This window comes from Lissotriton helveticus, chromosome 5_1 (assembly GCF_964261635.1).
Source record: "Lissotriton helveticus chromosome 5_1, aLisHel1.1, whole genome shotgun sequence".
Lineage (NCBI taxonomy): Eukaryota > Metazoa > Chordata > Amphibia > Caudata > Salamandridae > Lissotriton > Lissotriton helveticus.
Window position 1 is genome coordinate 431,511,439 of NC_136065.1, and position 72,089 is coordinate 431,583,527.

A 72,089-nucleotide genomic window follows, 5' to 3' on the forward strand; every position below is an offset into this window, starting at 1 on the left:
AAAATTATCTATGTGGTGACCGTCTACAGAATTTTTGCATAGTGATGATGCAAAAGGCAAGAAGCTTGAGGATCTTCGGGTGCATATTGATAGTGATGTGAAAAAAAGTACACTCTAGTGCATTCTTAGATTTTTACAGGAAAACATGACTGCTGTAGTGGACATAATCAAACAACTAGAGTCTGAAAACACCCTTGTCTACTAAGTGTTCAGCATAATTGGTGTAGATGTGAAACATCTCCTCGAGAGTAGGCTAATCCAACACTTTTAGTGACTTTGGCACTGCATCATACTCCCTGTTAGAATGCTTGCCACTTCGTAAGCAAAGAAGTGTTGAGGACCAATTAAGGAAATATTTTTTTACAATTACATGAGAAATGGCTAGCAATGGTCCATAGCAATGTCCCTTCACTAACTATGGCGTTTGAAGTCAATAAAGCCTCACTGTGGTACTCTGCACAGGTGTTAGATCCCTTCCATAAAGGGGAATTTTCTCCAGACATTGAAAAGTACAGCTCTGAGGGCATATGCACCCAGTTCAACGCATATGTTACAGAACCTGTCCCAGAGAATGTCAACCTTCAGGTGCACCAGTATTGGCAGGGAAAGCTACGTCAGTGGCCAGAGTTAGCAAATTATGTAATGGCTGTTTTGGTGTTGCCAGTCTCAAGTGCCAATGTCGAGAGGGCTTTTTCACAAATACAAGTTTACATGGGAAGGAAAGAGAGAGCGCGAATGACCAATGGTCACTGAAGAAATATTGTATGGTGTACTACAATAAGTTTGACTTGTAAAAATTGATTTGGACCTCATATACACTGTACATACACTGTCTATACACCATGCATCAATGAAGAAAGTAAGCAATAATTAAAGCAAAGCGTTCCATAAACACCTGTAAAAGTGTTGTTTTTTATAGAGCGAAAATTAATAACAAGTGAAAAACACTGTGGGCCCGATTCACAGAACTAACTTAAGACAAAATCCTAAACTTACTACTATTTTGGTATTCACAGAAGGCACTTACAGCCAGATTCATCAAGCACAAAACGGCTCGCAAAGGGCCAGATTCTGAGAATCTGGCCCTTTGCGAGCGCAATTTTTGCATTTCGGATTCATCATCCCAAATGCAAAAATCGCAAATTGCCAAAACGCCAAATTGCGAGGAATTGCATTTAAGGAATCTCTATTTGAGATTCCTTAAATGCAATTCATGAACCAATTTAGAATTGCGAAATCGCTATTTTTGGCCGCTATTTACGGCGAAGTCTGACTTCGTGGTAAATAGCGAAAACTTAGAAAAATGCACTTTAGTGCATTTTTCTAAGTTGTATGTTACACACACACATGTCCTTTGGACATGTGTGTGCGCAACATCAGTCTACATTTTCATTTCAGGGGTGCTACAGGGTGTCCTTTGGACACCCCTGGCACCCTTGAAATCGCATCCTTATTTGCGATTAGCAAATTGCTAATCGCAAATAAGGAATGACTCCCCATTCATTCCTATGGGCCTTGGCCCATAGGAATGAATGGGGAGTCATTCCTTATTTGCGATTAGCAATTTGCTAATCGCAAATAAGGAAGCTGTAGAAATCGCAAATAATATTGCGATTTCTACATGAATCCCGTTTTGCGAGTCTTTAATATCGATTCCTTAATAATCGCTATTAAGGACTCGCAAAATAGGACAATGATGAATCTGGGGGCTACTCATTTTGGTATTCATAGAAGGCACTTACTCATTTCGGTATTCACAGAAGTTAGAAGTCCTAACTTTAGGACTCCTAAATGCCTTCAGTGGATACCGAAAGCCTTAAAATTAGGATTGTTCTCAGTTTAGGAGTAGTAAAGTTAGGACTCCTAATTTTAGGACTCCTAAATGCCTTCTGTGAATACCGTAAGTCCTAAAGTTAGGATTTTTTTCAGTTTAGCAGTAGTAAAGGTAGGACTCCTAACTTTAGGACTCCTAAATGCCTTCTGTGAATACCGAAAGTCTTAAAGTTAGGATATTTCTCAATTTAGGAGTAGTAAAGTTTGGACTCCTAACTTTAGGACTCCTAAATGCCTTCTGTGAATACCGAAAGTCTTAAAGTTAGGATTTTTCTCAGTTTATCACTAGTAAAGTTAGGACTCTTAACTTTAGGACTCCTAAATGCCTTCTGTGAATACCACAAGTCTTAAAGTTAGGATTTTTATCAGTTTAGGATTAGTAAAGTTAGGACTCCCAACTCTAGGACTCCTACACTGAGAAGGGTGAAGGGTAATACCCAGAAACCGGACCCAGGATGTTCGTTTCCGGTCCAGGGAGGACCTGAGTTGGCAGTTCAGTCTGGACTGTTCCCATGATGCCCAGGGTCAAGAGTGATTTTCCTATGGCTGGGTATAAACTGGGGTGGCATGGTGAGCAAAAGAACAATGGATTTAACCCAGATATCTTGAGTGGGAGTGAATGTATGATTTATTCAGCATTCCATCCATCATTTATTTGCAAAGCACTTTGATAATTTAGCTGCCATTGTTTGTGACAGTGACATTGCTGTGACCTCTGGGTTGACGTTATTTGAAGACTTTGCTATTGAATTCTTCTAGAATTCCTCTAGGATGTTGGCAGAAGTTTGTGCTTTTGTCATGGAATACATTACAACAGTTGCATACCTATGATTGCCTTGAAAGGCATCTACATTGGTAGTGTTGGCGGCAAAGCCTTTGTTGAATCCATTTGAAGCAGGCCCAGTGTTTCGCATATAGTTGATACCTTGACAACTGGGCAACATATCTATACTGAGATGGATGGATAACACAGTGCTCTCTTCAATCCATCAGCAACCAGCACCAGCACTTGAACCTGCAGCTGTTGCGCTGCTGAAAAATAGGTCCAGCGTGGAAGCTTCCATGTTGGACCAAGAGCTTCCACAACTTCCAGAAACCCCCCTTTTTCCACAAAAGTAAAAGTGACAAAATCAAGCTTTAACATTTTAGCTGATTGCCTATCATATAAATAAACCAGCTGCTAGTTTCAGCAGAGGGTGCATCCTTGCTGAACATAGCCTTAATATTGTGCTTTATTTTTTTTTGATGATGCCCCTTCAGCTGACCTTTTAGGAGGAATTTAGCTTGGATGCTTCTTAGTGACCATGGATTCTCCTTTTACTTGTGCCAAGCTGCTGTTGCTGGTACTGAGTACACACAATGAGGTACAAGACGTCTTCATCTTCAGAAAATTCTCTCTATTATTCTTCCCTCTCAGCAACAGCCATCATTTTAGGTTCTGTTCTCACAGGATTGAATGGTATTTTTTCATATGGTCTAATCGTCCCCGGTATCAAAAAACCTACCTGACTTTCCATGACTCACTGGTCTTTGACAAACTGTGCAGTGTGCAATGTGGTCCTCATTCAGACTTCTATTACCTCTTAATGTTCCATATATTTGGGTTTCTCCTTATCGGAAAGTGAGAATGTGCACCAGCATCCGCATTTCTTGGCCAAACCTGGAAAGCTGAAACCGGAGTGGAAACACTTGGTGGGAGTATTCTGAAATTATTTGGTTGCTATTGATGTCAATAATTTTTGTGTTGCCGGCAAGTCTGCTATTCTTTATAACTGTCTTGGCATGGAGGGGCAGAACATTTTCGATAACCTACTTGAAATTTCATCTTCTGAAGAGGAATCAGGGGATTCTGCTGGGTGGGATGTGCTTGATGAAGCTGAAAAAAGATTGACTTTACATTTTCTGATGAACCTAGCATTGTTTGAAAAAGAGTTGTTTTTTACACATGGAGCCATGAGACTGGTTAAAGTATTGATCAGATTATGGCTGCTCTTGGCATTTTGACTAGCAGCTATAAATTTGAGAATGCTAAAGATCAATATCCTAAAGACCACAATGTGCTGAACTGTTATTCTAAGGTTCAGGAACACCTTGTGTGTTGTACTGGTCCAACATTTGATGAAACTGTAAGGATTGCTAAAGGCACAGACAGGATGATCTTTTGAATCTGTTAAAGTGGTGTCTGGTGCTTCTGGGGTATCGGAAAGCATGAGTTTAAATGCAGTTAAAAAGTTACAGGATAGTGACAAATCCAAACTTTTAAAGTCTGCTGTGTGTTATAGGTGTGGTTCCCATAGTCATATGGCAAAAAATGCTATGCTATTTGCCCAGCTCTTGGAAAAAATGTAGTAAAAGCAAAAATGGCATTTCATGAAGGTATGCAAGAATGGTGCAGCTGTTAAAGTAAATTGTGTTCCAGAGGTAGAACAACATTATATGCAGTTAGAAGATTAAATGAATACCATGGCAATTTTAACTGTAGGTACCGATCAGCAAAATGGGAACAAACAGCTGAGCGGTTGTGTACCCGGAAATGGTGATGTTGCTTTAGTTGCTCGGAAGAATGGTCCATATTGCAGCATTACATTAGCTAATGTTGATATAAGAGTTCTGGTGGACTCCCGTTCACCTGTTACCATGCTATTCGTATAATCTTTTAGGCTACATTGGTGAAATACCTTACTAAAAAAAGCTGACATAGGGGCTATTGCTTATGGGGAGTCTGAGATTGAAACAATTGGGTTTTTTGAGGTTGTCTTGCAATTTTATGGTAGGGAGATATTTACAAAATTGTACGTGGATATAAATGGCAGGGACATCAAGGGCTGAATTGATCAAGAACTAGGCATTGTTTTAAGACCAGGCCCAAGTGTTCCAGTCACGTCACTTGAGACCAAGGAGGAATGCATTGATCAAATCATTTCTAAATATCCCACAGTTTGTTTGGATGATATTGGGACAGTTCCGGGGTTTGAACAGGAAATTATTTTGAAACCTAATGCTGTACATGTAAAGCATAAAGTAAGAGATTTCCCTTATCAGTAATGGCTGATTTAAGGAAACATCTTGACCAGTTGTGCAAGGATAAGATCAATCATTGAACCTGTCAACACTGTTCTGTGGATCAGTGTGTCTGTTATAGCTAAAAAAAGATTGGGCAGATACATCTGTGTGCTGATCTACGTTGGAATATCCTGGTGGATTGCCATCCATTGCCAAAAATTAATGAACTACTATCCACTTTAGTGTGGACACACTTTTTCAGTAACACTGACCTCAAGGCAGCCTACCACTAGTTACCCCTAAAGCAGAGTCGCAGGCCCTTACATAATGTATTACATCATTTGGGGCCTTCAAATATTCATGCTTGCAGTTTGTTTTAGCTGCAGCAGAAAGTGTGTTGCAAAAGCAAATGTTTACTCTCTTTAATGACATACCTGGTGTATTGGCTTTCCACAATGACATTCTTATCTTTGCCAAAACGGTCAGTGAACATAATTATATGTGAAACGAAGTACTTCACATTTTAATCAAACATGATATGATTGTGTCTAATGACAAATACAAATTTGTCACCAAAAGGATTGCGTAACTTGGACACTGCATGACTGCAGATGGAGTTAAACCCATGGAAGACCTTATGAAAGAGTTCAGGGTTGTATCTCCCTCCAGTAGTAAAGAGGAGCTAAAATCCTTTTTAGAATTAAACAGTTACTATTCCAGGTTCTTCAGTTGGTGAGTCGCTCTTACAGAGCCTCTTTAAAGGATGCTTATAGAAAAATAAAAGTTCATGTGGAGATCTGAAGAACAAAAAATATTTGTAAAGATCAAAGAAATATTGACCAAGGTTTCTGCATTGAAATCTTATATAAGCGGTCAGCAGTGCATAATAACAGTTGATGCAAGTGCAGTGGGCCTAGTCGTTGTTTTATGCCAATGTGTTGACAATATGGAAGCCACTATTGCCTTTATCTCCAGAGTTTTGTATGATGTAGACAGACGATATAATACCATTGAAAGAAAATAACTTGTTTGTGTATGATCTATAGAGAAATTTAGAACCAATATTTGTGGTACACAATTTAAACTATGCACAGATCATAAAACCTTAATTAATCTGTTAAAAGATCAAGGCACTGTATCAGCATTGTCAAGATACATTAGGATTCTGTCTAAGATGCAGGATTTCCTGCTTAGATACATTCTTGGCTTGGGAGTATTAACGCCAGCGTAGACTGGTATTCTTGTCTTCCGGTTCAAGTGAAAAATAGATCAATTGAGGGAGAGCTGTCAGGTAATGAATGCATGGTGGCTAGCTTAGATGTAGTAGATAGCTGTCAGGGCAAACTTTCAGAACCAGAGTGGAATAAGGCATGCCATCTATATATATAAAAACAAATGAATGTCTGTCTGTCAGTCTGTCTGTCTGTTTGTCCTTTATGCATTACTACACCATTCATCCGATCGCCATGAAACTTTGGGAAGTTGTTGAGTACACTCCCGCGAAGGTTTCTGACATATGCACTACTACACCATTCATCCGATCGCCATGAAACTTTAGGAAGTTGTTGAGTACACTCCCGCGAAGGTTTCTGGCATAATTTTTTTTTAAATATCGTCCTTCCAGGGCCCTCATAATCTTTCAAATACTGATGTACGCACCAGACGGAAAAACAACAATTTGTGTATCTACAAGAACTCGAATAAATAAATAGAATTAAAACACCATTCATTCGATCATCATGAAACTTTAGGAAGTTGTTGAGTACACTCCCGCAAATGTTTTTGCCATAAAAATGTTTTAAATATCGGCCCCCAGGGCCCTCATAATCTTTCGAATACTGATGTACGTACCAGACGGAAAAACAACAAATCGTGTATCCACAGGGACTCCAATAAATAAATAGAATTAAAACACCATTCATCCGATCACGATGAAACTTTGGGAAGTTGTTGAGTACACTCCCGCTAAGGTTTCTGCCATAAAATTTCTTTATATATCGCCCTCCCAGGGCCCTCATAATTTTTCGAATACTGATGTACGCACAAGACGGAAAAACAAAAAATTGTGTATCCACAAGCACTCGAGTAAATAAATAGAATTAAAACGACACTTTGAAATGATGTTTTCCATATTAAAATGAATACGTTTCAATAAAAATTACACAATGTAAATTGAATGTTATCATTACGAGTTTCCTTGAATTTCCTTTCTTCGGAGATCGCAGCAAGGCGCGACGGGTAAGCTAGTAATAAATAAAGCTAAGCAATCTATGCAACAAGTATGGCCACATGTTAATCATTCAAAAGGATATTTGTACTGCTTTAGTCCTCTATCTGACCAATTTATGGTGGAGAAAGACATACTACTATATGCTGGTAAATTTGTGGTACCTAAATGTTTGAGATTAAAAGTTATGGATTTAGCGCATAGACTATGCTTAGGGTCTACAGCTATGAAGAAAACTCTGAGGTCTTCTTTTTGGTGGCCATACATGGACAAACATGTTGACAGTTTTATGGATGCATGTCAAGAGTATATTATGTCAAATAAAGTTTGGAAATGACCCCACTCATTCCAACTTCTTTGCCTCAAACTCCATGGTTTAAATTAGCACTTGATTTCACCTCACCTACACTAGCTTTACCGGATGGGTCTGAATATATAATAGTGCTCATAGACTACTTTTCCACATGGACTTACTATGATTTTGTTGTTGAAACTACCACTAATGATATACAATTCTTAGAAAAGATTTTCACTTGACAGGGTTATCCTGAAGAACTTGTTACAGGGTCCAATTGATTTCAGAAAAGTTGGAATTAATTTTGTTTTAAAAAAGAGTCATTAATCATTACAATATTGCATTGTTCTCTACACAAGCTAATGGTGCTACTGAGACCAGACTGCACTATCTTGTGGTGAGAATGCAGTTCAGTTTGTTCAAAGAAAAGTATGGGCATATCGCAATGCCCCTCATAGTGCAATTGGGGTTTCTACATTTTGCATGGTAGTCAATCTAGCATGGACGGAGTCAGATCGAGTGTGAAAGCTTCTCAGGAGAGAATGAAAGTGTATCATGATTTTAAGAAGCGTGGCTTTTGAAAAAAAAACAAAGTGGGTGCTTGTGTGATGTTAAAGGACATGAGTCAAAAAATTCTAAAGTTGATTTTCAATTCCTTGGACTATTTAAAGCTTCTAAAGTTGCACGTTGTTCTGTAGGATTAGAAGATGGACATTGGTGGGCTAAGAGGAATATTGTGACATCGAATGACTGTCAAAGCTCTGCTTTAAGGAGTAAGTCGCAACTTCCAGGGACTTTGCTGTTACCCCCGTACAGACTGTTTTGAGTGGAAATTGTCAACAGTCTCTTCTCAATTACATACATTGAGTTCCAACAATAATGACTTGCTGGGACGAAGTCTCACCAGAAGTAAAACCTTGCAGGCTTCTAACTTCATGAGTGAATGTGAGGGTTTGGTCATCCAAGTTCCGATACAGGGCACAGACGTCACCAGGCCTGATGGTTGTGTTAGTGTCATTAGTGATGGTACCTCTGTGAGAGATAGCATACCCAGGAGGGGGAGACATAAAAAAACTGATTACTTGCAGGAATTTGTACTATCTTTGTTCCTGTTGAGTTGCATATTTGTTTTTTGTTTTTGTTTATCAAGGGTGGAGATGTGGTATCCTTAGTGTGGTGTCATATTTTCTTATTTTCTATATTCTGTACTCAGTATTCTTTCTGTTATGTGTAACATGATTGCATCTTCCAAGTGTGTTCCCAGGTTCCACATTCATGCCTTGGAGGACAGCAGAAATGGGTGGGCTTTACACAATGGGCTCCTTACCTGTGATACTTTCTCTTCAATAAATGGTTGTTCCTTCCAGCCTTTGCCATTCTTATTGCAAGGAACGTACTTCAACAATGGAGTAATTGTCCTCCACTATCAAAAACTCTACCTGGCTTTCCATGACTCACTGGTCTCTGGCAAACTGTGGAGTCTGCAATGTGGTCCTCATTCAGACTATGGCCAAGATTCTGAACGTTTTATAATCTGGTTAACGTTACTTTTTTAATTCTAGCCAGACGCTAAACCCGTTTTGGGGCAAACCAGCACAAATAAATATTTAGGCAGAGGAAGCTGCTAACATGCATGTTAGAAGCTTCCTCTGCCCAAAAGCAATGCTGACTCTGGCAGGAGGTGGGCAGCCGGCAGGGACCATAGGGGCCTTGAGGCTCACCCACCCCTGCAAATCCTGCCAATAAAAGGTGACTAAACATACAGTGTGTGGCGCCTCAACTGTGGTGTGTTTTAAGTGGATATATAGCAGCCGGCTCCAGATCGTGAGACGCCCCGCCGCGGACCACCGGCTCCTGCACGTCGATGATGACGAGCGACAGAGGAACAATTATGCAACAAGAGTGTGCCTCTGACACCATGAATTCAACAAACACTTGGATATCCAAATGGTTTTTTAATTAACGTGCGGATATTTGCATTTATCTTTCTTCCTTTTTCAAATTACACAAACACAACCCAATGAAGGCGAGTTGAAACATTTCTTAATGTGTACAATCAAAACAAGGCAGTGTGTTCTGTAAATATATACAGTGAAAAACAACTTAAACATGTGATAATATATACATTTGAGACAAGTGTATTCCAATAACAAAAAACATAAAGAAATGTTGAGAATATTTCAATGGTACATGTGGATGTGGGTTTTTCCATCCCATTCCAGATTCTAGTTTCTGCTAGGCAGGTGCCGCTACCTAATCGCACTCAGGTGCTCGCTTTGGCTGAATAATTAAGAAGTAATTGCAGACTGTTCTCCTGTCACTGTAGTGAATCACTGAGTAGTGTGCTCTCTGTGTGACTTTGTTTATAACTCATACAGCTCCAGGTTATTTAATTAAATTCACAGTGATGATGTGAAGTATGCATCTATGCATTGCAAAAAAGAGAGAATGAGTTGGCTCATCATGGGTGTTGAGAAATGGGAATAGGTAGAATCAAAGATCATTCACTGCAATACATTTGTTTCAACTTTAGTTTTTGTTATGGAGATTTGGAATATGGATTGAAAGACAGTCGATAGGCTCGAGTCATACCTAGTAGTACTATTGGTGATCTGTTTTAGCGACTGCATTTGCTTTTCATAAAACATTTTGTGAAGATTATTAACATAATCATTAATCTATTTTTATTTATCTTCTTCATTTCATGCATCAGCACCCAAGGGCAAGGAACAGGACAATTCTCATGGTCTGGAAGAAGCTGATCAGCTGGCACCGAGCACCAGCACAGCTACAGAGTGCTCTGCTGGTCCTAGTAGGTCCTTTAATGATTGCTGTGGACTTATGGCAGAATCTTGGGGTATTTGAATGTTGGTGCTTTCTATCGTTAAGATTCAGATAGCAGGCCCAAGTAAGCTAGTATTTTAAATTAAAATCACCATATATGTTTGTTAAGAAGGCTTTCCTTTTCCTGCTTATGCCTTGCTGTAACACAGTTTTTTTCACAAAGAAGTCTCCATGGTCATCATGGACCCCCCATGTAGTGTGCTGCAGATTTGTTCATACTTCATTTATAGTTAAAGTATACCAGCAGTTTCCCATGACAGTGCACTAAGGTTGGAAAAAAGTATGAGGTACCACTCCCATTGCATTAGCCAACCAACACCATATGTCTTTCCTTGACCATTATTTCACGCCTGGCTTGTCTAACTTTGTGAACCAACAAATCAAATGCCCAGAGTGATATTTGGAAGATACTGACGTGCTAACTGAGCTGAAGTGCTGCATTGTAGTTGTATTTGGGGTGTGTATTTGTGATCAAAATGATGTGCATATTTTATTCCAGCTACACAGAACCTTGGTGATGCTAGCTCCATTGCCGTTGGAGGAAGAGAAGCGGCAGCAGGGATGAGCACTGGTAAATCACATAGGGCCAGATGTAGGAGAGAAAATACCGGTCGGTAACGTCCGATTTCGGTCGTTACCGACCTGTATTAAGTATTTGGCATGTAGGGGCCATCATTTTACAGAATCGGTAAATTTACCGATTCTGTAAAATACTGAATCGATATTTTTACCGATTCGGTAAATCCACATGTAGGTGACACTCCTAAGAGTGTCACAGGCCCTTAAGAATCGGTATTTTACCACCCAATCCTATTGGGTGGTAAAATACCGAATTCAGGTGTGCATGCACATCTGTGCATGCACACCTGTGCCATGTGACACACAGACATGCCCTTAGGGCATGTACGTGTGCCACATGGCACACATGCCTGTATTTGGGGTGCTAGAGGGTGTCAAAGTGACACCCCCTGCACCCTTGCAGGATTCGGTATTTACCGACTCGGTAAATACCAAATCGGTATTGCCCATTGATTCCTATGGGCTTCAAGGCCCATAGGAATCAATGGGCAATACCGATTCGGTATTTACCGAATCGGTAAATACCGATTCTTACCGATTCGGTAAATTGAAAAATAAATTTACCTACATCTCACTACTTCTATTTTACCGATTCATAAATACCGAATCGGTAAAATTCTGTATTTATGAATCGGTAAAATAGAATTACCTACATCTGGCCCATAATTTCTTCCAAATTCTCTGCTCACTAGCTATTCCCATGTTTCGCTTGTCGTCATCAAAAATGAACATGAAGTGACACCCCCCAGCTTTACCAGCCACACTAGTGGTTGAGGTATTATGGCCTCTTCCATCTGTAATGCAGCAAAATCTCACATTAGGGGCTTTGATGGCTTGAGGGAGACATGAAAAGCGGAAGTTGACTTAAAAGAAAGGAAATGGTTTATGAGTGAAAGGGTGGGTTGGTGAAAGGGTGTGTGGTGGATGGGCAAAAGGATGGTTGGAAGAAAGGGTCGCTACTGAATGTGTAGATAATGTATTGGAAAATTTAGTGAAAGACTGGATGGGAGAAAATAAAGCTTAACCACATGGGTGCTCATGACGAGCACAGCTTGTCATGAGGCACAGTGACGCTGTGCTCATGATGAGCTGAGCTCGTCATGACCGTTGCGCCTTGCTCACGCGGGGATAATTCCACTGCTGTGCTGGGCGTTCCATTAAACGAGCGTGGTCGCTCATTATGAGCACAGCTCCACCATGCTGCGTGACGAGCTGAGCACGTCAGGAGCACCGCGGCACTGCGCGCGCCCCTCCCCTCCCCCCAGCACAGCGGGGGAATTAGCCCAGCGGGGAAGGGGTTAATAATGCTGGCTATGGGTGAATTAGAATGAAAGAATGAATGAATATTTGGATTATTTGGAGGAATAAGCAAGACAGCTCTTCTCGTGAGGAATGTGCTGCTTCTCACCTACTCTACTTACTTTATGTAGAGTTATCATTATCATTCAAAGCTGTGGTTCTAAGTGGGGGTTATTTTTTTTGGTTCTTTGTTCTACTCCCTTGATTCACTGAATTTTTTAAGTGAGCCAGATCTATCCTACCTATCATTCATCATCCCCCTCCTCACCCATGGTATTTTTGCCAACTATGACCTAAGTGCAGTATTGGTCAATCAATTAATGACTGCAGTGTTGGCTATTTAAGGTGTGTCTGCTTCAGTTGATGTGGTAATTACAATGTTTTCAGTGCTTTGCAAACCGAACAAACAAGGCATGTTGTCCCTTTGCCCACTCAGTCACCTCTTAGTACGTCACTCCTTTTTTTCCCTAAGATCTTCCGTCCCAACGAACTAAATTGAAAATCCATTCATGGCATGTGCCACATTTAATATGATACTCAAATGAAGTGATTCCAGAATGTATTTCATGGATTCCCATAACAGTCTTAATTAACACTTGTTCAGATTTTTCACTTTCAAATTGTACCATGACATAAACCAAAGATGATGAATTGATGACCAGTGCAGTGGCCCCTCTAATGTGTATAAAAACAGCTCTGCACTACCTTTCTAATCCCTCTACCCTACCCCCTGCAGTAGAGACATTCAAGTTTCCTTTCTTTGGTTACTGCCCAGCAAAGTAATCTATTGGAAATACGTGGTGGTGGGCGATGCCACAGAGTAAAGTGGGAGTAAGTCAATCTTTTGATGTGAAGTTTGCCATATGGGATACAGAGTGACGAATGTGCTAAATAAAATCTATATAGTCAGTTCCTTTACCAGACAGGATAGTATATTAATATCCCCATTTCATACATGGGGTATGTGACTGATGTATTATCTTAATTATCATTCACCTGCCTCTTTGGAGACAGGGTAGATAGAGAAATGCATTTGGCTAAGAGCAGGGCCATCGGAATTAAAAATAGATATTCGTCACAACTAGAGCTCTAGACAGTAGCAAACCAACAGAGGTTCTTGCTAGCAATGAGCATGGCTTCATTATTCTAGCACCACATGCAACATGTACTCTGTATAGTGCATAATGCTGTACTCATCAATGAGAAGTCATTTATTTTTCAACTCAAAGTGTCTGGCTGTTTATATTTACTTGAAAAGCCTCTAGAAGAAAAAAATAATCAAATCACTGTTTTTTTAGTCCTTTGATGTTATTTTCTACCTGTTAATACTTTTCTGCCACACAGTCAATGCTTTTTTATGTTTGACAACATGTGCGGGTAAAACAAATTTGCCTTGTGACTCTCCTACTCATAATTAAATAAAATAAATACATTCCAATGGCCCTAGGGGACCAACAATGTACTGCTACTGTGCCAATCCAGTGATTTAAAACAAATTTTGCACAGAGCATTATTTGCAATTTGTCTTTTTTGCTTTCCTCAAAACAACTGCTCCTTCTGGTCCAGATGGGCCACCCAACAGGCAGGAGAGAGCGGCCCATTTGTTGCGGCAGAGGCTGGAGCATATCCATCAGGAATACAGGAGTTTTGGGACTTGGGTCAGTTTTGTTTGGGAGAGAGGTGGGCATGTTGTTTGGGTGGGGAGGGTGGGTTTCTTTGTAAATAAATAAAGGGGAAACAAATGTTTAATCTAAATTTATGCCTGGAGTAGTTTCTTTTACTTTTACTTTGCACTGCTGCCTTCAAGTAGTTGTACACATCCTGTTTATGTGCTTGTAACTCAAGAGAGAGTGTAGCACTGTGTTGTAGAGTCTAGGCTTATACTGCTCTAAATATTTTGACCCTTATGGGGAATGCTGCCATGATGACCTGTATTGTGGAGACTGATCTAGATTAAAAACAGTGGCAGTTACTTTATTTCTTACTGAATTATATTACATCCAATCTAGTTGTCTTACCTGAATATACATGCAGTGATTACAGGGGAGGCATCACAACTTCTCAAGCAAGTTCCCACTTCCAGTTCCACCCAGGTGAGCTCCAACTGTGGGATTAATCTGAGTGATTGATTGATTATCCATCATAGGCAACTAAAAGACAGTAACAAGACTGAGTAAGTGAGTTATATATTTATCAAAGATTTACAAGGAATTGACACTACCTCAGTTCCACGTGATGACACAATGCGAATCCCTGATTGTGTTAAAATAGAAAAAATAGCAATGCTGGTAAGTTTTGCCTAATGTTGAGCTAGCAGTATTATGTGTGAAATCCTCAAGTTGTAAAAAATGGACTCAAAGTCTGGAGTGGTCAAGCTCAGGTTAGGCGTTTATGGTTAGGCAACACAAGGCCTGAATGATGATGCTGACGACAGATGTTCTTCATTCTATATCTAAAAAAATGGATCATTTTTAATGCACAGTTGGTAATGGGCTGGTGTGGGCTACTGCTTAGAAGATGCTACAGTAAGTTGGTGTTGCTTTCACCACATCCCCCCACCAAGTCTGTGGTCCAGTGGTGGTGTCATTTAAGTCACACCTCAATAAATCACAAAGGTCAGGGAAGAGTGTTAGGGGTTTAAATAATGGATGGGTAATGGGATTTGGGGAAATGTTTGACAAACATACACACTACAACACAAGGCCAACATTCATCTGGGCAATAAGCAGCAGTACATCATTTGCCATCAACCTATTGTTAGAAGGAAACAAAGTAATCAGTATGACAGAGTACAGATACATGCCTTGCAAAAAGCCATTCTTCCCCCAAGACCCACTTTATCATATATCTAACTGTTTTGTCTTCTAGGTTGGGAAGTCCCCCACCTACCCACGTCTCGTAGTTAGCAAGATTGTTACAAGAAAAATTATTCTGTATTGCAAAATAGGGTAGCATGTCTGCATTCTCCTCTGGAATGTCCACTCTTTGGGGCCTGTCCGTACCGGTCCGGTAGGTAAGCAGGAGGGTTGTTGAGCTCAGCCAGCTTTCACCTTTCGTTCATGAAGGAGACTAGAAGAAGGCCTGCAGATTGTAAAAGAGAAACTGTATTTTAGATTCAAGGAGAAAGACAGAAGGAAGGTAAGCTTCATGAGTGTATCAAGAAGACTCAGATGCAGACCAAAAAAAAACAAAAGGGGCACTCAGAGTATCACTTTTGCCACAGGTCCAACACACACCAACATTTTACAAACACACCTCTCTCTATTCCCTACAGATGAGTACTTGGTCTCAAACACTTGGTTTACCTTTGAACTGAAGTCGATCCTCAATAACTTCTTTCTTCTAGCTGTTGATGAAGTAGTCCTGCAGCTCCTGGCCTGAGTTCTACCATGATACTCCTACAGTTCTAACTCCAAGTAACGCCGTCCCAGACCAGTCATCATCATCTTGAATTATGACATCCCAAGTAAGATAGACGTTGAGTGTACTGCTGCCGAAGAACAAGTAGAGAAACAGAATTGCAGTATTTCGCATAGGTTTTTGTTTGTTAACTAAAGTGACTGTTCTGGTCTCTGAAGAACCTGAAGAAAGGCCTGATCACCTACATATAAAAAAAAGGAGCAACCATCACTCAAGCCACAATCATCAATCAACTTAAATCATCACTCACGCAAACAGTCACGCACTCATCCAATCCAATCAAGGATAGTTCAGGTTGGTATTCAGTCATCTTTAATGCAGGCAACACATTGGAATTTGGAATTGGCAGGCAGTCTTGTAGGTAATAAATAATATCATGGGTAGGCCTTCTAGTGCTAAGTGATGCAAAAAGGAATAGGCAATAGGCATGCAAGGGGGGACAGGCATTGGCCCCAATATCATGAAGGAATTGTGGAGGCTTCTTCAATGCACACTGGTCCAACTGCAATCTGGCAATACATATGTGACTAATAAAAAAGGTGGGGCAGCATATATCTGACACAAAAATAATAATGTTCCTTTAGCTCATTTCTTTTGTTTGTTTTTTTGCGAAGAAAGAACTATGTTCAACAAGAAAAAATGTATAAAGTTCTATGGGTCACTAGCATAATTAGTATGGGAAGTAGAGATCAGCCTCAAACTCAGGTAATTCACCCAGAACGGGGTCAGCTAACACATTTGATTCAATTTCAGAGCAATACCTTTCCTCCTCCGCCTGTGCTGCTGTTTCCTGAACAGTATAATTGTGGGGATAAAATGATAGTTCATTTTGATTATATTCAATCTCTCCATTTTTTGGGGCAAGAAACTGGGCCTTCTCACTGTGACAATAGCTCCAGCTGCACTGAACACACGTTCAGCAGACACCCTGGCATCAGGGAAAGGTAGATACATTTATTGCCAGCCTGCTGAGCTCTTGCCATTGGCGCATCTTCCAATACCAATACAATAATGGATTTTGACCCACACAGACCTCTTTTAGATCATCAAGATACTCCTGGAACAGTCATTGCCTCCGCACAGGATTTGAGCCCTGCCAATTGAAACCAATACAATGTAGAGGTTGGGTCTTGTCCTTCTGCTGCTGTTGTTGCCGGTGTTCTGATTGATGGTTTTGTTGACTGCCCTCTCTGGAAGTTGAAGGTGACACCTCAGATTTACGGGGTGGGACTCAAAGTTCCAAAAAACCTCGGAAAAAGGGAAGAAAGTGGGCAGACATTTTTTGTACCATGGATCAAATAGTGTGGCACATATTTACTCTTTGAACTTGATGATGTCAGCTGACTTATATTATAAGCCAAGCGCAGGACTAAGATCTCATCCAAGACATGCACCTCTGTGTCTTCATTCCTACCTGCAGGGCAAACCTTTCAGATGGTGCTTTACCTGGTCTTGTAGGAGATGCAAAAACTGGATAGCTTGGCCCATCACACTGTCCTCCTTTCTAACTTCCCATGTGTAAAACTCAAAAGGGAGTAGCATCTGTGTCAGGTATTCAACAACAACCAATTTGTCCACATACATGGTCAAAGCTTTCCCAACTGCATCCCTTCATCTTTGAATGACGTCATTGATCTATTTGTGCTGCTCAAACAGACGTTGCAGCATGCAAACGGTGGAGTTCCAGAATGTTGGCACCTTCTGTATCAGGGCTTCAAATGGTGCTCTAGTATTACGCTGAATAATCCGCAGCTGCTTCTGGGCTTTAAAAGAATGGCTGAAATGAGTGCAAATTCTTCTGCATGTGGTTAGTGTTTTGTTGACTGTGTCTTCCTTTTTGAGGAAGTCTTGCACCTCCAGTTGATGCAATGGGCTAAACACATGACCCCGAAATAGCCTTCGTCTGACATGGTCTTGACTATGTTATTTAGTATAGTAAATTGCGCACAACCATTTTTAAATATATTTTTTACAGACCTAGCAGTAATTAAACACTCTTCTATCACTTAATTTGTTAGTGTGAATTGTGGCGTGCTGGTCAGGAATGAGGCTGCCTCCCCCAGTATGGATTATGTGTGTAGCAAGTGTACAATGTCACTTGTTGCCTGGCCACACAGCATGCGGATACATCCAACTACCTTTAACAATTTCTATGTCATAACATTTACAATAACAATATGTTTGAAATCTATTACACCTTTGTTTATTGATTAGAGGTGTTTTTCATACTTAAAAATACTCAATTTGTAAACAAGATTGAATGAATCATATATTCATATTTATGAACTCTAACAAAAACGTTGTTTTTCACAAACAAGACTTATACACATTTTCTTGTGTGTCATAAGTCAGTTTTCTTTACTGTTGCATACCCAATGCACTTTATAAGGAAGATCTCTTCTTCAGAGGCTGCTATAAAGATGAATGATGATTATGCCTACTAACAGTTTGACAATATGCAGAGAGTAAATACTATTACAAGTGTTTTGATGTTTAGGTGTCATAAGCAGAACACTTACAATAAAGTATGACTACATCATTTTGAATAGACTAGCCAATATATATTGTACTGTACGAAATTATAGAGAAAACTTATCCAGGAAGACCTAGCATGACCGTTTCATTTTGTCTTTGCCAAATTCGCTCAAGCTGTGTTTTCGACCACCAAAACTGGGTGCTCATAGTTAGCTTGAAAAAAACAAAGTTGCAGATAGTTTAGATACCATCACCAAGTTAATTAGAAGATGCTGAAACGTTAGTAGCTACACAAAATATGAGGCGTTGAGGACTGGTTCACCACTCCTAATGTGTTGTGCCCACATGCTGGCCTCAAACCAGTAGTGAAAAACTTAGCGCTGAACGAATATACAACTATATATGCTACTCACGCAGATCGTAACTGAATATACTGGACTCGGAAAAACCTTTAAATGCGTTTGTGCCAAAAGTAATTTATGAAGTGATTAAAGTTAAACTGTCATTGTTGTTTCTGTATTCTTCATGAACTAATTAAATCAGATGAAAAATAAAAAGATAATCATACCTAATCGCTTTGGGCAAATGTAAGTTGACAAATCAAAAGTATACATTAGAACGGCAAAAATCCATGGAACAAAATATGAATAATGAATGCTCTAGTGTGTGCGTGCCCAGAAATAGAAATGCCATGGATTTTTAAGAATAAATGAGAGGATTTCTCACCTACTTAGAACGCTGTGCTGATCTAAAACTTAATCCATCTCGAAATAAAGTGGTCAACATAACTACTGTTCAAGCTACAGCGTTTAAAGGAAATGGAAATAGAAACAGGATAAAAAGGTTGCAACATATCCAAACTTGGTTTAAATGCAGTAACCATTGTTACAAATGTACGCTGCTCGAATGTACAACTAATATAAACGTTGTGCAGGAGAATGTTCTCTTGCCGTGTTTGGACAATATAGCGTTCTGACATTCTGCATTGGTAAAAAACCCTGTGTTATTGGTTTAACTGCGTAATCAATAACATGAAAAAGGGGACCCCTCTAAAAATACTTAAGGCCAGGGAAAAGAGGGGAAAAGAATGAGCACAACACTAGAAAGTTCCCTCCTAGCCCATATAATTTATACATTTGAACATTCTTCATATCGTTTTCTTAAACCTTCAAAACACAACAATGACTCATATAATTTCCTGATTGTACTTTTTTTTATATTTATTTATTTTATCATCACTTTTTATCTGAAATTACTGAATCCTTAGATTAGGCCCCTACATCAGAAAAGCCTAATACCGGTCGGTAACGGCCGAAATTCGGTAATTTCGGCTGTTAACGACCGGTATTAGGCTTCCTATATCTGGCCCTTACTGTCTACGCTGATGTTATGCGTGGATTGTATTATTGCGTTCTTCTGGTTTAGATCCTTGATCTTGATTCCAATTTTTGTTGAGTATTGTTCCATATCAAAAAATATTGTCTATAAAACGGCAGTAAAAGATAAAGTTAGAGTCACATTCTGGGTCTGTAAAAATATTGCCTTGCTCAAATTTTGACATGAAAATGTTAACATATGCTGGTACCCCCGCAAAACCCATTGCTGTACCACTTAATTGAAGGAAAAATTCTTCCACACAAAATAGCTGTGTTTCTAGGCAAAACTGCAGGATTTTCAATATGAAAACTTTGTTTGCTTGTATGACTTGTTGTTGCAGCAAGGCCCATTCACAAGCTTTTATCGCTTCTTGTAAGGGAATAGAGGTATGTAGTGCTGTGACGTCAATCGTACACAGTAACCATTGTTCATGTTTTCCACCATCCAAAGAGTTGTAAAAAATGTGTAGTATCTTTTATGTAAGATTTCCAAATTTGTACAAATGGTTGCAAAAAGTAATCAGCATATTTGCAGAGAGGATCAAAAAGGGAATTACACCCTGATACAATTGGTCTGAATGGAGGATCATTATGATTTTTATGTACTTTTGGAAGCATGTATAGACGAGGACATCTAGGATGTTGTACTGTGAGAAAATATTGTGTGTTTGTGAAGATCTATTCCAGTTCTGCTGCTTTATCCAGCACTATATTGAGGGTCTTCTTGATGTCCAGTGTTGGGTGCTTGTGTAATCGTAAGTATTTTGAAGAGTCCATGATGTGTTCTTGTACTTTCTTGAAATAGAAGATCCTGTCCATGACCACTAATGCTCTGCTTTTATAAGTGAGGGAAAAATTATCTGTTGATTTTGGTACAACTCTTTGATGATTCTGTATTCATTTTGGGTCAATTTGATCTGTTTGGAGATTGCAAATTAATTTTGCTCAAGTCCTTTTTCATTAGGATTTCAACCTTGTGTGAAACTGGTGCAGTAAACATACTGTGAGGTTTAAAATCCTTGTATTATGGCTGTTCTCTTTCTTCTGGGACTTTTAGTATATTGTGGAAAAAATGTCGTAGCCTCAGGTTTCTCATAAATTACGAAAACTGATACTTTCACTTCCAATGTATTGGTATTATACGTAGGTACAAATTATGTACCTTTGTTGAGTACCTCAATTTATTGTGTTGTTAATGCCGTTGAAGAAATGTTAATGATAAAGTTTTGGTCTTGCTCTGAAAGTTCTTGCTGATTGTTTTCAGTCCTCCACACCTCATATTTTGTGTAGCTACTAACATTTCAGCATCTTCTAATTAACTTGGTGATGGTATCTGAACTATTTGTAACTTCGTTGTTTTCAAGCTAACTATGAACATCCGGTTTTGATGTTCGAAAACACAGCTTGAGCAAACTTGGCAATGAAAAAATTAAACGGTCATATTATATCTTCCTGTAGAAGTTTTCACTACAATTTCTTACAGTACAATGTACGTGGGCTAGTCCATTAAAATCATGTAGTCATTCTTTATTGTAAGTGTTCTTCTTATGACACCTAAACATCAAAACACTTGTTGTGTAATAGTATTTACTCCCTGCATATTGTCAAACTGTTAATAAGAGTATTCATCATTCATCTTTACAGCAGCCCATGAAGAAGGGATCCTCTTCCCAAAATGCATTGGGCATGCCGCATAAATTCACTGTAAAGAAAATGGACTTATGACACACAAGAAAATGTGTATACGCCGTGTTATCCTAATAGGTACCTGTTCTACTTCTGATTAAACCGCATTACTGTTTTGTAGCATGAACATGACATTTTGATTTCTGTAGAGGTAAGACATATTGGATTGAATACATTAGGTTATGGGTTAGAGTTAGTATGGAGATTTAAAGCAGCATTTGGACTTGAATACGTTCTAATCTTTTTTGCAGGCAGTTTACATAGATACTGATTCAAGCACATTGGTAAGACAAGTGATGAGCACTGGGCAAGGTGTATTGATTAGGTTGCAGTGTCGCACACACATATGTTTCTTTACAGAGTTGTAAAGCTCAGGCGCTTCGCGCTACACGCCAGTAATGTGGTTCAATTAGAACTAGAACAGGTACCTATTAGGATGTTGGTACACAGGGTTGCACATGTTAGCTACTTCCCAAATCACATATGCCATGAGCATGCGGTATAGTTGTGAGACTGATGCACACTGTTTTCATGAACACGCTGGCGCGTCCCTTGGGATTATGGTTTATTCAGTAACAGACACGTGAACAAGCATCTAATCAATTTCACGTCGGAGAAAATTGGTGGCAGCGATCGTATGCGACACAGCCATTTGCCTTTGTTGAAGATTAAACAGATTTTTGTCCTGGCAGATGACTTATGATACTTTTTTCTTATTTTGTTTTTGTTCTGGTAGGAGGCTGCTTGAATAATTGAAATGTTTGTCAAGTATAAAGATGTACACAAACTTATTTCCCCTGAAGAAGAGTTATTCTGACCCGAAACGCATTGGGGCAGCCATGTATTAAATTATCATGCTAGTTTTTCACGTCAGGGGTAGAACCTTCCGATTGTACAATTTGTAACAATTTATTCTTTGATGTACAAAAGTGTTTATGTACCAATTGATCACTAATTGATGTTATAAATATATACTGAACAAGAATAATTTAGTTTTTTATACTTTGGATAAAAGTCTTATTATGTGTGTTTCATGTCAGTAATTGGGCTAAATTTATTAGCAGAAACCTTAGGGACCATAGCTGTGCGTTGTGAAGAGGAAAGATTTTGTCTGTCCCTTTACTATAGTGTGCACAAAATGGCCACCAGCCACATGGTCATAACAACCAGCAAGAAGGCATGGCCACAAACGAATGAAACATGCAGGCCTACGAGGACAGCAAACGGGCTGGCTACAGAAAATGGCCGCCCGTCACATGGTTGGAACAACAACAAAAAAGCAAGGAGGCATGGTCACAAACAGAGAAGGCGTGCAGGCCTGTGGCAAAAGCACACTGGCTGGCTACATAAAATGGCTGCCAGTCACATGGCCACATCAGGAAGCAGGAGGACTGGAAAACAAGGAACACATGCAGGCCTAGGGTGGATACTGACTATACAAAATGAACCCTGGCCACAGGGAATAATGAGCAACAAAGGCAAATGGTGGCCTATGGCAAACACACATACACACACACTGGTCAGACAAAAGAGGCATGGTAACACAGAGAACACAGCATTAATTCAGCAATGCCAAAAATGAAAATTAACAGGGCTAAAAATGTTCACAACAAGCATCCTCCAAAGCCATTACCTCACCTATACACTGTATGCAGGGGAAAAAAGGTGAAATACTTTAACAAAAAAAACACATTTTATATTTTCATCCCAATGTCATCAATGGCCTGAATGATATTTCAAAATCAACAGACACCACATAAACTGTTGTTTCGTGCACCCATGAATAGGAGAGGGCCTACTTGCTAGAAAGCCCATGGCAGACTAGGCCACAAAGTGAATTAAATCAATATTGCAAATTTATTTAAAAAACTGGGAGAAAAAACAGTAAACTGTGCAATATTTTTCCTTCCCAAAAGAAGAAATATTAAATGCAAAAGATTAACTAGACTCCTACTAAAACTGCAGGCCCCCCACCACAGTAAATTGTTTAAATCGAATAAAAGTACAAATAAATCCAGGTGCATGACTGTAATCAAACAAACAACACCCTTATACACCCGTTTTTCAACTTATTTGTGATATGTCAAAAACAAAGTCCTTAAATCCAACAGTATATATGCAGCAGACAAGGAGAGTGATCTTTCCAGCTCCAAATCCCAATGAAAATGACCAGGAGAGGGACAAAGCACTGAGAGGAGCCTGCTGGACAGGAAGTTGGAGTCTCTGGGGCACTTACTTCTGGTGTGGAAAAAAAAGTTTTATAAAATGGCTTCTTGCGCACAAAAAACAACTTCAACGGCCATTTTGAGAAGACAATCCACCCCAAATGCCTCTCAGCTGCATGCTCAAGCAGAAAAGTTGTTCTACCACTCCATTTGCGATCGGGATATCCACTAAGGATGCTAGATTGGTGCCACCACAGCCAGAAGCCGTGCTGGAGATCGCTAGTGGTGTGAAAAGTCTAGCGCGTGCTTGCAATCAGCCCAAGAGTCTTGGCTCTTGCAGTTGAGAGCCAAAAGAAAACTTGAGCGTGCGAATGGAATAAATCTCTGCTTCACACATGAATAGTGGAATTCAGGAGTTCTGCGTTCCTCCGCGGAGCGGAGCTAAGCTCACCGCTCAGGCTTATTCAAAATGTTAATGATGTCTCTGACATTTTAACCTAAATATAACGCTTTTCAGTGAATGTCTAAGGATTTATTTTTAACCAACAAACATCTTTTTATCAAACTATAACTCTACTTTAACCTTTGTTCTAGTTAAAAACAAGTTCATCTGGGGGTGTTTGCCAAAGGACCTTGTTGTTTAAAGGGGAGAGGGGCCACATGGCCCGCCTCTCCGAGGCTTATTAGGCCGTGGGGACCGCATCCTCTAAGAGTTTTTTATTTAAAGGTGAGGATGCCTAGTCGCCCTCCTCTCTAATACTCATTAATCCCTGCCGACCCCAACGTCCGGGCCTTTTTTTTTTTAAATAAAAAGGAAGGGGGCACTTGGGGACTCCATCCCCCATTGTCTTTTTATTCTAAAGGGTAGGGGGGGACAAAAGGCCCCCTCCTGGCCTTTACATTTTTGAAGGTGACAGGGTAAGGGGCCCCTTGCCAAGCAATGTTAGGCCCCTGAGACCCCCATCCCCAGGGCCTTTTCCTCCGGAGCCTTATTAATCCCTTGGAAACCTAACCCCCGGGGTCCTAAGTATTTTTAAGGGGAGGAAGCCAAGTGGCCCACCTCCCAGAGCCTTATTAGGCTTTGGGGACCCTATCCTCCAGTGCCTTTATGTTTAAAAGAGAGGGAGGATTGATGAGCCCCCTACCCAATCCATTAGAGGCCTCAGGGAGCCCACTCTAGGAGCTAAATCTTACAAAAAGGGGATGGATGCATGGTCCCCTCCCTGAGTCTCTGTAGGCCGTGGAGGCCCAATCCCCCAAGGCCATTTATCCTATTAAAGGGGAGGGGGCCATGTGACACCCCTCCTCTAGCCTTATTAGGCCCTGGGGACCCCCATCCTCCAGGGCCGTTATTATGAAACAGTAGAATGGCCACTTGGCCCACCTCCCCGTGCCTTATTAGGCCCTGGGGACCCCAACTCCCAGAACACTTTTTTTTAAATTAAAGGGGAGAAGGGCTGTGTGGCCTCCTACCCAAGCCTTATTAGGCCCTGGAGACCTCAGGGCCACTGCCTAAATTAAAGGGCAGCCCCTCTACCTGAACTGTTATCTCCCCAGACCTGTATTTATGGTGCCCAGCAAACACCCAGCAGCCAGGCCCTGTGGCCAACCCTCAGCAAGCAGTCAACCCCGTGAAGCACATGGCCTTTGGCCTTAGGTGGCTGGGGGTAGGCTGCAGGGCCTGGGCAGCGGCCAGGCCCTGTGTCCTACCCAAAAATGCAGCCAAACCAGGAGGGAGCTATGCAGACCCGCTCTTTGGGTCGATTTTGCACCTGGGGAACCCTAACACTGGGAACACCTCATTTTTTTTAAGAGAAGGGGTACTTGGGCTCCCTCTCTCCACAGGCTGTATTTGGCCCCAGAGAGCCTATCTCCTGGGACCTACCACAACATTTATTGGGGGTGTGCAGCCTCCCTGCCTGGGCAATACCATATTGTAAATGGGAAGGGAGGCATGCAGCCCTCTCTCCAGCTGCCACTGATTGTAGGCAAAGGACAAGTGAAGCTTTCTCTCAGACTCCGAATCCAAAATGACCAAGGGCTTAAAGAACAGGAGGGAGTGTTCAGGGCAGGAATAGGATGTTTATACTGTATGCATAGTTGCCTCATTCGCCATGGCACTAAACCGGTGAAAAATAAATAAATATGTGCATTTAACACGAGAGAAATTTACCTGAGTGGCCCGCTTAGTTAAAAATTCAAGTCAACATGAATCCTGAGTAACTTATCAATGCCAGGCATTAAAGACAACAGCTGTTCCTGTTATGTAAACCCTTCCAGCATTGTTCTCATGATGGCAATACAGACCTATGCCAGACAGTAAATATCCTGACGGCAGCACAAGCGAGGTCACCACACAGGGCCAGACTGGCCATAGCGGGCACCTGGTGTTTCCCCGGTGGGCCGATAGGGTGGGGGCCGGTTTTGGGCCCCTGGGGGGCCATTTTGTTACCGGGTCAGCAATATCAGCCCCCAGTAATGAAATTGGCCGAAACCGGCCCTCGCAAACTTCTCGACTGCAATCCCCGTCACCTCAGAGGGGGCATGCTGAGCAGTGTGCCAGGGCCGGTTTCTGTTGCCAGTCCGGCCTGGACACCACACTCATTCCACCACCTCCCTTGCTTCTGCTGGGAGTGGATAGAGGCCAGGTCATCCTCATAAACTATCCCAGTGCTCCCTTATGACTTTGGAGACCTGGGTGAGGCAGGGCAGACTGCTGCACATTAGGAAATAGTGATCTTGCAAAAGGTTTGGTTTGAGGAGCCTGTCCTTGCTTCCACTTTTAGGCCTGCCATTTTGCAAGATTTCCAGGGAACTTATTGCAATTTGCATTAAAAAAAATGCACTCATAGTATGCACATCCTTCAAAAGGCATTGCTTGATTATAGGGTGATTGGAAGGGTCTGCAAGGCAGCTGAATGCGATAGCTTAGTGCCTCTGCAATGTGACTCTGTGCTTTGGGTTTATATTGCAAACATCATGTGAGCATTGGGAAGCAGAGCCTGCACTGGATACCTGTGGTAAGCCGACATGTCCAGTCCATTAAAAAAAAGTCCTACATTTTCGGTCAACACGGTGTTCCATATGCAATTTTCCAGACCAGGTTTGATGTGAGCCAAATGGATCAGGAAATATATCAGGATGCTAGGACACTCCCAATTTATAATGGCTGATATTTCTCTTCTTCTATTCTCACTTACTATTTAAGATCATGAAATCTTCACTCACTATATAAGGAGATTGGTAGCATGGCATCATTTGAGATACTGCATGGGTAGCACTCTTTCCTATGCAAGCACTAGATATTTACGTGCAACCCCGAGGGTCAGAGAGAAGATCAGAAAATAAACTGAACAGGGATTCAAGAGCCATATTTGTCTTCTTTAGTGCCAATTCCTTGTCCCACAACTAGTCCTTTCAAGAGCAAGTCCAAGGCTGCTGGCGACTGAAGGGGGGGGCAATTTGATGGAATTTTACACTCCCTTGTTCCACCCTACCCTATCATCAGCATCTGATTTAATGCAGCAGGCTACCAAAATGTTAAAAGTCGGATTTTCCATCTCTCTAACATCCCTCTCACATGTGAGAAGAAAACAGGAAAGAAAAAACCCATGCAACAGCCTGAGAGCAAATGACACAGGAAGGATTCACAGGAAGAGAGACTGCAACCAAATGAGCAAGAGAAAGATCAATGGGTGGTGTTAACAGGAAGGTGATAACTGTGAATAAGGAGGTATATAACATGAATAAAAGAGGGCAACAAAAATGCAGAGAAATATCAGGTGAAAACCTGAAAGATTAGAAAATTGAATTGGGAAGATCAACAGAACAAAGTAGTAAAATTGATGGAACAAGAAATTGATAAAGAGAGAGACGGTGAGCACAGGATGACTCAGATCCTAACTGAAGCCTCAGACCTAGACAGACCCATTTTACACTCCACCACTCTGGATTTGCACCAGGTGTTAATGACTCCTAATGCCTGCTGCTGCTCTGAGTGGCCATACTTGCAGCAGAGGCAGTGATTGCATGTGTGAGCTGATTGTGGTTGCTTACAAGATTTTTTTTTAATTGATTTATTTAATGCGATTTTATATAGCGCGAACTTTACCGGAAGGTGTCAGAGCGATTTACATAAGAACCAGTTGCAAAACATAAGGATTTAGGATTACATGCTTTACATAAAAGATACAAATAGAAAAGAATTGCAAATGTACAAGATGTAAAGTCACACAAGGAAGAAATACAAACAGAAAGAAAAATTGCAAAGGTACAAATAGTAAAGTCACTCAAGGAAGAGATACAAATGGATTTACTCTAAGAGTCACATAGGAATGGTGGAGGGTACAACGGTCTACTGCATATACTAGTGATTATAGTTATCTCTATATACAAATATACACATAGTAGATTTTCTCAGGTCAAGACCCCAAAAAAACAGAAGAGTAGAGTTCCATTAAGTGGGGTGTGGGGGGGGCGCAGTTACAGCACCAAGGGAGGGTGGGAGGGATATAAGAGTATGGAGAAAAGGCAAATCAGAAAAGGGAAGAAACATTTGAGGATCATCAAGGGGTAAACGAGGGAAAAGGATAAAGGACGAGGGAATGGACAAGATGGCGGTCCAGGGTCCAGAGAAAAGCGGCCAAGAACAGCAGCAAAATGGCGGCCAGGACAAAAGAAAAAGTAAATAGGTCCATGAGAGTCCGTGGCGTGGTTTCTTTCATTCGACTGTGGCTGCAGGGCTGCTGCCTGGAACTGGTGTTTTCACGGCCCGGTGCTTTGTTTTGGGGAGGGGTGTGTGTGTCCCAAGGGCCACTCCGCACGGGCCCACGCAGCTGGCCCAGAATTGCGGGGCTGCTGCAGACGTGGGGCAGCCGGGGAGCGCGACCAGGGTTCACCTTTCTCGGTGGGGGCTGCATGGTGATCCTGCAGGTTCGGGATACCCATAAATCCCTGGTGTGGAGATGAGCCACTGGCGCTGCTCTGGCCCCCGGGGGTGGGAGGAGCCCGGGCTCCGCTTCAGAGCGGCCCGGGGCCGGGAAAGCCGCTGTTGTTGAACGTGTACAGCTGGCCGGCTTGTGGTGAGCTGTACATACAGACCCCAGCGGGCAGGGCATGCTTGTTGTCCGAGAACAAGCTCTTCGCAGTAGAATCAGGAATTAAATTGGAAAAAGAAGTGAGGGCTAAGGCGGCCCTGCGAAGGGTGGTCACGGGTGCCGGGGTCATCGCAGTTGAGCTGAGGATGAGGCTTCTAACTCATGTTCACAGCTGCGCCTCCGGGCTCAGCTCGGACCCTGACCCGGGGCAGGGCAGGTCAGACCCCATCTTCAGGGCTTTTTCTATAGGATAAGTTTATGGCGAGAACTCATATTTATATTGGAACCTGATTCACAGGATTAACGTCTGGATTGCAAAGAGTGAGTCACTGCATATACAAATTTGTTTGATGGGTGGAAAGCATGTGTTTGCCAGTTGAGTAGAAACTTCTGCCTGGAAATTTGAGAGAGAATTTTTCGCTCAGTTAAAAGATGGCAGTCCAAGTGAGGCAATGCAAAGAATAGTAGTGCTCCCGCCTCACGTTGGAACTACTAGGAGGCTTCCAATAGGTACCTGAAGGTACATTGGTTGTAGCGTATTTCTCCAAACGAATTAGAAAGGATGATGGCTCATAAGGAATTGGCATAGTCCACTTATGCTATTTCATACATTACCAACAAGAGTTACGTGGACCTCAAGCAAAATGTCTGGGAAGCAATATAGAGTGAATTAGCCAATTCAAAGGATGTTGCATCACTGCATGTTCACACTGAGGTCATAATCCGGGTGATGCAGGGCTTTTGACTCCTTTAGTAGAGGTGCTTTTTAACCGTAAAGGGAAGTGGAGAAGGGGAAGGAAGATTTTAGTATTAGCCCTACTTCCATCTCATTACCACTTAGTTCTTCCACATTCATGGATTTGGAGGGATTCGTATGAAAGAGAATAAATATAAATATAAGAGGAGCGTAGGCGTTTGACCCCTAAAGTGCACTGCAAGTTACATGGGTGCACCATGAGATGAAGGTGTCCAGTTTCCCTGCTTGTTTTCTGTTGGTAAGATAGGACATGAATAATAGGACATGGTGTGTTTTACCTCATCTGAGGACTATGTTTTCTAGCGAAACGACCATCACAATTGTATTATACGTATCAGTTAAGTCAAGGAGAATAAAAATGCACAGCGATCCCTCTCTGGGATTGAAAGTTGGCATTGCAGATAGAGGCAAAGGTTTTTCAGTGCTTGCAGTAGTCCATAATTCAATGGGACCCACAAACCTTATGGATGTCCATTAGGGTGATGGAGTAAATTACTACACAGTGCCCTGACCGACCTTACGTCCCACAGATTTAGAGATGTTTTCCAGTTGGAGGACACCACTGAACATTGGCATGAACTGATGCCATGTCGGTTCCTATCAATGTTGTAAAACTTTGACAGACAGCTCTATCAAACTTTTTTGTAGTTTTATTTCTTTCAAAACAAACTCCAAACGTGGAAGTTTTATTTGGAAAGAGTAAAACTAATGCCCCCCACACCATTAGATTTTTCTCCCATTGTATGTGAATCATTTCTTTATTTTACTGTCCCTCGAAGCCAGGTACCACCAGATTTTACTTGGCAGTGACGGACAACAACAAAAACATCGAGCTGTCCACTCTAAATTGGGTGGATGGTCAGATGTCTTCCTTCTGAAGCCTGTACGTTGTTGGGCTGTCGGAGGAGTATATTGGCAACGGGGCCCGAGAAGGGTCCATCGTCGTCATGCTGTCAGCCCACCCACTTTACAGAATATCCGCCCTACTAAATTTGAAATCAGCACCTCGGACAGTGCTAGTACTGTGTATGTATATTACCTTGACTGGTAGAAGTCCAGAATACATCGGGACTCACAGGGAGCAGATAACGCTCTCGAGTATTGATGGACTAAAACAAATTATTTTCCGTCTACTTTGTGCTTATATAGATTAATTAGCTTTGTGGAACATCCAGAAGCTTATTATGATGCAGACCCCAATTGTATATGGCTGGTATGTTAAACCCCTTAGTAATTAACCATTAAATACTTTGTCCCAGGTGCAGACTTAGAAAATCTAATGCATGCTTACAAATAAGTGTGAGCACAGGATTGGAACGTGGGAACCCACAAAACCAGCTATAAAAATCCTATAATGCAATACTGCAGCAATAGACAACCTGCAGGTTTTAATGCCTGCCAATTACATTTTCAAAACCTTCCTACTGGCAATGTTCTAAACATATAAATCAGAGTGGAATATGAGCTTTTGCTAATGGGCTTCATCTTAACTTTCATTGCATATATTTTAAAGTGATAGATTACATTATAACTTTTGTGCATAATTGATTAGCAATGTTATGTTTAGAATATTCTCATTCATACCGCTTGATGTCAGGCCCATTTGGAAAAGTTGCTATTTTATAGATTGTTTAAAAGGCTACTATGCATCGCTTATTACCGAGTTTCTAAAGACACTTTTGTGGGTATTTTGAGACGTTTTACTATTTTCTACAAGCATCTCTTCTGAACAGTTCTGATTTAGTAAATTATGTTAGAGGCATATCTGCCTGATTATGGCGGCTGATAAGCTACATGCTAGCTGCAAAACAACAATGGGGCATATTATCAAGGGGGTTTATCTCCGCTTTTTTGGCTTTAAAAGCAAAGAAAGCGGAGATAAAATTATCTCCCTATTACCAAGCTGTCGCTAACACCAGTTAGCGACAGCTAATAGGAGATAGCGACCATCTTGGGCCCCGCTTTGCATGTCAGTGATATTTATCACTAATGACATGCAAAGTGGGCGTGCCAAGATGTTAGCGACAGGAAACAGTCGCTAACATCGCTATCTCCTATTACCAACTTTTGGAGATATTTGCGCTAAGCGCAAATATCTCCAAAAGCTAACACCTGCCCTGAGCAGTTCTTAGCCATGTTAACCAATGGGAGGTGGATAACATGGCTAAGAGCATTTGCTCGATAATGCATGAATATCGCGGACTTTTCAGCGATATTCATGCATTGCGGCCGTTTTTTATCGCAAGGTTTATCTGCGATAAAAATCGCCGATTTGCGGCGATAATGTTTGTCTCTAAACATGTTAGAGACAAAAATTATCTCTATTGGTTGGTAATATGCCCCAATATTTTTGAGAGTATTCATTTTCCTCTGCTGGACAAAAACTTGAAAAACCGGAAAGAAGCTTGTGCCATATCAGAACAGACACATTGGTGGAGGCGGACAGATGATGGACTGCATTGATCCACACGCTGTGAGGATCAGATTGTAAACTCAGAGGTCGTGGGGAGGCAGTAGAAGAAGGAACAGTAAAATGGTTCACCCCTGATTTCTCTCTCTGCCCCTGGTAAAAAAATATGTGATTTCCGTGTACAAATACCAAGCACAATTCAAAATAAGCTGCGCGATGTCGGGAAGAAACAGAGAGGAAAGAGACTCATTTGTGAAGACGAGCTAAAAACAATAAAAAAAATTTTAAAAAGTGGACAAGAGGATCTTTAGATTTTTGCTTTTATTCTGGTTTACTTAGGGGCATATTACCAAGCAATAGCGATAATTATCGCTATTGCTTGGTTAGAGACAAAAATTTACAGCTGAGCTGCGGTGATTTTTATCGCAGATAAACCTTGGTATTACCAAGGTTTATCGCAAATGCGCTAAAAAACGTCCGCAATGCGTGAATATCGCTGAAAAGTCAGCGATATTCATGCATTACCGAGCTAATGCTCTTAGCCATGTTATCCACCTCCCATTGGATAACATGGCTAAGAACTACTCAGGGCAGGTGTTAGCTTTTGGAGATAAATATCACTGACATGCAAAGTGGGGCCCAAGATGGTCGCTATCTCCTACTAGCTGTCGCTAACTGGTGTTAGCGACAGCTAGGTAATAGGGAGATAATTTTATCTCCGCTTTCTTGGCTTTTAAAGCCAAAAAAGCGGAGATAAACCCCCTTGATAATATGCCCCTAAGTTTCACCAATAAAATATCAACAACCAGACATTTTTATTCCAAACTAAATGAAATTAATTTCTCGCACTTTTATTATTTCTCAGTAGAGCAAATAATCAATGGCACAATTATCTCAGTAAAGAGTAACTCTGAAATGCCTTGTGGAATATCCTAAAAAAACGAGCATGGATACTGAATAGGAAACTTCTATTCAGCTCCGAAAATGTTATATTACCTAAAGTCTGGGCTACAACAATCATCGCATAGTTGAGGTCAGTTGGCACACATTTTAGCCTTGAATATGGGGTACTGGCAGAGATTTCAGTTTAAAATACTAGAAAGTGTAAATAAATTGGAGGGAGGATGGAGAAATGTAAATGGGGGTACCTGCATATCAGGACCATTGATTTTAAGGCCTTTCTATATTTTGTTGAATTGCCAACTTGTACAACACATGAAAAGACACAATTTGAATCTGTAAACGCATACCCAATTTGGGGAGAGGATGTGGCCTAACGGCTAGAGCAGTGGACCTCGAAGCTGTGGAACTGGTTCGAGTCTTGGCAGGGACTCTCAAAATCCTGTGATTCTGGGCAAATCACTTAATCTCCCCGTGCCTAACAAAGTGCCTAACAAAAAAATAAATGAAAAAAACGGAATATGTCCGTCTGTAATGCAACTGATGCTCATGTAAATGCTCTGATACCTTCGGTACTAGTTTGCGCTAAATAAAACAAAAAAAAATAATAATTTGCTACAAACAGAAATAGTGCTTATCCTATTAGTAAGAGTGCTGCACAGAACACTTGTACCAATGCATTATTGTCTCAGTGAGGTCGGCTCTCAAAGCAACACATGACATACAAAGAGCTTAACCACCACTTGGAACTCTATGTTTAAATAAAATTATACATACACTAACACACACACACATACACAAATATATATAGAGAGATGTAAATAGATATTTAGAGATATAACTATAGCTGTATATGAATATAAAGCAATATATGTATTACCCACTGGCGGACACCAGTGCGTTGAGTTAGGACCAATTTTCCATAGGAAATAGATTTTTTGATTTGCTAATAAAGTTGGTGCTGTTTGTTCAATATTCACAAAACTTTCCAAAAAAACAGTCTCATCCTACTCAAGTTCTTCCTGGAAAGTTTTGGTATCATCCATCAAGCGGGGGCTAAGAAAAAGAGTAGGAACCTAAAACTCTTTTCCCCATTCCTTTAAAAATCAAACACAGCTAAAATGTCTGAAGGGAATTATACCAAACTTTGCAGAAAGCTATATCTTGGGCTATAAGTGTGCATTTTGAGATTTGGTGTAACAGCAGCTGCGGTTGTTTGTGGTGCTCTTGTTTACATGCATCCTTTTGCAAATAATTTAGGCAAGGATACATTTCCTGCTAAAATATAGTGTGAAATGAAGAATTTGCATTTCACACAATGACTTGTAATTTTAATTACACGGACAAAACATTACACAAATTTTGCACACACCTACGTAAAACCCCAGGTGCTGTATTACCGGAGTGTTCCAGAGGTGTAATGGGTTTTGCGCCGACTTTGCATGCCCCCAGAGCACTTTAATATCACAGAAGGGGCTGCAGATTCTTGTGCGTCCCCTTTAGTAATACCGATAGCTCTGGCGCACATAAAGCACCAGCGCTATCAGAAGAGGGTGTTCCATCATTTGCATGGGGGCATGGCTTCATGCAAATGAGGGAATCCCTTTGCCTAAGCACCCATGTTGTATTACAGACGCGGGCACAAAGGCAAAGGAGCTGTCAGGAGGCGCAGTGACAGTGCGCCACCTAAAAGGTGGCGCAATGTCTGTGTGCCCCCTAATAGCAGCCCTCTGGAGGGGGGAAAGGGGGCCGATGAACTCCTAGACATCCCCTTGAAGGCATGTGCAGTCACTCACTTCAGCCACCTGCCAAGGGGATCTCTAATCCCCCTTCAAATTTCGGGCAGGTTTCCACCTGCACTGTGAAACATGGAGCGACTTTAAAGCAGCCGCTCTATCTTTCACCCGAATGCGCTGCCCCCAGGGCAGAACAAGTTCGCGACTGCCCTGGGGGTAGCGCATTCACTATAATGTGGCACATTTTCCTGGTTAGCGCTGGGTGCACCTTTTGAAAGGTGCACCCAGCTCTAACCTGGAAAATGTGCCCATACCGAAATATGGCCCCCGGTATTTTAAGTGAGCCCTCACCCCATATCAGTGGAAGGTCTGGTATGAATCTAATAGTTTTGACAGTGAGGGGAAGATTTGAGATTTGCGCCAATTAATATTTGCTTCCATCAGGGCCCTGAATCGTATGAATTCCCTTATTATGGGACTAAAGCATTCCACTGGGTTCCTTAAATATAGAGTCATGTCATGCATAAAGAGAAATTGGAAGATGATGACTAGTGTATCTGATGATATTACTAGAAAAGTGCTGTCAGAGCTTTTCGACTAAGGGTATAAAGGTTATCACAATAAGGATAGGCCTTGGGGGGCATCCTTAGCCTGTACACCGGTAGATGGGGTTGGTACCAATGCTAATTTTGTTATGGGCCATGGGGGTATTATACTGTATGTAACCTGATCCATGCTATAAATCTGGTAGGCATACCAAGTCTACCCAAAATAGTAAATAGATACCTACATCCCAGGAAATCAAAAACCTTTGAAACATTAAAATGATAGCTGTAGTATCCAAAATAGATTCTAGACCAAAAATGAAGGCAAACAGAGCGCATAAGTTATGTGTTGGTTGACCTTCAGGGAGAAGGGGAAATCGGCGAATGATGATGATTTTTGCAAAGATTTTGGTATCACAATTTTATAGAGAAGTGGTCAGTGGGACTCACAATTATTAGGATGTTTACTAGGTATAAGTAGGGCTAGCTGGATGGCGTCTTGTGGCATTAGGGGGAGAGTTGTTGCTCTTTGGCCTCCTTGAAGTCACCCAAAAGGTGGGTATTAAAAATGCAAACTTCCAAATGTAGGTTCCAAGTAGAGTTTGTTACAGCACGACTACAGCGTCCACTCAAGGTGATGTCCAGGTGTAACTGGCCTTCACTAAGAGGAATGAAACGTGGCAAGCATTCCATAAGAACGTGGAACCTGGTACAAACATAAACAGGGCACATGCCAGTGGGAAAGTAAAGAACATGAGCTAGGGAAGGGAATAAGGAAAAAAAAAATGCAAAACATCCCCCTCATTTGACAAGAAAGAAAACAAAGCGGCAATGCAACACATTAAATAAAGTCCTTGGGAGCACGTCTTACACGAGTATCAGTTTTAATTCTATGAGCTATCAATTCAGTGTTCTTTCCCTTAGAAGGGTTCCCATTTTGGCGATCCAAATTCTCTGATCCATGCATCCAACCGTCAGGACATTTGGCAATTCTCCTTGTGTTCCATACCTTACCATCTTGAGTAATCACATTGTTACTAAATACTTTTTTAACTTGCATAGCTTTACCATATCTACTGGTACCTTTATTGACTAAACCAGGTTTAAGGATTTCGACCCAATCTCCTATTTTAATATCATGTGCTTTTGTTCTCCATTTTTTGTCATACCATAACTTAATTTTGTTTTGTTTATTTTCTACTATTTTGGCAGTATCATATATACATTTCCTCTCTTGTGATATTGATTTAATTTCGCTCTAAACCACTAGGGACTAACACTAGAAGCAGCTTCCCTTCCTTTGAGTAGTTGGAATGGACTGACTTTGGTGGTAGAATGTGGGGTGATGCGATATACCCAAAGACATTGTCTAAGAGAACCTAACCAATTACCCCCTTGCTTGAGAGAGTCAATTACATAACCTTTTAGAACACAGTTAAATCCCTCAACCTGTCCATTTTCATGTGGCTCGTAGAGTGATGTAAGCCTTTGTTTGATGCCGCAATTTTTAAGAAACACTTCCATGTCAGATGAGGTCAACTGTAACCCGTTATCCAAAACAAGTATAGAGGGGCATCCTTCTTGTGTGAAAACTTCTTTAAAAAAGTTTATGACAGCATGAGTGGTGGCCTTAGGGACAAATTTAACTTCAGGACATTTTGAATGATAATCGATTAGTACCAGAGCAAAACGGGAGCTTTCAGGTAGTATATGGAAGGGACCTGATGTATCAAATGTCAACTTCTCCCACGGCTCTTCAGGCCATTTTACAACTTTAAGTGGTGGTGTGTGAACTTTCAATTTTTTTTCACTGGAGACACATTCTTGACATTCCCTGTCTACTCTGTCTAAAAATTTGTCCATGCCAGGCCACCAAAAATTATTTCTGATGAGCCGTTTCATGGCTGAAATACCAGGGTGTGTTTTGTGGGATAATTCCAAAATAGCGTCTTGTACACCTTTGGGAGGGATTCATTTTTCCCCCTTAAGTATGACATTTCCTTCAATAACTTATTTATCTGCAACATTGAAAAAAGGTAATATATCTGATCTTACATCGTTCTTCCTTGGAATTTCTTGAGATCACTCCACTTGTCATCCTTCAATTGGCTTTCCCCCCATAACTGTTTTGTAATGTCTTGATACTGTACGGGAATAATGTAATTGATACTCAAAATGAAATCAAATTACTTGACAATATTTATCAAATCATGGTTGCATGGTAAACACAATAAACAATTGTCAGTCACATTCTTTTTACCAGGTACATATTCTACCTTGAAATGATACTCTTGAAGTCTAGATACTAAGCGGGCAATTCTGGCAGTACAATTTCATCCACCTCCTGTGGACAGAATGTGCACTAATGGCTTATGATCAGTCCTGAGTGTAAATTTGCTACCCCGTACATAAATTCTGTAGTATTCTACGGCCCAGACACATACTAATAACTCCCACTCTATGACAGCATATTTGCATTCAGCTTCGCTAGGAGACCTTGAGGCAAATGCAATGTTCCATTCATTGATACCTTCTTCCTGAGAGAACACACTCCTGAGATCATACATACTTGCATCCACACATATTATGCATTCCTTTCTCATACGGAACGGCCTCAAGATGGGAGCATTGATGATGTCCCTTTCTAAAAAGCTTTTTGTTGTTCTTCATTCCATTCATACATGACATTCTGTCTGAGCAATTTCCTTAATGGCTCCATTTGGTAGCACCATTTTCCACAAACTTACTATAATATTCACACATTCCTGAGAACAACAATAGTTGTTCTTTGTTTATAGGTGATGGGTCATTTTGGATGGCATCAACATTAGATTTTTTGGGAAAAACACCTTCTCCCGATAGGGTATGTCCTAAATATTCAACAGAATGTAAAAAAAGTTTACACTTGGGTGCTTTGAGGGTGAGGCCACCACAATTCAGTCTTTTACATACATCATTCAAATGAGCTTCTTGTTCAGTGATATTTTTCGAGAAAACCAAAATGTCATCTTGGAAACATTTCACGTATGTATCCACATCCATAAATATTTGAAACATTATCCTCTGAAAAACCAACGCCGCTGACGCCAGTCCAAAGTGTATCCTGGTGTATTGAAACAGACCTTGTGGAGTAATAAAGGCAGTATATTTGTTTGATTCTTCAGTTAGCTCTATTTGATGGTATGCAGTCCTAAGATCTAGGGTGGAAAATACCTGTGCTCCTTCTAGCATGGAAACTACTTCATTTATATTCGGTAATGGCTGACAGTCAATCACAATGTTGGAATTTAGTGCTCTCAAGTCAACACACATGCAGAGTTTTTGATCTGGTTTGCGAAATAATACGATGGGTGAAACCCAGTCGGAGGACTCTATAGCTTCAATTATGCCTTCATCAGATAACTCTTTAAGCATTTGTTTCAATTCATCTCTAATATTAATAGGTACCCCTCTTAATCTTTGTTTGACTGGAGTGCCATTGCTTTTTAAAACAATCTTATGTGCAACATTTTTCAGATTCCCTAACTTGTCGCAAAACACTTTGTCATACATACTGATTAGTGTTGTTTCTTTTTCCATATCAGAGTTATCATTTACAACAGCGATACTATGCATATCTTGCTCAGAACATAAAGAACCGTTTTTTGGGAGTGTGGATTTAAAACTATCCCAAATCTCCATTGGTCACGCCAGCCAAGAACATTTATACCTTTTACAGCAATGTATAATTTTATGTAAGAACATCTCCCTTCAAATTGTAGTGGTACCTGAAGGAAACCTTCAATATCTATTTTAGAACCTTCAAAACTTTCAGCATTAATGTCAGATGGTTGTAAATCCTCATAATTACAAACAGTGCTCAATTTTTCCTTAAAATATTGTACAGCAATGGTTGTCCAAGGTGAACCTGAATCTATCATGAGTGCAACATCTATATCACAAATCTGAAAAACAGTTATAGGAGAGAACATGTGTACTTATTCAACTTGCGTGTTATTCGTAATGGATACAACATAGCCTTTGTTATAATCAGGAATGTCTTTGATGTCTTTGAGTTCGGAAGTGCCAAACTTTGCCCTCCTCGATTGATTGTTGTCTCGTTTGTCTCTACAAACGCTTCCGAAATGGCCCATTTTGCCACAAATTTTACAATCTCTGTTAATAGCAGGACATCCTTGAAAAGAAGCGACATGGAACTTACTACCACATCTATAGCACAGGTTACGCATAGTGAAATTATCATTTCTTTTGTAAAAGTAATTATTGTATCTGGTAAATGGTTTTGCTTGAGGAATTTCACCATTGAAGTCATTTTTAGGTTTTATCACGCATATTTCCTCTTTTGTCCTGGTTTTATCAGTACTCCGTTTGACAGTTTCCATCCATTTTACTGACATTTCCATGGATTTAGCTGTTGCAATGGCTTCAGTTAAATCTGGATTACCCATAAACCATAGTGTCTCTTGAATTTTATTAGTTCTTACATGTACTATAATTTGATCATGGATCATATAATCTGTGATATTGCCAAAGTTACAATGAATACTTAAAGAACGTAAGGCCGTTACAAAGTCATCAAATGACTCATCCTCTTTTGAGATTAGGTGTAAAACTTAAATCTATTATGTGCAATGCTAGTGACTGGTTTGAATCTTTTCTCCATTCTGGGTAATGCTTCCACATACACATTCATGCCATCACCATCGTCTTCCCTTGTTCGTGAGGTAATTTGAGGCAAAGCTCTGAAAACTGCTTGTCCTACTGACCCAAGAGAGTGGAGGAAAATGCTTTTCTTCCTTTCAGCGCCCATGCGCTCACCATCTATTGCTTTCAAGTATTAATAAATTCTTCCTTCCACCTTGTCCATGGTAAGGGAGGATCTCCCTTGTTTTGAAGCAACTTCGCTGGTGGATCACATTGCATTTTGATCATATATTGAGTGGAAACCAAAATATAGCCACAAAACGAATACATTTAGTGAAGAATGCTTGATATATGTTGTAGGTGGAATAAAATAATATAGTATGAAATGTATGAAGTTCACTTACTTGGATTTAAAGAATAAGTCACTGTAAAGTATATCATGAAACAAATCGTATAAGCAGCGATGTTGCGGTTGATAAATATCTTGCTGATATTCAGTTTGCAACGCTGCGGCTGATCGGCATTTGATCGGTGGTGAAAAGCGGCAATGGTTACCTTGGTAATGGCAAAATGGCCACCATGTATGTTGCAACCACAGGTTGACCCTATGACGTGTGAGTGCGTGTTTGCAGAAGATTCCGTATGACGAATGATAAAGACTCTGATGAATGGAAGGATCTCAGGAGGAACTCCAAGCTGCCCAGGTTCGGTGGCGGGTTTCAGCGTCAGGTACGTTGATTTGTATACATTTAAATAAATGCAGTTAAATATGGAAAAATTTCAAAAATTGACTCAAACAACAATACAAAGGGCAATGCGGGTGGCGGAAGGCGATGAAATGAATCTCAGTAAAATACTACTCACATGTGATGTGGAAAACAGCCAAAATCCAGATGCGAAGTAAATAGAAAATGTTCCAAGTCTGTAAAAGAAAATATTTTTGGGTTCAACAACCAGCCACTCCACTCCCGTGCTGCAAAGTAGGTGGAGCTGCTGGCTCCCTCGTCACCAGTATTAAAAATGCAAACTTCCAAATGTAGGTTCCAAGAAGATTTTATTACAGCACAGCTACAGCATCCACGCAAGGTGATGTCCAGGTGCAACTGGCCTTCACTAAGAGGAATGAAATGTGGCAAATATTCCATAAGAACGTGGAATCTGATACAAACATAAACAGGGCACATGCCATTGGGAAAATACAGAACATGAGCTAGGGAAGGGAATAAGGAAAATATAAGAATGCAACAGTGGGGTGCTAGGATGTCTGGGAACCCAATTGAACTTGAAGCCCAGCCTGTTGGGAGACCTCTAATAACTTATTAAAATTTACACCAAGCGTAAACCGCTAGAGATGGAATTGCTGATGGGCATCACTTATCCACGCCAGGGTTGTATCTTCCAGAAAGGCAGAGATATGCTCTAGGGGATGCATGAAAGCGGAGGAGTGAAGGTTTATGAAATCGGTATATAAACCATTCAGAATCTGGGTCATAGCATGCTGTGTGTACCTGAAAGGTCTCTGATTTCTGTAATATTATTGATAGCTGTTGGTGTTTTATAATTCCCAATAACCACTTGCCAGGGTGCTCTCCCTGCACAGGACATTGAATATTTCCCACAAAATAGCAAATCTCTATCAGCCTCCTTTGAATATTCAGACATCTCATTCCATAGGTGATCGATATAGAGGTTTGTAAATAGCATGTGAGGGATTATTTAAAATTTCTGATTTCACATCCAACCCTTGTTTTATGTGCTTTCAATGATTTTAATACCCCACACTTTTTTGGCATATATTTCCCACCAATCACCACCTTAAACGCCTCCCAAACCACACTCACATGCTACATTTAGCCCATGGTGAACTGGAAAAATTCTATGATTTCTTTTTTCAATTCACCACAAAATAGCCTGACAATTAGGGTCTCAGGAGCCAAAGTCTGAACCTGGGTGATAATCTAAGGATTTTTAATTTGATAGAGCTCAGCAAATGGTCCGAAAGGGCTTGGGTCAAGTACATCCCCTCTCTGGCTCACAAGCAAATGCCCTGAGTAACTAGCCAAAAATATGAACATGACCACATGTTGTGCACTATGTATGACTCAGTTCCTTCTTTGGTGTCTGGGTTCCTATGTCACCATACACCCAGCAATTTATGCTCAGCTATAATAGTTTTAATGGAGGAGGCTGCTGATGATCAACCTCCCACAACACTGGAAGATCTGTCTGAATGTTAATAAAATGCGCAAATAAAATCATCTCACCATTTCAAAGCTTCAGGTTGGTGGCCAATATTTTACTCCAAAGTTGTAATGCAACTGATGCTCATGTAAATGCTCTGATACCTTCGGTACTAGTTTGCGCTAAATAAAACAAAAAAAAATAATAATTTGCTACAAACAGAAATAGTGCTTATCCTATTAGTAAGAGTGCTGCACAGAACACTTGTACCAATGCATTATTGTCTCAGTGAGGTCGGCTCTCAAAGCAACACATGACATACAAAGAGCTTAACCACCACTTGGAACTCTATGTTTAAATAAAATTATACATACACTAACACACACACACATACACAAATATATATAGAGAGATGTAAATAGATATTTAGAGATATAACTATAGCTGTATATGAATATAAAGCAATATATGTATTACCCACTGGCGGACACCAGTGTGTTGAGTTAGGACCAATTTTCCATAGGAAATAGATTTTTTGATTTGCTAATAAAGTTGGTGCTGTTTGTTCAATATTCACAAAACTTTCCAAAAAAACAGTCTCATCCTACTCAAGTTCTTCCTGGAAAGTTTTGGTATCATCCATCAAGCGGGGGCTAAGAAAAAGAGTAGGAACCTAAAACTCTTTTCCCCATTCCTTTAAAAATCAAACACAGCTAAAATGTCTGAAGGGAATTATACCAAACTTTGCAGAAAGCTAAATCTTGGGCTATAAGTGTGCATTTTGAGATTTGGTGTAACAGCAGCTGCGGTTGTTTGTGGTGCTCTTGTTTACATGCATCCTTTTGCAAATAATTTAGGCAAGGATACATTTCCTGCTAAAATATAGTGTGAAATGAAGAATTTGCATTTCACACAATGACTTGTAATTTTAATTACACGGACAAAACATTACACAAATTTTGCACACACCTACGTAAAACCCCAGGTGCTGTATTACCGGAGTGTTCCAGAGGTGTAATGGGTTTTGCGCCGACTTTGCATGCCCCCAGAGCACTTTAATATCACAGAAGGGGCTGCAGATTCTTGTGCGTCCCCTTTAGTAATACCGATAGCTCTGGCGCACATAAAGCACCAGCGCTATCAGAAGAGGGTGTTCCATCATTTGCATGGGGGCATGGCTTCATGCAAATGAGGGAATCCCTTTGCCTAAGCACCCATGTTGTATTACAGACGCGGGCACAAAGGCAAAGGAGCTGTCAGGAGGCGCAGTGACAGTGCGCCACCTAAAAGGTGGCGCAATGTCTGTGTGCCCCCTAATAGCAGCCCTCTGGAGGGGGGAAAGGGGGCCGATGAACTCCTAGACATCCCCTTGAAGGCATGTGCAGTCACTCACTTCAGCCACCTGCCAAGGGGATCTCTAATCCCCCTTCAAATTTCGGGCAGGTTTCCACCTGCACTGTGAAACATGGAGCGACTTTAAAGCAGCCGCTCTATCTTTCACCCGAATGCGCTGCCCCCAGGGCAGAACAAGTTCGCGACTGCCCTGGGGGTAGCGCATTCACTATAATGTGGCACATTTTCCTGGTTAGCGCTGGGTGCACCTTTTGAAAGGTGCACCCAGCTCTAACCTGGAAAATGTGCCCATACCGAAATATGGCCCCCTCATTTGACAAGAAAGAAAACAAAGCGGCAATGCAACACATTAAATAAAGTCCTTGGGAGCACGTCTTACACGAGTATCAGTTTTAATTCTATGAGCTATCAATTCAGTGTTCTTTCCCTTAGAAGGGTTCCCATTTTGGCGATCCAAATTCTCTGATCCATGCATCCAACCGTCAGGACATTTGGCAATTCTCCTTGTGTTCCATACCTTACCATCTTGAGTAATCACATTGTTACTAAATACTTTTTTAACTTGCATAGCTTTACCATATCTACTGGTACCTTTATTGACTAAACCAGGTTTAAGGATTTCGACCCAATCTCCTATTTTAATATCATGTGCTTTTGTTCTCCATTTTTTGTCATACCATAACTTAATTTTGTTTTGTTTATTTTCTACTATTTTGGCAGTATCATATATACATTTCCTCTCTTGTGATATTGATTTAATTTCGCTCTAAACCACTAGGGACTAACACTAGAAGCAGCTTCCCTTCCTTTGAGTAGTTGGAATGGACTGACTTTGGTGGTAGAATGTGGGGTGATGCGATATACCCAAAGACATTGTCTAAGAGAACCTAACCAATTACCCCCTTGCTTGAGAGAGTCAATTACATAACCTTTTAGAACACAGTTAAATCCCTCAACCTGTCCATTTTCATGTGGCTCGTAGAGTGATGTAAGCCTTTGTTTGATGCCGCAATTTTTAAGAAACACTTCCATGTCAGATGAGGTCAACTGTAACCCGTTATCCAAAACAAGTATAGAGGGGCATCCTTCTTGTGTGAAAACTTCTTTAAAAAAGTTTATGACAGCATGAGTGGTGGCCTTAGGGACAAATTTAACTTCAGGACATTTTGAATGATAATCGATTAGTACCAGAGCAAAACGGGAGCTTTCAGGTAGTATATGGAAGGGACCTGATGTATCAAATGTCAACTTCTCCCACGGCTCTTCAGGCCATTTTACAACTTTAAGTGGTGGTGTGTGAACTTTCAATTTTTTTTCACTGGAGACACATTCTTGACATTCCCTGTCTACTCTGTCTAAAAATTTGTCCATGCCAGGCCACCAAAAATTATTTCTGATGAGCCGTTTCATGGCTGAAATACCAGGGTGTGTTTTGTGGGATAATTCCAAAATAGCGTCTTGTACACCTTTGGGAGGGATTCATTTTTCCCCCTTAAGTATGACATTTCCTTCAATAACTTATTTATCTGCAACATTGAAAAAAGGTAATATATCTGATCTTACATCGTTCTTCCTTGGAATTTCTTGAGATCACTCCACTTGTCATCCTTCAATTGGCTTTCCCCCCATAACTGTTTTGTAATGTCTTGATACTGTACGGGAATAATGTAATTGATACTCAAAATGAAATCAAATTACTTGACAATATTTATCAAATCATGGTTGCATGGTAAACACAATAAACAATTGTCAGTCACATTCTTTTTACCAGGTACATATTCTACCTTGAAATGATACTCTTGAAGTCTAGATACTAAGCGGGCAATTCTGGCAGTACAATTTCATCCACCTCCTGTGGACAGAATGTGCACTAATGGCTTATGATCAGTCCTGAGTGTAAATTTGCTACCCCGTACATAAATTCTGTAGTATTCTACGGCCCAGACACATACTAATAACTCCCACTCTATGACAGCATATTTGCATTCAGCTTCGCTAGGAGACCTTGAGGCAAATGCAATGTTCCATTCATTGATACCTTCTTCCTGAGAGAACACACTCCTGAGATCATACATACTTGCATCCACACATATTATGCATTCCTTTCTCATACGGAACGGCCTCAAGATGGGAGCATTGATGATGTCCCTTTCTAAAAAGCTTTTTGTTGTTCTTCATTCCATTCATACATGACATTCTGTCTGAGCAATTTCCTTAATGGCTCCATTTGGTAGCACCATTTTCCACAAACTTACTATAATATTCACACATTCCTGAGAACAACAATAGTTGTTCTTTGTTTATAGGTGATGGGTCATTTTGGATGGCATCAACATTAGATTTTTTGGGAAAAACACCTTCTCCCGATAGGGTATGTCCTAAATATTCAACAGAATGTAAAAAAAGTTTACACTTGGGTGCTTTGAGGGTGAGGCCACCACAATTCAGTCTTTTACATACATCATTCAAATGAGCTTCTTGTTCAGTGATATTTTTCGAGAAAACCAAAATGTCATCTTGGAAACATTTCACGTATGTATCCACATCCATAAATATTTGAAACATTATCCTCTGAAAAACCAACGCCGCTGACGCCAGTCCAAAGTGTATCCTGGTGTATTGAAACAGACCTTGTGGAGTAATAAAGGCAGTATATTTGTTTGATTCTTCAGTTAGCTCTATTTGATGGTATGCAGTCCTAAGATCTAGGGTGGAAAATACCTGTGCTCCTTCTAGCATGGAAACTACTTCATTTATATTCGGTAATGGCTGACAGTCAATCACAATGTTGGAATTTAGTGCTCTCAAGTCAACACACATGCAGAGTTTTTGATCTGGTTTGCGAAATAATACGATGGGTGAAACCCAGTCGGAGGACTCTATAGCTTCAATTATGCCTTCATCAGATAACTCTTTAAGCATTTGTTTCAATTCATCTCTAATATTAATAGGTACCCCTCTTAATCTTTGTTTGACTGGAGTGCCATTGCTTTTTAAAACAATCTTATGTGCAACATTTTTCAGATTCCCTAACTTGTCGCAAAACACTTTGTCATACATACTGATTAGTGTTGTTTCTTTTTCCATATCAGAGTTATCATTTACAACAGCGATACTATGCATATCTTGCTCAGAACATAAAGAACCGTTTTTTGGGAGTGTGGATTTAAAACTATGCCAAATCTCCATTGGTCACGCCAGCCAAGAACATTTATACCTTTTACAGCAATGTATAATTTTATGTAAGAACATCTCCCTTCAAATTGTAGTGGTACCTGAAGGAAACCTTCAATATCTATTTTAGAACCTTCAAAACTTTCAGCATTAATGTCAGATGGTTGTAAATCCTCATAATTACAAACAGTGCTCAATTTTTCCTTAAAATATTGTACAGCAATGGTTGTCCAAGGTGAACCTGAATCTATCATGAGTGCAACATCTATATCACAAATCTGAAAAACAGTTATAGGAGAGAACATGTGTACTTATTCAACTTGCGTGTTATTCGTAATGGATACAACATAGCCTTTGTTATAATCAGGAATGTCTTTGATGTCTTTGAGTTCGGAAGTGCCAAACTTTGCCCTCCTCGATTGATTGTTGTCTCGTTTGTCTCTACAAACGCTTCCGAAATGGCCCATTTTGCCACAAATTTTACAATCTCTGTTAATAGCAGGACATCCTTGAAAAGAAGCGACATGGAACTTACTACCACATCTATAGCACAGGTTACGCATAGTGAAATTATCATTTCTTTTGTAAAAGTAATTATTGTATCTGGTAAATGGTTTTGCTTGAGGAATTTCACCATTGAAGTCATTTTTAGGTTTTATCACGCATATTTCCTCTTTTGTTCTGGTTTTATCAGTACTCCGTTTGACAGTTTCCATCCATTTTACTGACATTTCCATGGATTTAGCTGTTGCAATGGCTTCAGTTAAATCTGGATTACCCATAAACCATAGTGTCTCTTGAATTTTATTAGTTCTTACATGTACTATAATTTGATCATGGATCATATAATCTGTGATATTGCCAAAGTTACAATGAATACTTAAAGAACGTAAGGCCGTTACAAAGTCATCAAATGACTCATCCTCTTTTGAGATTAGGTGTAAAACTTAAATCTATTATGTGCAATGCTAGTGACTGGTTTGAATCTTTTCTCCATTCTGGGTAATGCTTCCACATACACATTCATGCCATCACCATCGTCTTCCCTTGTTCGTGAGGTAATTTGAGGCAAAGCTCTGAAAACTGCTTGTCCTACTGACCCAAGAGAGTGGAGGAAAATGCTTTTCTTCCTTTCAGCGCCCATGCGCTCACCATCTATTGCTTTCAAGTATTAATAAATTCTTCCTTCCACCTTGTCCATGGTAAGGGAGGATCTCCCTTGTTTTGAAGCAACTTCGCTGGTGGATCACATTGCATTTTGATCATATATTGAGTGGAAACCAAAATATAGCCACAAAACGAATACATTTAGTGAAGAATGCTTGATATATGTTGTAGGTGGAATAAAATAATATAGTATGAAATGTATGAAGTTCACTTACTTGGATTTAAAGAATAAGTCACTGTAAAGTATATCATGAAACAAATCGTATAAGCAGCGATGTTGCGGTTGATAAATATCTTGCTGATATTCAGTTTGCAACGCTGCGGCTGATCGGCATTTGATCGGTGGTGAAAAGCGGCAATGGTTACCCTGGTAATGGCAAAATGGCCACCATGTATGTTGCAACCACAGGTTGACCCTATGACGTGTGAGTGCGTGTTTGCAGAAGATTCCGTATGACGAATGATAAAGACTCTGATGAATGGAAGGATCTCAGGAGGAACTCCAAGCTGCCCAGGTTCGGTGGCGGGTTTCAGCGTCAGGTACGTTGATTTGTATACATTTAAATAAATGCAGTTAAATATGGAAAAATTTCAAAAATTGACTCAAACAACAATACAAAGGGCAATGCGGGTGGCGGAAGGCGATGAAATGAATCTCAGTAAAATACTACTCACATGTGATGTGGAAAACAGCCAAAATCCAGATGCGAAGTAAATAGAAAATGTTCCAAGTCTGTAAAAGAAAATATTTTTGGGTTCAACAACCAGCCACTCCACTCCCGTGCTGCAAAGTAGGTGGAGCTGCTGGCTCCCTCGTCACCAGTATTAAAAATGCAAACTTCCAAATGTAGGTTCCAAGAAGATTTTATTACAGCACAGCTACAGCATCCACGCAAGGTGATGTCCAGGTGCAACTGGCCTTCACTAAGAGGAATGAAATGTGGCAAATATTCCATAAGAACGTGGAATCTGATACAAACATAAACAGGGCACATGCCATTGGGAAAATACAGAACATGAGCTAGGGAAGGGAATAAGGAAAATATAAGAATGCAACAGTGGGGTGCTAGGATGTCTGGGAACCCAATTGAACTTGAAGCCCAGCCTGTTGGGAGACCTCTAATAACTTATTAAAATTTACACCAAGCGTAAACCGCTAGAGATGGAATTGCTGATGGGCATCACTTATCCACGCCAGGGTTGTATCTTCCAGAAAGGCAGAGATATGCTCTAGGGGATGCATGAAAGCGGAGGAGTGAAGGTTTATGAAATCGGTATATAAACCATTCAGAATCTGGGTCATAGCATGCTGTGTGTACCTGAAAGGTCTCTGATTTCTGTAATATTATTGATAGCTGTTGGTGTTTTATAATTCCCAATAACCACTTGCCAGGGTGCTCTCCCTGCACAGGACATTGAATATTTCCCACAAAATAGCAAATCTCTATCAGCCTCCTTTGAATATTCAGACATCTCATTCCATAGGTGATCGATATAGAGGTTTGTAAATAGCATGTGAGGGATTATTTAAAATGTCTGATTTCACATCCAACCCTTGTTTTATGTGCTTTCAATGATTTTAATACCCCACACTTTTTTGGCATATATTTCCCACCAATCACCACCTTAAACGCCTCCCAAACCACACTCACATGCTACATTTAGCCCATGGTGAACTGGAAAAATTCTATGATTTCTTTTTTCAATTCACCACAAAATAGCCTGACAATTAGGGTCTCAGGAGCCAAAGTCTGAACCTGGGTGATAATCTAAGGATTTTTAATTTGATAGAGCTCAGCAAATGGTCCGAAAGGGCTTGGGTCAAGTACATCCCCTCTCTGGCTCACAAGCAAATGCCCTGAGTAACTAGCCAAAAATATGAACATGACCACATGTTGTGCACTATGTATGACTCAGTTCCTTCTTTGGTGTCTGGGTTCCTATGTCACCATACACCCAGCAATTTATGCTCAGCTATAATAGTTTTAATGGAGGAGGCTGCTGATGATCAACCTCCCACAACACTGGAAGATCTGTCTGAATGTTAATAAAATGCGCAAATAAAATCATCTCACCATTTCAAAGCTTCAGGTTGGTGGCCAATATTTTACTCCAAAGATTGTTATTGAACGCAGGATCATCTGCATTGGGGCATAGCATTTAGCAATTGTAATATTGTATTGTAATATGTATGCCTCAAAGTAGCATATATCTAAAGTGTCTGTCAATTTGAGAGCCAAGCTGCTTGATTTGCGCCCCTATTTAAATCCGAATAACCAAACCACACTCGTAGGAGGGAGGCAATTAGGTAGGAACCTATTTACTAGAGAGTGTAATCTCAGTCAACTGCATCTCCTGCAGGAGAGCCACACTGATGTAATGACTATACATAAGTACTTTATGAATTTTACGGGGGTTGTTGAGTGCGTAACATTCCAAGACAAAAGGAGTTGTTATTCATAGGCTATGTCGCCAGAAGCTGTGATGCTAGAAGGTGTGTGAATCAAAAGAATAAAGGCAAGTTTCCAATAGGCTGATGAGCCCCAACAAATATGTAAACACACCCACACAGCTGTGAAAACAGTTAACCAATCAGATACAGATAACTTCTCTTGCACAATCCGTACACACTGGCAGCTCAATCTCACCATGAGATGTATCCCAGCATTTACTAACTTAGAATCCAGAACTTTATTAAGGATGAAACCCCTGAGGGCACACATGAGGGCCAGCTTGTTCCCCTCCTAATTAGAACAAGGGGGTCTGAGGGGAATTATTGGAAATTTGCCACAAAGTTAATCACTAAGACGAGCATGACACCCCTCTAATTACTTTGAGGAGGTGATTACCCAACATGACATCAAATTAGACATACGCGAAGGTAAAGGTGTTCATAACTGTGAGCACAGTGTCTTACAAATCGAAACATTGCAGCAGTCATTGCTGCAGAGTGGGACCACATGGAAAAAACAATATGTAATTCAAGTGGCTAGTCGATATCGCACAGTATCAAGGAGGAGGATTATTTTGATCATGATGACGAGGCCTATCCTCTATCAGGCCCTGAAGGAACTCTGACACTCATTGTGAGGTTTGAAAGATGTGTGTTTTCTCCTGATAGGTGGTCTTCAAGTTGGCTGGTTAAAGCATAGAATACTCAATACCTTCACTGAGGAGCTTCTTGAGAAACAATTTTTTCTGTGCCTACTGCAACACTAAAGTAAAGTCAGAAAAAAGTGAGATTGGACATCAATCATATGATAAAGTATGTTTTATGTTATCAAGTCCATGGATTGTTCTCCTGCCTGTGATATAAGGAGTCTTGCTATAATAGGACATGTTGGTGCCTCTGGAGGGCTAAGGTGATGTGTGGGCCCTTTAAACCACTAGAATACGAAAGAGGACTTTTTGTCTAAACAAGGTTAGAGGTATTCTACATTGTCTGAGGTTGCCAGTGTTACTACTCACGTCTCTTTTGTCTTTCTATACCATCTTCTTTATCTATCCTGCTCCATCTCTCTCTCTAGCATTTTTCTGCACCTCCAACTCACCACTCTATCTCATTTCTATCTACCTCTCTGCATTTGCACATCTTTCTACATTAACTCTACTGTTCATGCCTGTCTCATCCTCATTTTTATTTCTCTCTTAATCCCTTCTCTATTTCACTTCACCCTCTGTACATCACCTCTCTCACAATCTCTCTTTCTTAATCTATTTCTCTACTGCTCAATCTCTACCTTTGTTTACCTAACAGCTCCACCTCACATTCACTCTTTCTACCTCTACATCACCTTACATATCGTTCTCTATTTCACCTGTTTCTGCTGCACCTCTTTTCTCTCTGCCCCTCTTCTTTCTTTCTACTCTTCACCCCTCCCTCTCTGTTGTCTTACTTACGCACTACTCTCTTAAAGTGACAAGTTTTTCCAAACCTTTTATTGATTTTCCCATCGCTATCGTACCACTTTCTCTATCTTGCAATTCTCTCCAAATGTCTTATTTACTAGCCCTATCCTTGTTTAAATCACCTATTTTTCTACATTACCTCTCCCGTCTTCGACATTTAGCATGCCCCACCAATCTCCCTATTTGTAGATTTACTTCTCCTTATCTGTAGCTCCGTCAACCGTACTCAAAAACAGCACCAGTCTTTATACCTCTTATTTTACCGACAATTACTCTTTCTAACCCACTTTATCTTCTTCTAGCTACCACTCCTTTCCCTCTTTATCTTATACTTTTCCCTAACACACCTATATCTCTACATCATATATATCTTCACCTCTGCCTTCCTTTTTCTTCTACTTCTTCTCTTTCACTGTGCATTTCTCTTTACTTCTTTGTCCTTCTAATGCGTCCCACTCATTTCTGCCTCGTAGTCTCAGATCACTGACTAGCCAAATGTGTGTGCACATAAAAAAGAGGAGGGGCATTATTAAGAAAGAAGTTATCAAATCAGCTTTGATTTTTCACTGTTTCAGCAAGACTGGCAATGGTGACTGTGAGAATCTGACAATTAAAGCTATTTGTGATTATGAGTATCTGGCAATTAAAGCTACAATTTCAAGCATAATGGGCCTTATTACAACTCTCTGGTCTTCCTGTGGCACTGCCACTGCTACGTCCGCAGGAGGATCACGAAGACTGTGGTGTTTCCACCCACCTGAATCAGAGTTGAATCCAGGTCAGGCAGGCAGGCGGTGCGGCAGCAGTCTCATTGCTGGGGCTGTTTAAGGCTCATAGGAGAGCCTTAACAGCAGACCGCTGCTTTGACAGCATATGCAAAAACACCACTGGGTACGGGCTCCCAAGCAGCAAGGCCAAGCCACAGCCTAAAGTAATATAATCACCAACATGCCAATGCTGCCAACACTATTTCACCAACAACTTGGTTGCCTCACTTTCGATTAAAACATAAAGCGAGGGGGTCTCGTTTCCTTGAATCAATCTAGATTTTTTATTTTCTTTTTTACTTCATAGGATTATTTGTTCATCTTTTTGCGAAAAACATTTGTTCAGTTCAAATATAATACATAACATACAAAACATATTTTTTGAAAACATTTTCATATCTTAAAACACTCCCTTTCTCTCATTCATACAACAACGACGACCGGATGTTTATTATGCCATAAGATTAGGATTTAATATGATTCTGTATAAATGAACTAAAAAACATATGAATTATATATCTATGGTAGCATTGTAATCACAGTGCATGATTTTTCCCAAAACTTTGTTGATTTATTGTAAATATTGTGGTGTCTATTGGAGTGTATGAAAGTGTATGCAAGCGGTTCACACACAAGTTGTTGTATGAATGAGAGAAAGGGAGTGTTTTAAGATATGAAAATGTTTTCAAAAAATATGTTTTGTATGTTATGTATTATATTTGAACTGAACAAATGTTTTTCGCAAAAAGATGAACAAATAATCCTATGAAGTAAAAAAGAAAATAAAAAATCTAGATTGATTCAAGGAAACGAGACCCCCTCGCTTTATGTTTTAATCGAAAGTGAGGCAACCAAGTTGTTGGTGAAATAGTGTTGGCAGCATTGGCATGTTGGTGATTATATTACTTGACAGCATATGCAGCAAGTTCCTGCATGGTGTGGCATGTACCATGATGTGCATGCCATACCGTACATACTGTGCAGGAACGGGGTGAAATTCCAGCGGGGTACAACATGTGCCCCCATGCATGCACCCCCAGTACCAGAAGTGGCAGGGAGCCCTGTTAGGGCCTGAGTTGCTTCTCCGCCACCCTTCTCATGGTGGGTTTGCCGCTATGAAATGGGCGGTGGACAGGCAACCCTGAATATGCCCGGCAGTGCTCCAGCGGCACCGGCAGTATATTTCTGCTCCTGTGTGCTGCATCACTACCGTGTGATATTAGATCCTGGTGGACACAGCGGTCCTGTGGCAGTCCGACTGTCACGGTAAAAATATTGTGGGCGGGCCAGCAGTGTGCTTGTGGTTGAACCGCCACCTGAGCACAGCTTCACTGTGGGCCACGATCTTGAAATAAGGCCCTATGTGCTTATAACGTATTGTAATATTATACACTTGATTAATAAACATTAACCATGTCACTCTAAACATAGCTTTACTACAAATGGAGGAAGAGACTGGTTAGACTCTGAATTCCATGTAAAATATCAAAAGCCACATACAAATCTGGATCCACACACAAAAATAAACATTTTTATTAAGGCTTGCTCAAGCTATTTTGGTACTGTTTGGCTACTGAATACCAAGGGTTCAAAGTCTAATTCAACATTATTTGTAAACTGGATAAAACCTAAAAATTGTACTGAACAGGGAGTCCTAAAACATGCCTTATCCAAGGTCCCCAAAATCCTTAAAATGGCACTGATGGCGGCAGAGTGAATAAATCGTCTCAATCCCTCGCCAGAAGCCAATCAAAATACTACCTCCTCTGAGCCTCTGGATTTTGAAAATATCAATGAAAATAATTGGCTCCCAGTTCACAGAGACGTCAGCGATGTCCATGAGGAGTATTGATTCTGTATGGGAAGGAAGTGTAAGCCAGTCATTGTGCAACTGCAGCAAAAGCCTTTGACCCACTAGTATAATAGCATGTTTCCTTGACTTCCTCAGTGTAGGTTTATTACTCACTTTCTCAGACAAACTAACTTTGCCATCAAATCAAATTCATATTATTATCAAACTCTTGAAAATATGCTTTGATTGAAATGATATAACTTATGCAAACAAAGTGTATGTTCATGCCGCAAGAAATTAGAATGTTCCATTTCTACAACAAGAAATATGGAGGGAAAATGAGTTTGGACCCAAAAACAGTTCTGGCAAAAAATGCTCAAAGCAGACTCGCACCCTTCCTCTCCATGTTTTATCTCTTTTGTTAGAAATTGGATTTCTGAGAGATATGCACCCTGTCCAAGCAGAAACCATAGTCCTAGTCAGGGTAAGTCAGAAACCTGCTTTAAATTGACCTTTGCTCACCCTCGAGAAGCTTGGCACAGAGCAGTCAGGCTTAACTTAAGAGTAAATTTGTGAAGTAGTTGTATAACCACCTCAAACAACAATACAGTGAAAACACCACAAAAAGACTCCACACCAGTTTAGAAAAATAACTTATATTTTTATAAGTAAAACAAGATCAAAACAACAAAAATGCAAATAGGCAGAAGCCAAGATATGGATTTTTCAAGAATAAACAGTTTTGCAGTGCTTAGAAACAAATAGCGCCAGCTGGGGTTATCTGGTCGCGCTTGATCTGGGCAAATCCAAAGGTTAAAGCTGACCACGATAGAGCATAGGTCAGATACAGGGACCAGTCTTAGCTGCTGAACAGTACCTTGGATACGTCGACGTCGAGGACAATGGGTGGAGCAAAAGAGGTGATGTGTGGCTACCGATCCAGTGGATGTAGGCGATGCATCAGTTGTGAACTGCACAAAGTTGAAGATGCATCGAGTGTCAAGATGCAATGAACATCAGGACGATGCGTCTTCGTCTTACAGATGGGCTGTAGGTAATAAGAGCAGCACAAAGCAAAGCCTTGCTGCCAAGTTGCGTAAAGCCACAGAAGTGTCAGAAGCAGGGGACGATGCGTTTTGCAGCTGGAGATGCAGTGTCGGTGGTTCGAGCAGTAGCGGCAATGCATAGGTGGTGAGGGAAATGTGCCTGTTCCAATCAGTGCAACATAGTCAATGTGTGGATGTGTTTAGTTGCATCACTTGGCACTCAATTCCAAGGGCCCAGGACTGGATTGGCACCACTTGGCAGAGCACAGTCCAGGTGCTGGTTGAAGATGAAAGAAGTGTCTCCTGTTTACTAATGTCTCTGAGACTTCAGTAAACAATAGCCACAAGCCCCTTCTGGGCTGTAGAGATGCAGGTCCTGTCCTTTTCACTCCCAGGCAAGAGGCAGCAGGAAGCATGCCAACACAGCAAAGCAGTTCAGCAATACAGCAGTCTCTCTAGAGGGACAGTAGTCCTTCTTCCTGGTAGAATGTCCTCAGTTCCAAAAGTGCTCTGATTTGGAGGTGTCAGAGGTCCAGTACTTATACCCAGATGGGCCTTTGAAGTGGGATACTTAAAGATTTGATTTGAAGTGCACAGAATCCCTTTCTTTCCTCCCCTGGCTCGAGACTCTCTATAGGAGAGTATGCAACCCTTTGTGTATGAACTGGACGTAGCCCTTTCAGGTGTTATAGTCAGTTCCTCCCTCCCATCCCAGCTCAGAAGGACCCATCAGCATGCAGATAACCACTCAGTGACACCGATCCCTTCCTTTGTGTGTGGCTGTATAGAGGGAATGGAGGAAGCCAGCTTTCACCCACACCATATGTGTATTCCAGAGACAGGCAATAGGTACCAAATGGTTACAGTAAAAAAATGTCAACTTTCTAAAAGTTCAACATTCCGTCCATCAACTGTTCTTTATGTATGTATCGCACTAATTGGGACGGATATGCCCAGATGTGGGCCCCATGCTCTCCTTGCCACTGGAGACAAGCTACCTGGCTGATGAGGGGTGATACCTCTCAACCGGTCCCAGGATACTTTTTTCTGGTCCAGGGAGCATCTGGCATGGTAATTCAGGCTGGACTGTTCCCATGAGTAGCAGGGTCAAAACTGATTTGCATATGGCTGGGTCCAAACTGGAATGGCATGATGAGCAAAAAAGATGACTGTAGGCCGGGATCTCTGTACTGGGGGTGAATGTTTGACTTTGTTCAGCATTCTGTCCATCAGTTGCTCTTTTTGGATTTGTAGGTTGGGTATGCCCAGACGTGGGTCCTGTGCTCTCTATGCCACTGGAGTTAAGCTCACCTCGCTGAAGGGGGTAATACCCAGAAACCGGTCTCAGGATACTTGCTTCCAGTCCAGGCCTTGCAGTTTCTGGTTGGACTGTTCCCATGAGGAGCCAGGGTCAAGACTGATTTGCATATGGCTGAGTCCAAACTGGAATGGCATGATGAGCAAAAAAATGGATTCAGGCCCAGATCTCTGTACTGGGGGTTGAATGTTTGGCATTGTTCCACATTCCCTCCGTCCAATTTTTTTTTTTCCATTTGTTGCCCTAAGTGGGATGGGTATGCCTAGACGTGGGTCCCGTGCTCTCCATGCCACTGGAGTCAAGCTAGCCTCCCTGATGGGGGTAATACCCTGAAACCAGTACCAGGACGCTTTGGTTCCAGTCCAGGGAGGACCTGGTCTGACAGTTCATGCTGGACTATTCCCATGGGGAACAGGGTCAAGACTGATGAGTCCAAACTGGAAGGGCATGGTGAGCAAAGATCAATTGATTGATTGATTGATTGATTGATTGATTGATTGAGCAAATAAATGATGGATATAAGCCTAGATTTCTGTACTGGGGTGAATGTTTGACATTGTTCAGCATTCCGTCCATTAATTCTTTTTTTTGCAGCTTTCTAAAACTGCCATTTTCAGGATTATATTTTAGAAACCAACTTCACCATAAGTATTTTTTTGGGTCTCCCCTGCGCAGCGTGCATGCGCTACTTAGGAGGAGACCTTTAGTAATCGATTCACTTTTTGGGCCAAAAATGTGCACGCTTTGCATTGCTTTCAATGGAAACGTGTGCACGTTTTGCGATTTCCTTGCAGGGGCGAGCTTTGAAACCATCTGTTTGTAATTAACTTGCAAACAGATGTGCCCTGCTCATTCCCGCAAGGGAAACGCTATGAGTGGTCTCTGCCACACTCCCCCACCCTTCCCCCCTCAGTTGCATTTCTCGCATCCCACAGCGTTTTGCCTGCAGCGCACTGCATAAGAAGAGACCTTTAGTAATCGATTCACTTTTTGGGCCAAAAACGTACCCACTTTGCATTGCTTTCATTGGCAAAGCGTGCACGTTTGGCGATTTCCTTGTGGGAGCGAGCTTTGAAACCATCTGTTTGTAATTAACTTGCAAACAGATGGTGCCCCTGCTCGTTCCCGCAAGGGAAACACTTTGTGTGCTCTCGGCCGCATTCCCCCCTCCCCTCCCCCCCTCAGCTTCATTCCTCGCATCCCATGGCGTTTTGCCTGCAGGAGAGAGCAGTGCCTCCTTGTTTTTTTGCAGAAGCCCCATCCAACACTTCTAAAGTCCAGGCAATGAGCCAATCCACCTAATTTGCACGTTCAGGAGTCACAGAACAACTTCTCACAAAATTAATTCCCAAAGCTGTCTCGTTTGGAAATGGCAACGGAGGGTCTGCAGCAAAACGTTCTGACCCACACAACAAAAAAGTGTGGAGTTTTTCTCTAAGCCTTTTTCAAATATGTCAAAAATTAAATTTTGTTGTGGAAAACAAATTCACTAGTTTTTGAAAAAAGCGCTGTTGTGAAAATAAGAGCAGGACATGTCTCTTGTGCGTGGTACTCAGAGGTGCTCTTCCCCCTGGAGAGTTTCTGCTGAGACTGCTGGCTGCAGAGCCTGGGCTGTCTTTCTTAAATACTCTGGCCCTGGCTGGCTGCCAGCCCTCGGAGCTCAGATGCAATCTGAGCTGTGAGTGAAACGCCCCTTCTCTGGAAGCCTGCAGTAACCAGGGCGATATCTCCGCACACTCAAACAAGTAGGGGCTGGGGCACATCCCCACCGCTCTACCCCAACCACCTTCAGCATCAGCCTGCCTGGGTCTTATGGCTCTAGCAGAGCAAGCACTCGTTGCCGCCCCAGTCCGTTTAAAGCACCATCCTTCCGAGTGGATATCGGGTGTTGTGACCAAGGGTTTGGGGTGGCCAGTGGGTTGGTGTGCAGGAGAGCCTGCATGTGAGTGGAAGCTTACAGTAGTCTGGCACCATGGTGCAGCGAGATTAGAGACGTGTGTGGTAGAGCGCAGGAGTAAAGAAGTTTCCAGTAGCTAAGCTTTCAACAAGAGTGCAAGGGAGCTTACACCAGACAAGCTTTCAACTGGAGAGTGCAAGCACACCTGCCCCACATTAGCTTTCGACCAGAGAGTGCAAGCAAGCTTGCAGCAGCCAAGCTTTCAATCAGCGATTGCAAGGAAAGTGAAACTTGCCACAGCCAACCAGAGTGCAAGCAAAAGGAAGCTTGCAGCAGCCATGCTTTCAAACAGAGTGCAATGAAAATGAAACTTGCAGCAGCCAAACTTTCGACCAGAATGCGAGCAAAATTAAATGTACCGCAGCCAAGCTTTCAACCAGTGACTTCCTACAAAAGGAAGCTTGCAATAGCAACGTGTTCGCATATAGAGTTCAGTAGAAGGGGAGCTTGCAGGTGCGAATATTAAATAAGGAGCGTGCATGGTAGAAGTGCCCCATATGCTTTAGGTTTAAGGAAGCTTGTAGGAGGCCGCTGCCATAGGCAGCGTGACGCGGAAGTCAGGGTATAGATGCAGAGACTTGCAAGAAAAATGGGTCTTGCAGCTTACGTGTTTCTTTCTGGAATAGAGTTGGGGCTTCTTTGGCAAGGTAGGCATGCTCCAAGGCGTGAAACGTGGCTGCAGGGCACTGTGCTTCAGAAGATTTGGAGAAATGGAATATGGCAGTGGCCCGAGCTTCAAAATAGTGTGTGTGGGGTGTAACAGATTTTACGTGAAAGGGGTAATTGAGCCTGTCAGACTTGTCCGATAAAAAAGTATGAGGCAACGGAGACTTAAAAGAAAGAAGGAACACTGTAACCATACTTGGGGGGGGGGTCAGGGGAAGGAGGGAAAGGAAAAAGCTGCAACAAAGCATCTGCAGCTGGGGCGGGAGGCGGCATACACAATTAACTCTGACTTTCTGCCGTGCAGTGGAGGCGGTGTGCAGTGCGGATTGTCTGCAGGCAGGGCCACTGAACAGGACAAGTGTCCCCGGGCAGAGAGAGGCGCTCGGGTCATGCTTTACTGCCTCTCCAAGCCCACACACTCCAGTGTCCACATTTTCCTCTTTTGTACCTTTCTCAAAATATTTCCACCCAGTATCTGGTCTTCACCTGTGAGATGAAGCTTGCACCTCGTTCTGCCAATGTCTGTCACATGCACCTCACCTTCACTTGTGAGATGAAGCTAGCAAATGTCTGTCAGCTGCCGTTTCACTCCATCCCGTCGGGGAGGGGGGAAACTTTCACCTCATCCTGCCCATGCCTCTGACCTGGGAGTTGAAATGCTAAGATCATTCCGCCAAACTTCATTTGCGAAGTGAACTCTGTGTTATCTTCTACCCTAGTCCTTCAGTGATTAGGAAGCTTGCACCCCACTGTCTTTCAACTGGAGGTGACGTCTATAGGAGTCAACAATTTGCACCTCAGTACTTCAATTCTGCCCACGTATTTCAGCGGGTAAGTAAAGCCCGAGCTGAAACCCCCCCTGCCCAGTGTATTACTGCTATGGTTTGAAGCCTCCACCTCGTCCTGCCCAGCGTGTTTTAGCTGGGGGTAAAGTCTGCCCACATCGTGTCAGCTGCATTTGGATGGACAGAGGCAATGTTGGATGCAATTCGCACATGAAATACATATTTTTTCAGCTTGGGGGGGGGGGCGAATACCGGACCCTCTTTGGTCTACTTTATCTGTTCCTATATGTGGAGGGAGGAGCAGAGGTCCATGTCTACGTCCCATCCGAAAAGTTGTTTTTAGCTGCTTGCTCACGTTGGATCAGGAAATTGTATAGCTCCTAAAACTGCCAGGGTAGATACTTCAATGCGCTTTTCTAACCTTGTAGTGAGCTTCCTTCCTTGTAATTACGTACATGGCTAAAACATATGGACAAAGCTAACAGCTCTCATGTAGTAATGTGCTGCATGGCTAAAAGGCGAGACCTATTTGCTTGTTTAAAATTGTGATTCCAGGTATACCACACCCAGGCTCTTCAGTGTCAGGTTTGAGACGTGTTCAAAAGGGCTACCGGAGAGTGTAGCATAATCAGTGCTGCAAGCCCACTGGTAGGATTTGATTACCGGGTACATGTAGTGCGCTTTACTAGGGAATTATAAGCAAATTAAATATGCCAATTGTGGATAAACCAATGTTAATATATTTTAACTAAAGAACGCATGCACTTTAGCATTGTGTGCAGTGAAAAATTGCCCAGATTTATAAAGCCAGTTAAACAGAGTTGGCAGCATTAGTAAAAAAAATAAAGATCAGGAGGCAAAAAGTTGGGGTAAACCACACGAAAAATGCCAAGTTTAACATGTGTCCCCTGCAGCGGAAAGTAGGGATAACTACCCGACCCCTTGGAAATTCTCATCACTAAGGTGGAAGAACCTGGAGAGACCATCAGCATTGGTGTGGTCTGTTCCAGGATGGTGTTCCAAATAAATTCCATTCCCTGTAGGGAGATTGACCACCTCAACAGTTTGGTAATCTCACCTCTCATTTGCATTAACCATCTGAGGGACCTGTGGTCTGTTGGAAAATGGATGTGAGTGTCAAACAGTCATGTCCCTAGCTTTTTCATTGCCCAGACCACAGCAAAGTCTTTCCTTTCTATATTTCACTTCACCTCTGTTCCCTGAGCAGTAACCTCCTACTTATGAAGACTACAGACCCCTCTTTGTTCAGCTGAGAGAGCATGGCCCCTATGGCATATTCTTAGGTGTCTGTCTGCACAATAAATTCTTGGGAGTTGTCAGGGGCCTTGAGCACAGGTGCTGTGCACATGTCATCCTCCAGGGTGCCAAAAGCTTTCTGGCTCACCTCTATCCAGAACTCTAGACATGGCTGCTTCTTGGAAGTCAGCTTGGTCAAGGGGGCAACATTGGTGCCATATCCCATGATGAATCTCCTGTAAGAGACAGTGAGGCTTAAGAAGGCTCTCATTTATGTCTGAGTCTTCGGGGGTTGTTCCAAAGGCTGCATCTTGCCACCCCCTACTTGGTGTCTCAAGTAGACGACAGAACCCTGTCTTATCTGGCACTTACTTGCCTTGATAGTCAGGCCTGCTCACTGCGGAGCCTGAAGCACTTCCTGAAGGTGGCACAAGTGCTCCTCCCAACTAGAACTGAGGACCGCAATGTCGTCTAGGTATGTGGCACTGACTTTTTCTATCTCAGTCAGGACCTCGTTCATCAACCTCTGGAAGTTGGCAGGGACATTCTTAAACCCAAAAGGCATGGCCTGGAACTGGAAGTGCCCTTCTGGAATACCAAGTTCAGAAATCTCTTTAGCCCTCTCTATCAAGGCCATCTGCCAGTACTGAGATGGTAAGTTAAACGACTTGAGGAACTTGTCCGCTCCAAGTCGATCTATGAGCTCATCAGCTCTGGGGATGGGGTGTGCATCAGTCTTGTTGACTCTATTAAGCCTACGGCAATCCACACAGAACCAGAGTTCAGGTGTGACACCTGGAGGGGCAGCATTGGGGACTAACACCACTGGGCTGGATCAATGGCTGTTTGAGGGTTCAATAACCCCTAACACCAGCATCTTAAAGACCTCATCTTTGATGCTGTCTATCACCTTGTCAAATGACATGTACATTTTGCTCTTCACAGACATGCTGTCCCAAGTATCACTATCCTGGGTGCATCAAGTAGTGACTCCTGTAGTAAGGGAAAACAGAGAGGCAAACTGCCCCAGCAACTGGTGCCAGTCTCTCTGTTGATCTAGGGTCAAGGTAGGGGAGAGGCTCTTACCCTTCACTGACCCATCCTGTACCTTGGACGAAAGGAGGTCAGGGAGATGTTCACTCTCTGCTTCCATCCCAGTATCAGTAGCATGAGCATGACAAGGTCAGACCCTTCAAAGAGGAGCTTGGGGTTATTGACATGAAGAATCCCTAAAGGGTTCCTGTGAATTTTGAGGTCTATCGAGTAGGCTACTTCACCTCAGAAAGCCCGGAACAATGATCTTGCAGGGCCCTGGGCTCCATTGGCTTCATCACTTACAATTTTTGTCCAGATTGAAACTCAACCAGAGTGGTATTTTGGTCATTATAGCATTTCATGTCCTCCTGGCTGGGTTGCAGATTCTCCTGTGCGAGTTTCCAAGCAGGCTCTATGGTTGAGGAATGCCAGCATATAGCTAACTACATCCTGGGGTGGGTTCTTGGAAGCTTGCTCCTAGATTTCATTAACCAAACTGAGAAGTCCTCTCACAGGGTGCCTGTACAGCAGTTCAAATAGTCTGGAGCCAATCCCCTTCTGAGGTACCTCCCTGTAGGCAAAAAAACACGAGAGCAGGACATCCTACATATGCCTCGTGTGTTTAGGTAGACACATAATCATGCCTTTGAGGGTTCAGTTGAACCTTTCCACCAACTTATTGGTTTAGTGGTGTCAAGGAGTGGAGGACTTGTAGATTACCCCACACTCCTTCCACATCACCGTCATATACCAAGACATGAAGTTGGTACCCCGGTCAGATAACACCTCCTTGGGGAAACTCATATGGGGAATAATCCCTATCAGTGCCCTGGCAATGGCGGGTTGCAGACACAGTACTTAGATGGATAGCGTCTTGGTAGAGGGTGGCCTGGTACACAAAGACCAGAACATATCTGTTGACCATGGCTATCTTGGGGTCCAGGGGCCAACAATATTGATGTCCACCCTCTCCAAAGGGGTGCTAATGACAGGAAAAGGTAGCAAGGGGCCTTGCACTCTGACTTTCCAGTCGCCTGGCAGGTAGGACAGGACCTAAAATACGCAACTGAGGCCTTGCTCACTTGAGGCCAACCAAAGTGGGTGACAAACCTTTCAAAGGTTTTGCCGTGCCCCAAAGGCCCTGCCAGTGACACTTCATGGACCAGACCAAGTAGAAAGACCCTGAAGCACTGGGGTATGACCAAAACACATGCTGCACCTGGCTCAGGAGTCTTAGGCTCACTATACAGGAGACCATTCGCCCAGTAAATTAGGTGTTTGCAGAGGTGTCACCAGCAGCATAAGTCTCAGCCTGCAGTTGAAGACCCACAAGAGTTGGGCAGCCCTGCTGCACCTTGCAGAACTCCTCCATGGTGGGTCATCCTTCCTGCTGCCAGTTAGCCAGCTCAGGCAGGTTCCCTAGTTCAGACACATCCTCCTTTGTAGGCTCTGAGGTGTACCCCTCAGGGTTAGCCTTCTCCTGAACCATGAGAGTTTCAGGAGAGGGGTCCCTTGCTTTTCCTATTTTTGGCAGGCACTTGGTCCTTTCCTCCCGTCCTCCTGATCATCCTCTTGAGCTGCTGTGGACCAGGCACGCTAACTCAGCAATACCAACATCTCCAAGTGTGACCTGGGTGCCACCTCCTTCCAGTTTGTTTGCTCCTGGTCATTGCCAAACAGACAATCTACAAGTATAGACAGACCCTCAATGAACCTGAGCCCCCCAATTCAAAGGGAACCAGAACCACTGGGTAGTGGCTCTCACAGTTGTCAGCTGCAACAACTTGGTGGAAAAAAATAGGGACTACCTGCCCTGAAGATGCCAGATGATGACAGATGGTAGTTATGCTGGCTCTAGTATCTCTCATAGTCTCCATCCTTTTCACATTAATTGTGGTCCACTCCTTGTACTTCCTAGTATTGCTAGGCATGTAGGTTCTCTGAACCATCTCTGCATCACCCAGGGACCCTGGGGTAACCCTAACTTGGGGGCTGTACCTACTTGTGACACTTCCTAATGACACTCATAACACTTAGAGGGTGCCTTCCCTGCAGACTTACCACCAGGGAACCACTTCTTTTCCTACTCAGCAGGGGCATGGGAGTCCTGACCCGTAGAACTAGTTTGAGGCCCTTCAGAGAACTCATTGCTTTTGTTTTTGTTCTCCCTCCTTCCCTGCTGACCCTTGCGACGATCCCCTCAGATATCTTTGTATGGACCTGGTGCTGACCCAGCAGTCATCCTCCTTAGCAAGTTCCCTTGGGTCCGAGAGTTTACTATCAATCAAGTGCTAGTGCAGGTCTGGGAAACGAAGACTAAACATGTGCTCCTTTGCAATCAAGTTATGCAGACCCTGATAATCCTTAACATAACTGGCCTTCACCCAACCATCCATTGCCTTGCAAAAACAATCAACACAATCCACCCAGGTCTGTGGGGATAGTTTCAGACTGTCCCTAAAGTTCTGCTTGTATTTCTCTAGGGCCAAACTATATTTCCTGATTAGGGCTTCCTTCATGGAGGGATATCTCATCCTATCGCTCCCATTTAGGGCCAGTAGGGTGTCCCTGATCACAGTAGGGATATGCTTCCACAGACATTCCCCACAAACCCCATCACAGATCTTGTGCATCTGCAAAGCAATTTCATACACCTCAAACCATCTCTCACTACATAGTCAGGCACCAGACCCTTGGATATGTATACTCTCTTGTCAGAGAGACACTGAAGAAATGCTGCCACCAGCTTAGCTGGACTCTGCCCTCCTGGCCTTCATGCCCAGCTCCCTCAAGGTCACCTCCTGAGCCAATCTTTTTTTCCTCCAATTTGAGCCTAGCCGGCTCCAATTTAAATTTCCTCTCCTCTGTCCTGTCCTTTAGACCCTCCCTGGGCAGGCCTCTGGATGATGCACTGCTCCCTGCTCTGGTGGGACCCACTGCTCCTGGCAGGATGTTTTCCCCATGTCCGACAGGCAGTCCCAGAGTCTCCAATACATCCTGGTCCAGCTCCTCATCATCATCCAGTTCTTCAAACTATACTCTGTTTCTGAGGTTACAGGTACTGCATCACAAGCTTCTGCTCAGGCCCTTAGCCCCATTTTGGAGCTCCACAGTTCTTATGAAGCCTTCGGTAGAAAGCTCACCCCCTTGCAAAAATCCTTGAGCTGGGCCAGAGTGTAACTCTCAAGTTTGGCCAGCTCAAAATCCATTTTTGTAGGTGCAAGCAGAGACATGATCTGGGAAAAATGTAAGATGCCAATCAGGGATACTTTGAAAAAAGGTTTGAATTGGTCTTTGATATGGATATTAGTATACATCAATCACTAGTTTTGTGCCCTGCACAAGTAAAGGGTCCACATTTACCCTCTACTGGGAACCAAACACCCCATTGTAGCGCTTCGCGCTCTCAGGGTAGTGAAGCAAAGCAGTCCAAGGCCCACTCAAGGGAGGCACTGTGTGCTAGTCATCACCATTCACAGATACCCAATAATAACACTCAATAAATGATTGTCCAGTCTATACTTTTTCTTTTGAAAAAGCAAAAAGTACATTTATTACACACACACACACTACTCAGTACTATGCAGTAATTAACAAATATACATAAGCTGATGGAAACACGTCTTGATAGCATTGCATAATCATTCCTACTCCTCCATAGGGGAGGTCTTGATCAACAAATCACATGCCAAAACATTCACTTATGTTAAAATGCAATACTTTTATATACCTTTGAATGAAAGCACTTAATATCTGCAATGAACATGAAAGGTTGTCAGCATCATTACTTCATTCTATCGTTCACAAGAAGGAAATGTATATGCATGTCTGGGTGATTTGTATACTCAGCATAATTTTGAGCATGAATAACGCAATTTAAGCACAGCACCTACCAGGCCTCACATTTACAATCACAACACAGATGTAATTACAGCATTTCACCTCTAGAGAGTGTTTGCTCAACATGAAAACTTATGTTGACCACCTTTAGGTCATGGATACTGTAGCCATAGACTTTGACTCTAGAGGGCACACGACATCCACCTGTAGAGAACCTGCTCCTGCCTGGTGAATGCTTTAAAACCCCATAAATTCCTTAAGAGGTTATCTTTCTGGAGTCGCACCCAACATAAGGTTCCCTGGTGTTACTTTTACGGGGGAGGCTGCTCTAGTCCTGCAGCTCCCCCCACTTTATCAATTCTTTGATGGTGACCCCATAATCCTGGGGCCACCGCAAGCCAGAGACTAGTTATTTTCCGCGCACAAAGAATAGACGAGTAGCCCCTGGCTGTTTTCAGGCAGGATAACATAACATATAGAAACATTTGATGACAAAGTATTGTCCTATGTCAATGACATATATCTAATGGATGATAACGTCTCTGTAAACTTGAGAAGCGTAAATTGCATAAATCTGGAATTTCCTCACGTGGGCTACCGATTTAAATTTAAAAAATCTAAAAATTCACACCTCAATGTTTCTGGGATACAAGTTGTCGAGTTCTTAGAGAAGCCTGCACTTCTACAGCCTCCAGAAATATTGCAGAGGTTATAATCTATATTGGGATTCCTACAGTTTGGCAGAATTTACATTCCAGATTACGTAGAATAGGCTAAACCATTCTACAACTTGATTTGACCACATTTCTAAAGCACACACTGGACCACTGAGCACACACACAAAATACTCTAGTACAAAATGACATGCTGGCTTAAAAACACAGATATGTGTTAACACGACAAACCTGTTGATCCATGGAAATTGAGGGGGCATCATGGTACACCTACGTGACATTTAATGAAGGTGACCATTTACCGATTGCATATAAATCACATGTATGTATTAAGGCTGAAATGCGTTTTGCCCCAACAGAAAAAATATTGACAGAGGTATAGACTGCTGTGGTGAGGGAGAGAGCACTGGCTCAGGGAAAATAAATTATTGCTGTGACCCCGGTGTCGACCTTAGAGGCCATCACAAAAGCAAGCTCTCAAAACGGAAAAGCATTGCACTCACTCACTGCAACAGATGTAGACTACATATTTGACTCACTGCAAACACAAGCATTTCTGCAATATGAACAAGAATATCCTCTTCCTAATGAAATCATGCATCAAGGACAGTATGTTTGCATCATGTAAACTGACGGCTCTGCGCAGCCTGTAGTAGGGACTAAGCACCAATATTCATCAGTGTGCACTATCGTTAAGGGGCCCCTGCAGATGGAGAATTCCTTACTGAGAAAACCTGCAAGCAGTCAATTCTATTCATGACATTTTATACGGCTAAGAAAAACAGCCGTAAAAATGCATAAGTATTAACACATGCATATAAATACAATAAATAATGTCCCACTGCCATATCATATAAAAACTCAATTTTATACAATACATAAACACACAGTACTGTAATTCCGTCACTACCTTATTACGCATTATAACATATAAAAGATACAGTTAGAGTCACCTAAAATGTCATACTTGCATTTTATGATCTAATATTCTATGCAACAAACCTCAATTTAGTAAGTGTGGGCGAATTTTGCGGATTCGCGGTCCGCGAATTCGCGCAAAATGGCAAAAAAATCTGCAAGTTCGCGGGAAAATCCGCAAACTCGCGGATTTGCACAAACAAAGTGACCACGTGTGTCCGTAACTTTGCCACCTCGTCGAAAGGTGCCGAGGTCCCTCGAGTGAGCTGTCCATCATAGTGAAGAAAGGACGGGAAGATGTTGCATACCCTAGTGTTTGTGTGGCGGGGCCAAACGGGCGGGGCTTCTATGCGAGTTCACATGCCTCTTGTTTATAAAGGGTCAGAGACCGATCAGAGCAGCAGATGAGAAGAAAGCAGCCTCCTGGTCACTGGAAGTACACGGGGATTGTGCTGAAGAAACTCGTGGATGCAAAGACCTCCATCAAGGATTACATCTAATTGTAGGCGGTAGATATGGGGAGGAAGCACACTTGGACCGTGCTCACTAGTTGTTTGGGCTGATTATAATGCGCGACTGAATTTGAGCTTCAACTCGGGCACCTGCTTATATCTGTAAGTGCTTCCTGTTGAGGTTTAATTTTTGTGACCGGAGCATCGTGCCATAATGAATCCTGCCTGCATATTTATCCATGAAGATGCCACCGTGTTGTGCCATACCTCTACTCAGCTGGAGTACTTTCTACTGGCTAATCAGAAAGTGCTACCTCGTTGGGTAAATGTATAGTACTTTTGCTACACTACAGCTGCGTAAAGGGCCAGAAGAGTTGTCTCCAGTGACCAAGTGTGTCTGTAACTTTGCCACTGCGCCCGAAAGGCGCCGAGGTCCCTCGAGTGAGCTGCCCATCATAGTGAGGAAAGGGCGGGTAGACGTTGCATACCCTAGTGTGTGTGTGGCGGGGCCAAACGGGTAGGGCTTCTATGCGAGTTCACATGCCTCTTGTTTATAAAGGGTCAGAGACCAATCAGAGCAGCAGATGAGAAGAAAGCAGCCTCCTGGTCACAGGAAGTACACGGGGATTGCGCTCGAGTAACTTGTGGATGCAAAGACCTCCATCAAGGATTACATCTAATTGTAGGCAGTAGATATAGGGAGGAAGCACACCTGCCTAGCCTAGACCGTGCTCACTAGTTGTTAGGGCTGATTATTTGGGCTTCAACTCGGGCATGTGCAGAAAAATCTGCACGCGAGCGCATTTTTGGGCAATTTTGCGAGATTCGTGGATCGCGAAATTGCCAAAAATTCCCAAATTCCGCGAGCGGAACGTTTTTTGCGCCCACACTTATAATTTAGGTAAAACAACTTAAGTCCAGAAAAAATCTATGAAACAACGAAAAGTGTGTAGTGCTCTGTTTGGCTAAATATTTCAATATGTTTTATTTTAAATAAATAGCATTCAATATAAAAAGAGCAACATTATAACACAGAGAAGGGTCGCTCAGTGTCTACAGGAATTTCATAGCTGCTTTATGTGATCTAATATTCTGAGCAACAAACATAGGTTTCAAATAAAAAGACTTAAAATTCTGATAACATTTACAGAACAATAAACCATGCAGTGTGCTTTGCTTACTTTGCCCATCGCAGGGAAGATCATATCAGGGGGGCAAGTATTCATGTTAGGAAAGGCAACTATATCATGTATGATGTCACATCTCAATCTTAGCAGCACAAATCTGTGCTGCATATTTGACATATGAAGTAAGTATTCATAACCCCCATCCTCCTGCTCCAGGGACTTGTAGAAGACTACTGACGATTTTGTTTACAATTGTCTACCCCACGCTTGTCCAACCTTATTGTAGGAAGATGTACTTAATCCTACTCTTAGTTAATGATATAATCTGGGTAGAATCTGACCAAATTGAAAGATTAAACAAACTACCAAAAAGAGAATTAATATAGACAAGCCAAGGAATAATTTATATTATTCAAGGCCAAGCAGTCCAGGATAATAGTTCTGGCGAAGCTAGTGTCTTCCTTTGCCCATAGTGAAACCCATAGTAACAGAGGTCTCACCAAAAAGTGGTCCTCTATGAACTGCAGGCTTACCTCATTGTGTAAAAATGTATTTAAAGCAGAAGATGGTAGACATAAAAGCTGTTTTAAAAATCTGTTTTCTTCAACTTGCAGAGCACAACCATTAGCAAGACCCCAGAGTCCTGCCCCATAAGAGGCTGTGGTCATTCTCTTTGTTTTATATATAGCAATCATTTCCTTAATGGGTCGACTGCCCAATTTAGAGGAAAACTTGAAAATCCCCAGAGAGACCCTACTCATTTTAGCTCTGGTGTTCAATGCATGAGGTGTCTATTTGCCATCGCCTGCAAATGAAATCCCCAGATAACAGAAATAATTTACTTAAACTATGTGTTATCAACAAAAAGGTTCTACATGCCTTCCACATTGGGTCGCAGACCATGGTGAATGTTTTAACTTTATTAATGACCATTTTCATGGAGGCCATAAATGCCGGTGTTCTTGCTAAATGTACTGCATCATCAGCATATAGCAGCACTGGTATTGGCAATTCCGCAGCCTGAGGGGTGTCAGCCTTAGAGACTGTAGGTGAGTATCCACCCCATTAAAAAAAGTGAAAATAGTAGTAGGGCTAGCACACAACCCTGATGAATTCCACACCCCACTTTGAACCTGTTTGTTCATTGCACTTGGGGGCCAAAACAAACTTGTCAAGATAGGTTTTCATAGAAGCGTGCGAGAAACCCAACAGTTGGCTTAAGTGCACCTAAGGAAATCAGTGTTGCCCAGAGTAAATTGTGGTCAACCAAATCAAAAGCCCTACTTAGATCAGGAAAACATAGGTATTAGGCATTCGCCTTAGCCCTGGTGTATTTATAGATTAAAAGCTCAAGATTAACACATTGTTCGACAGTTCCCAACTGCTTCCTTAAGTCAAACCGTACCGGGGTCAAGATAGATTGCTCATACACACATTTTTCCAACCTTGCCTTGATGTAGTTGGATAGAAAGTCAGGAATAATTTTATAGAGCTAATAATATGATTATAATTGTTGACGTATGATAAAAAAAATTTGACTAACATATTTGATACAACAGTTTCCTGGAGGCAATAATCAATCTGCCTGAAATTAGTCACTGCTCTTTTCCGTAAAATACTGCTAGGATCAATACCTTCCCACTTAATTCTTATATCATTAGTCCTTCTTGGGGTAATGCTATTGACTGTAGGAAATAAGTCATACCTCTTACCGCAGGAATAGAATGGTAATACAATTAGGTTTTGGTCACTTAGGACCGCCGGTACGGTAATAGGTGTACCACACATAGCATTAGCCTGTGCAGATATGAATACATGGTCGAAGGTTTTAGCCGAGTTTCTCCCAATAAATGATGGAACTAGCTCCCCATTAGTGTCGCAGTCACCCCTCAATAGCTGTAAATCACATTTGGAATAATAGAAATCAAAGTTTCTCCATTCTCATTGTGGCAAAAGTGGTTGTATCTCACCACATCCTGATCGGTGCGGCCACATTCCTGGGCAGCAGATAGTGCAGAGTGCTGTATATTAAAATCACCTGCCCATATTAATATAAAATTCATATGAATGGAGCTTAAAACGACTTCCAGACTATGGTCAAGTGCTATTGCCACCTTACTACATGTAGTGTTGAAAGCATAATTATAAACGTTTAGTACAACCAGATCTTTTATCCCCTTTTTCTTCAGCCACAATAATTGAGAGTATGGGCCCACTAATTGAGGTCTTCTTAACAGTCACCATCATTCTATAATAAACAAGATTCAGGAACCCCATTTTGCCCGCCCAGCTTGTGATGCTTTTGCTTCTAAAAAACATGAAGAAACCCCTTTTACATATACAGGGTTCGTACAGCAGGTGTCTTGCATGTATATAATATCAGAAGCAGACTTAGTATAAATCCAGTCGATATTCCATATTTTGTTTGCGAGCCCATCCACGTTCCATGTGACAAACTTCAATCTTCTGTCCTAATAATTGCTAGTTGGGTTCGTCGTTGGGGTAATTGTAAATGGGATACTGGAATTAGAACAGTCATTACAATTTATGTTAACAGACTTAGGTATCACCACTATATGCTGTTACCAAACATGCAGTCACTTGGTGACTGCATTGCGCACTTGGCTGAAATATGGGCTCTAATACTGACACTGTAGAATAGGGATCCTGGATTCCCCACACTCATAGTGTGTGATTTGGATTACTACATCCAGTCTTATAATGAATATTTACATTACTGGAACCAGAAAGGATAAAGAGATTCAAAAGTGTGCACAATAAAGCACAAGATGCTTTGGGAACAGGTGGCAAAGCTGAAAAGAATGCTTGCAACCGACTCATGTAATCCACACATTGAGTCATCTGTGTGTTGGCATACACATTGCCCGGAATTTATTGGCTGAATCCGCAAAAGCAACAGAGCGAACTGCTGCAGTCACTGCAATAATTGATGACACTGACAATGAGTCATCAGCGTGTTTGCGTACACATTGCTGGGAGTTAATTGGCAGAAGCCACAAAAGCACCAGTGCAAACTGCTGCAGTCACTGCAATAACTCGTTCTAGTACGAGATTAGACATTGACATCATGACGGTAGTCAAAGCTGCATGCAGTGACACCCATCTGCTGAAAGGCTTTCCACTCAAGCACTCTGACAAGTTAGTTACGCAAAACATAACACTTGCTCACACTCCTGGAACGGGGACAGACTAATACCAAAGTCAGACTGCAGGCTAAGTTTAATTCTAGCTGCACATGAGGGTCTTGCATCCACACGCAGTGGTGGTTGCTGCAGTTTCACTATTGCAGCAACTCTACTGTTCGCCATGTCTCTATAAGCTGACCAAGGACTTTGGCGCACATGCAACATTGTAAACTGC